Source organism: Coturnix japonica, chromosome 2, assembly GCF_001577835.2.
Source record: "Coturnix japonica isolate 7356 chromosome 2, Coturnix japonica 2.1, whole genome shotgun sequence".
NCBI classification, from domain to species: domain Eukaryota; kingdom Metazoa; phylum Chordata; class Aves; order Galliformes; family Phasianidae; genus Coturnix; species Coturnix japonica.
The window spans coordinates 62,448,794-62,509,741 of NC_029517.1; the positions used below are offsets into that span (position 1 = coordinate 62,448,794).

General features: G+C 45.1%; 1 protein-coding gene across 4 annotated transcripts; it reads right to left on the reverse strand.

The window, feature by feature from the left end:
* Nucleotides 1-16,283: 16,283 nt before the first annotated feature.
* On the reverse strand, nucleotides 16,284-56,550 carry RNF152 (ring finger protein 152). 4 transcript variants are annotated; one of them, XM_015854627.2, is made up of 2 exons: nucleotides 56,350-56,550; nucleotides 16,284-21,215 (listed from the first exon to the last, which is right to left on the reverse strand). In XM_015854627.2, exon 2 carries the CDS (start codon nucleotides 21,089-21,091, stop codon nucleotides 20,468-20,470), a length of 624 nt encoding a protein of 207 aa, XP_015710113.1. In that variant the 5' UTR covers nucleotides 21,092-21,215; nucleotides 56,350-56,550; the 3' UTR covers nucleotides 16,284-20,467. The 4 variants fall into 4 exon arrangements, with proteins under 4 accessions (XP_015710113.1, XP_015710115.1, XP_015710114.1 ...); XM_015854629.2 differs by lacking the exon at nucleotides 56,350-56,550 and adding an exon at nucleotides 53,288-53,397; XM_015854628.2 differs by lacking the exon at nucleotides 56,350-56,550 and adding an exon at nucleotides 53,105-53,268.
* Between the last annotated feature and the right edge of the window lie 4,398 nt (nucleotides 56,551-60,948).

Here is a 60,948-nt window from a genome sequence, read left to right on the forward strand (position 1 = left end):
GGATGTTGCTGGAAGAAGGCAGCCCAGACCTCGGCTGGGAAGTTGTGCTCAGCTGGGATGAGCACCGGCTCTGCAGGCCCCTGCTCGTCCTGCAGGTCGTGATCTGAGTGTGCTGCGGGCTGCGGGACAGCACACTCGAGGTAATCGTCGTCCGACCTCACCGAGTATCGGATGGTATCGATTTTGTGCCCGCATACGGCACAACTCGGCTTCTTGTTAGCCCACCAGATGGCACAGCCGTAGCACAGCTGGTGCTGGCAGGGGGTCACGTAAGCCACATCCTCCCGTACTTGCCCACAGATGGGGCAGGTCCAGTCGGATGTCGCATCCATGGCCCTGGGCTGTGCGGTGGGCTGGGGAGAGCTGAGGTCGGGAAGCTGCTCCCCTCACAGGTGCTGCAGCAGGCAGAAGGTGTTACCACCTGCAAGAGAGAGAGGCCACAGTCACTCACAATCCCAGGGGAAGGAAGCTGATACCATAGTCCCTCAGCAGCCTGGTCCTGGTCCCTACCAGTTGCTGCAGGGGCCATGTCCTTCACCACTCACCTCTGCTGCTACAAGCTCACCCTGTGCAGCCCCAGCTGCCTGAGCCAGGCAGGGCTGGGGAAACACTGGTGATGCTGTGGGATGGGCACCAAGAACTGGTGCCAGCAGCCACACAGCACAACACAACCAACTCACTTGGTCTCACAGCTATGCTCAGCTGGAGTCCAGACACAAGTGCACGCTGGCCTCTGCCAGAGCCCAAATCTGTACAGCAAGGGCTGGTGAGGTCTCAATCATCTCCATCACTGACACCACAACCCCTTGGTTGGTGACCTCACATTCCATCACTGCACGTTCCAGCTCCGAATTTCGCCCTGTCCACACTCCAGTCCTCGCACACTCGCTCGGTTGGAGGCCAGGCACGAACTGCTGGGCTGGGCTGCTGCGCCCGCATTAGAGCAGCGTGGGCCAAGCAGTCACAATCCATCACACGGAGATGTCAGAAGCCAGGGCTTGGCCGTGTTGTCAGGCCTCACCTTCACTGGGGGACATCACCACCCGTCCCACAGTGATGACGCCATCCATTGCTTGGTCATCACCATGTGCCGGCCTCACCAGTGAATAGGATGTGTGTGTGTGCCTTGCCTGAATATGGCCATCTGTGCGAGATCGCAGGGCAGTCCCAGCTCGTTTTGTTCAGTAACTACACTGGGTTTGCTTGCTGCATAACCCGTACACTTCCATTACCAGGCCTACAGTGGTTACCTGACACACATCAGGGATCACTATCCTGATCATTCTCAGTCTGTGAAACATGATGAAATAAAAGCCTAACGTGCTTCACGTGTAACTTCTGCTCTGTTGCTGTTCAGCTGATGTTGCCATGTCTGCACTGAGTGGACGAGGTGGCTCTGCTGACTTTTCAGCTGAGGTGCCAGAGGGTTTTTTACAGGTGTGCTTGCTACGGTGTTTCACTTCATTGAATAATACGAGATTAATTCTCATTTTTCCTGTGTTCCCTTGAACAGCCACAGGAGCCTCGTGCTATTTGGAGTTTTTCAGTACACAACCCAGGACATCTCTGCCGACTGTTCATGAAGAAGCACTTTATTACTGCCTTTTCTGGACCAAGCGTTACTTCTTTTGGAAGCTTTTTGTTCTGAAACTCCCAGTCTGATAGTAGTCATATGAAGGTGTTCTCCATTTAAAAAATCATAGAATTTAAGCCAAAGATCATGATATAACTTAAATGTTTCAAAAACTAAGTAGATCAAACGACTGTGTGGTGTTGCTGTGTTTGTTTGATTCTTTACACTTTTGTGTGCTCTCCATCCTCTGATAAGTTCCTGATTTTGTCACAGTGATTGGTTTGGGACAGGATCTGCTTTTGTGAGTTTGTCTGTGCACTTTCTAGACATGTAGAAGGAGGTGAGCAGGGAAAAAACATGATTTATATTCATGTCCTTTCAGCAAACATAGAATTTAATACTTAAGAAACAGAGATCGGCATTACAGAAATTGGAATCCTTTTCTTTATTCCATCATCACACATGTAAATCTTCCTTATCAGTTTTACATCAGTTTCCAGGTTTCTCTACAATCAGATGTGCATTGTGTTACACTGTCATCATCTTCACTGCCATCCAATTGTGCCTCGTAAAGCCTTCAGTGAACTAAGGGAAGGGGAGCATGAAAGGAAGAAACATACACACTCACATGGAAAAAAAATAAGGTGTTGTCAGTGTGAAAGATGCTTTACATTGCTGGCATTTTGTTCAAACTTGTTGCTGTTTTTTTCTGTCTCAGTAACAGCAAAAACTGCGCTGGCTGTACGCTGATACTGCAAACTTGTACTGCTCACTGGTGTGGAAAATCACATTATTCTTTTCATTCATGGCTATTTTCCTTTTATCTTTTCAGTGCTGCCCTGAGAGTGGTATCTCAGATTTAGGTTGGATGGTAAATTAGATGGCATATGGATGTATTTGAAGTTAGGTAATGCAGTAGGAGTGCAGCTACATGAAATGAAGGATTCCTGGTTTCCTGTTGGCAGACCAAGACACCGTGCAGTTCAGCTTGTGAGTGTCTATTTTACAAGTACTGAGAGGTTTTGAATTGGCTGGTTTGAAATTGGCGTTTAACACGGGCTTCCTTTTGGTCTTCCATGTTGAGCAACGCTGGAAAATTGTTCCCTTTTTGGAGCATCCATCCAATTTCCTTGATGGAAACAGAGTTGCTGGGAGAGTTGCTCTCTTCTTCTGAGACAACATGTAAGGCAGTGAATAATATGTATGGCAGTGTGCAGGTTGGTCTGAAAATAATGTCTCCTATTTATTTCCATGAAAACTAGCACAGGTACAAAAAGCATGAGAATGTTATTTAATAGAGCAAATCCTCAGCTACTATTTCACCATTCACTAACCAGTACTTCAGCCACAAGTATTATTTAAATTTCACCACTCCTGTAGAAAAACAAACCCTCCTGATTCTTTCATGTAGTCTCTCTGTCCTTGCTTGCTTTGAGATTCAATATTCTGAACCCCAGTGGATTTTAGGAGACTAGTACTCCACTCTTATGAATCCAGTATATTGCACAGTTTAAATTAAACAGTTCTTAGTATCTTCAGAAATCTATCCTAATTCACCATTTCCTTGACAGAGTCTTTGATGAATGCAGAATATGACTGAAGTTAAAAGAAACCTGAGGAAATCTGTAAAAACAGAGTGTGGCTGAACCAATTCAGCCCCCTTTTTTTCATATCTGAAGACCACCTCTATTCTGTTCCCTTTTGGAAACAGTGGTGAACCGTCCTTTTCAAAACTTCCCCAATTAACCTAAAAACTGAAACCGATGCCTCCTATGAAATGGGAGGGAAGCAAAGACACAAGATCAGCAGGAAGAGAAGCTTCTTTCCTTCTGCCCTCAGACTGAAGCATCTTTCCATCTTTACTGACTTTGCTAAGCAGGACGAAGCAATTCAGATACAGGAGCTCATTTATAATGCCATCCTCCAGGACTGTCTCAAACAAACAGTGCAAAGCAAAAGCACTTTTCTGTTCAGTGGATCACGTTGTGGGTTTTGAATATGGAAAATGAATGAGCTTGTTGCTGGGGGGGAACAACGGACAGGAGACCAAAGTGTCCACAAATGGGGAAGTAGGGATGAAAAATGAGGTTGTTTGTGAGGACAGTGAATAGAGGATAAATGGTCAGCAGGACAAAAACAAAGGAAAGTGAGAAATCACTTGGCAAAGATGTGGCATTATTTTCAGCAAAAAAGCCAACATGAAAATCTGAAGAGCAAACTACTATCTCTACTTCCCTGACAAACTGGGTGGGATTAAATGATTGAGTTGCAGAAAGCTGCATCCCAGGCCAATACTACTGCGGAGAGGGGGTGAGGCTCCCACAATTTTGGCCATCCAAGGTGAAACCCCAAAGGGCAGGAATCTCAAGGGCTCAGAGGCTCAGCAGTTTCTGAAAATAGGATCCACTTAATGGTCCCAGCCAGAGCACCAGAACAATGAGGCTTTGTTGCCACTGTCAGACAGAAACAATCAGTCAGGGATAAAGGAACAAACACCAACGAAGCAAACCTCTCATTTGCACAAAGGAAGCTATTTTTAGATGCAGAATTCAACTTCATTGGCATACAGTCAGATTTCCGTAGAGGAGTGCATGAACCAAAGTTTACACGCAAGTAGTTACCGTGACCTTGGAGGACTTTCCTCCCAAACTTCGCTGAGAGCAAAAAAGGACCCCAAAGGCCAATTCTGTGGTCTGAATTCTTCAGGCTCACAGAGCGGCTGCATTGATTTGGCCTGCAAAGCACAGTGCTGCTGGAGGTGAGAAATGATATCAGCATCCGGGCCCAGAGGATTCTATGAATCTGCCCAACTCTGAAAGAACCAAAAATAGAAAGATTTTCTGAGCTCTGACCATACAAATGATCCTCGTAAAGCTGTCAGTGCACAAGACTGACAGACAGTGCCTGAAAGGTCATAAAATCGATATACAGAAAGTCAGCTCACGGAAAAGTTAATAGGAGAGTAACTGCCCTTTGGCTCAAAGCAGGAGAGAAAGGTACACATCCCTGATGGTTCTGAGGTGGCAGCTTCTTTTTTGCTTCTAAAGGCCAGAGAGGTGTCTTCATTTTCCAACGTTCTGCTCAGTTTTGCAATTAGCCCAAACTGCAGACTCTGTAATAAGAACAGTTCTTAAATCCAAAGGGAAACATTCCCTTTCCCTGATGAGTATGGAACAAGAAAGGTGTTATCTGATCCTCCAGCTTTCTGCATGGGCTGTTAGCACAGCTCCTCTGTGCAAATTACACAAGGAGCAAACCTCGAGTACCTGCTCCCCAGGTAGAACCATGAAGACTGCAAGCAAAGCCCGAATAAGCTCTGTTGCACAGCAGCGTTTTAAAGAAACTCAAGGGATCTGGACCATTTTGCACACTGACCAAAATGCAGTGGTTAGAATTATCCTGGAAATGACATGTTTTGTTTTCTTCTCCTGCATAAGGTGACAACTGCAAGAATAGAAACATAAACTGGCACTGCAAGTGAGGAAAAAAGAAAGTGGGGAAAAATGAGAGGAATGACACTTAGCTTGTTGTTAATCTGTGAGAAACCACAGCAGTTCTGCAACAGTTTAGGTTATATGCACAGATGGGTAATAAAAGGGGTGTTTGCTCCAGTGCCCTTTTTTGCACGAGCCTCTTTGCCTTCAAGCCATTCTGATTCCTTGTGTCTGGTATAACTGTGGTATGTGGTCTCCCACAGGCCACTCTGTGTGTTTTCGGGATGCAGCTCCAAGTTATGTGAGTTACCTGAGAATACAAATTACTCCTCTGCAGTGTTCCCACTGTCCTTGAAGGGGTATGGACTCTAAGTGTGAAAATGTGGTGCTCTGGCAGCAGCTGTACTTCAGAGAAGCTTGAGAGGAAAAAAAACTCCAAGAGTGTTGAAGCAAAAAAAAGGAAGGTCACGTTAATCAACAGAACAACCTGCCATGGGCAAGAGACTTGTCTGCATTCTGCTGCCAGAAAAAACTCCCGGAGATGCTCTGCTATTCGGGTGTTGAGCTCAGGAGTGTCCACTCGTCCTTGCTTTCCTCAAATACTGTATCAAAGGAGGAGCAGCAGAAGTAAACATCTTAAGGATGCTGTTGCAAAGAATGAAATTCTTTTCAAATTCTACGTGAGAATATCTTAAACAAGTTTTAAGCAGCTCACTTTGAATTCAGCCATGTATTCTCAAGTCATCAAGGTCAGAGCCTTCATTTAAAAATGAGGTATGAACACATATGAATACAGCATTACGAAAACTTCAATTTAGGAAGGATTCAGGGCCTTCAAGCTGTGGAAGGAGGTGTAAACAAGAGCCTCTCCTGCACAGTGCAGCAAGAGACCTGCACAGAGCCACAAAAGAGACAGAGCTGTAGAGAAGACTGGGACAAAGCTGGGCACTGGGAAGGGAGATCCTCCTTGGGCCCAACCCTGACATGGACCATTGGGAAGGGCAAAACACAGAGAGCAGCCAATAGAGGGCTAGTAAGGGAGCTGTGAGACAGGACAGCACTGAGGGGCTTTGACCAGGGGTAGGTTTCACCTATGGAGAGGATGCCCAGTCAAAGGAGCCATGATGGCAGCTCAGGGACAGGAGAGGATTTTATCTAGGAGGGTTACCACTGCGCTGCTGCATGTCTTTGTAAGGCAGCCTTGAGACCGCACATCAGCCGTACCAACCCTGTGGCAAAGCAAGTCAGTGTCATTTTATAGCACACAACTATTCTGGCTTCAACAAGGCCTCTTTCAATACATCCATGGGCAGTCTGGCTTTGTTTCAACCTACGCTTTGTTTATTCTAGCTCTTCCTGGAAAGGGAACTACTATCGAAGCAATTGTAAATTTGTTTTCTTGCTGAGGTACATTAGTACTTTATACCCAGCTGAAGGTAATAATAGCTTAAGTATAGCCCTAAGATTTAGCAGCTGAACTCCACCCAGGTGCTTTATTTTTACTGTGTTACACAGACCTTATCCATCCCTTGGTCTCTGCGTAGGCAGCTCTTATCAATATTTGAGTGTACACAGAAAAAAAAAATAGAAAAAAAAACAAATATAATCAGACACAATAATCTCAGGATGTAAGTAGAGGAAAACACTTAATTTTAGATAAGCTCCTGGCCTAGTGCGTTAATCTGCTGTTCAGCAATACTTAGTCATGTTAAGAGCATTTTATTCGCCATTAGTCCTGGTGTTTCAAACACCACTCCTCACACAGCATCTCACTCCATGAGAATAAAGGTGGCAGAACTGGGCCTTCATGATTTATCCACGGTCCACGTAGGACCGCCACGAAAACCTGCTTGAGTTGCATTGTTCCCGTTACACAGCCATGACTGGGGCCGCTCAAAAGTGATGCATCGGTGCAATTAATGTGCCCGTCTGCACCTGTGGCCAATTAATTAGGCTGGGGACACTGATAAGATGAACAGTAGCTTGGGAGCTGTTTGCACACCACAGATAATCCTAGCGACCTTCTAACCAGAGCAGGAAGAAACAAAAACACTGGCTTGTTTGTTTAATTACTGGTGTGTTCTGATTGCACGGAACATATTCTAGGTCACAGCTCTATTTTTGGTCATTTATTCCCCAGCACAGGTAGGATGAGAACCATCAGCTGGTTCTGAAACCTGGAATATAGAGACATTTCTTTAGGTCTGGAGATTCTGATCCATCCTGGACACAACAGATTTGAAGATGGTGCTGAACCTTCAGATACCTCAGCAGCAAAGCTCTGAATACAGCTGATAGAAGGCCCAAATTAATTAATAAGAGCTAACAGCCTTGATTTTCTGGGGTAACAGGTAGCATCAAAGTGAAAACTGCTGCATATTCAGTGTCAGCCGTGCCAATGTATTTATTCTACTCATACAGTTTCCAGACCTGCCAGGGGACACAACCAACACCCTTCTACTCATTTTTCATTTAATCCATTACATTTTGTAATCAGGCCTTACCCTGCAGCCTTCTGACTGTTGCTCCATAGCTCTCAACCCCTGACAGCTGATAGAACTGTACAGAAAAAAAAAAAACATTAAGTGATAAGCTCAGATCAGGATAATGCTGGCAATAATCTGAGCTGACTAAACGCACCCCAGGGTGTTTATTCACGTAACGCTGACAGCAGAGCATATCGGCTAGTTGGTGTTATGCCTTGCAGTTATGACATTACAAGCTCATTTGCAGCCACTCTGCTGACCTGTTTGTTTCACTCCCCCTTCTCTGGCACCACAGAGAACCATGCACTTCATCTTCAGATGGAGACTGCACAATATAACATACCAGTGGAAGATCTCAGCCTTACTGCTCCCCCACCACAAGGTCAACTTGCAAGCATGCCCATCCAAAGGATTGGAGGGAACGGCCACACAGGAAATAAACAGCAAACTCTTCACTGGGTAATTTGTTACACTATCATCACCAACCCCAGCAAAAGAATAAAGTGAAACAATGAACAGCATCAAGGTTAGACAGGCTGTGCACAGACATTAAATACACAAAGCAATATACTCATCTGGGAGAAGCTCGAAAATGCCATAGATAACAAACAGTAGGCAGCAAATCAGTGCTTCAGGTAGCAGCAGAAACTTTTGAGAAGCAGTCATTAATATGGCTACGGTGATCAATTTCTCCATGGTGAAAGCAACAACCCACTTCACATCTTTACAGACTCATTGCTTACGAGGCCATGAGGAACTGCACAATAATTCAACCTGTCCTCCTGCATAAAACTTCAGCTCTCAGCAATCTTTTATAATGCCTTCACATTCAGTAAAGGGGTGGTTTAATGAGACATCTTCCACATATTTGAGGTCCTCCTCCCAGCTTCCCATGCAGGCTCTGGGGAGAAGGATCAGCAGCAAAATGACAAACTGGCCCCATTTTGCTCTCCCGTCACTGGAGGTGTTCAAGACATGTGCAGATGTGGCACTAAGTTATGTTTTGTGGGCATAGTGGTGATAGATTAATGGCTGGACTAGATGATCTTAATGGTCTTTTCCAACATTAATGATTCTATGATTCTGTTGATCTCTCCCTTTTTTGCATTTGCTGTCCCAGACTAACTCTGCCCATCCTCACAATACACAACAGACTAGTTGCTTGAGAAAGCTTCCACCTAGCCTGAGTGCTAACAGCTGTAGTGGGTCCTGAGGGTTCCTCAATGCTAAGACTAGAATCAACCAATTTTGGGTATTTCATGCCGCATTATCAGTCTCCCTCAGTACTGACATAACCGCTTCTATTTTTCACTTGTGAAGACACCTCTTCACAGAGACTGAGAGCCCTCCTGCCTTTCTGTAGAATTTCCTCCCCCTGTGAGGACGACATCTCCCTTACTCTCTCAATACTCCAACCAAGTGGCATAACGAAGGTAAATTCAGGGCAACCGTCATCTGCCTGTATCTTGTTTGGATGCAGGCTGCTCTTATTTCAGGCTTGAAGAAGAAGAGCTCGGGGGCACAAGAAATCTTGTTTTCTCCCTCAGTTTATCGCTTCATCTAATAAAACATGCTATCTCACCTGACAAACCTGATTTATACTCTTAGCTCACCCCAGCTAAAACCATCATATTTGCTAAGCAATCACAAATGACAGAGCGCTATTTGGTTTTGCTTTGCTCTTGATATTAAAAAATGAGCAAATACACCATTTTCAGGCTTTTCCTTTCTTTGACAATGCAGCTGTACATTTCTGCCAATTGGGATTTGTCACATCACAGTGACACCGGATGACCCAGGCCTAATTGTGCAATGTCACTAACTGGAAAGTGACACCATGAAAGTCGTGGCATGGCACCGCTAATGAAGGAATTCAGCTTCTTGCAGCTGCAAAACTCCACTTGCCCCAGGCTACTTACAGGCAGGCATTGCCACCAAAATCCACAACTCAAGGATAAAATAAATATATTTAAAATGCTAGGAGAGGCTGCATGTCAAAAGAAGAAGAATTACTAGAAGAGAAGCATAAATAAAGTCTAATTTCCCGTGGACTGGTTTCTCACTGTTCACTGCAAGCTCCAATTTGATTTTTTCTTCTGCTTGAGTCATTTATTTGGGGGATCTCTTCCATACAGACTTTCTAATAAGATTCAAGTCCACACTACCTTTTTCATAGCTTTGGCACATACACAATCACCGTCTCTTTTCCTTTTTACTCTTCTGTCCACACATCATCAGGACAGAAATTATCTTTTAGATGGCTATCACAGTGTTAAATTTCAATTGAAAGGTCACTGGAAAGGGACATAGTGACTCAGTATAAGCAAAGATGACTCATTTCCATAGGAAACCAGGCTTTAAAATGGAAGATTTACAAGGAAAATGAGCTGCACTTTGGCTCAAAGTAATACACTTGCTGGAAACATCAGGTTGCTGAATATAAAAAATTATCTGTATATATTTGTTCTCACCTTGGGTGCTATAAATCCTCAGAAAACACTGGGTTTGTATTCATTATTATCTGTAGCCCACTAATTTCATTTTCATATTCCATGTGTCAGCTAAGGAGGTATGGGAGCATTGCTAGACACACACGTGTGAGCCCAGGCACGTGTGTGCATAAGGAAATGTATAATAATGTATCACAAAAAGCATCCACAGGGAGATGTCACAACAGTTCCAGTCCTGCAGGACATAGATTTGCACCCATGGCAAGGGCACAGGCGCATCAAGCTTGTAGAGATAGAGCTGCCCTGGGAAAGATGGGGGTTGTGACCATTCACAAGACAATCTTCTACCTCTTTCTCGTGGACCACTTGAAAGTCACCTCCACACATCTGAAACTTGGCTGGGGATCTCAGCCTGCCTTTATTACTGCGCAACTCTATTAAAGCTCTCAGTGGAACCGATGAGTGAATGTCCCAGCCAATTTTACTTTCTGTATTAAAAAAGAAAAGCACACACCAGTCTATTGAAAATCATTTTAAAGAATTTTAATCATAGCAAATGTGTCTGAACAGTTCTCATAAAATCAGTGCTTCTACATATACCAAAGGACAAGACTCCAGAGATTGACCTACAAAAATACAGGGGAAGAAAGGGCAATGGAATAGGTTGGATACAGCGACATTTAAGATACGGTTTAGGACAAGCAAAGCAAGCAAAGAATGCTTCCACAAACATTCAGAGTTATTGACAGCACTTTGATTTTACCTTTATAAAACCAATATTTGGCAAGGCCTTGACAAGGCAGCCCAGCAGCTCGTGTATCAGCAGGGGCTCAGTAGACCTTTGCAAGAAAAGAAGGGGGAAGCCTTCTAAATACTATGTTATATGTGTTCTTGCCTCTGTAATACATCAAGGTCTTCAGTCACAGCCAGGCAGCACAGGGCATGTCTGCCTTCTTTCTCAAAGCCAGAACCAAACCTCTGTTCAGTTCTTGCTTTAACTGATGGACTCATTGCATGAACATGTTCATGTCTGCTCCTCAGTGCTGAGGGAGAGAACTAGCTCACTTCAGAGCTGCACTGCAGGATGCTCCTGCTGACATTATGACCATTCCATACTTTTCCTTTGTCTTTTTGTTTTAACACCTGTCAAAGTTTATTTGCCTTCACCCAAATAAAAATATCTCTCTCCTCCTCCCCCTCTCCCTTAATAATGCAGAAACCTCTGCCAATAGGGCTAGCACAAGGACAGGCCCTGTGGGACAGGTTTGTTGGAATCACAGATCACAGAATTTCCCAAGTTGGAATGGACCCACACAATGATCAAGTCCAACTCCTGGCTCCAGGTAGGACCACGTAATCAAACCCTATGTCTGACAGCATTGCCCACCAACGCTTCTTGAGCTCTAGCAGCTTGGTGCCATGACCACTGCCTATTCCAAGGCTCATCAACCTCTGTGCTTTTCTATATGAACAACCTACCCTCCCCCGACACAGCTCCATGCTGCTCCCTCAGGCCCTACAGCAAGCTTCAACACTTCTGGTGTGATTAGGGCTGCTGCAGCTGAAGCCATCTGAGCTGACATTAAGTGAAAGGAGCTTGAAACATCTATTGGGAAGCTGATGGGCAGCTCCCCCAGAGAACACATGCAAGTGTGCGGTCAATCCTACCTCCTCCACTGCCATCCTGGCCTGCTGGTCCCAAACCTCGGGGATCATTGCCTAATCTACAGCAGAGAGATGCACCTGCATGCACCGATCCCTCTGTGTTTTGAAGCAGCAGTAGGCCTCATCTGCTTAACTCCCAGGACATACAAATATTTTTCTTCTCAAATGTCTTCTGCTGAGCAAGCTGCAGGCTCCAGAGCAGGAAAGCTACTGGGACTCATTGGGAGCACAGCTGAAATGCAGGGGGCACCTCCTCTTTCTTAAGTAGATCTAGAACTGATGGTACAAACGAGGCCTGAATTAAGAACAGTGTTACTCTTTTTGTTTTTCCTAGTTCCTGTTTTTGTGGGGTTTTTTTGTTTGTTTTTTTTCCCCAAAGCAATTAGAAGCAAAATGAGGCTGGGGAAGGGGATAGAAGGATGAGAAACACTTTTTAGAGCCTACCAGAAGAGAATCTGAGGAGCACGGCAGGTCTCAGCCTAGAACACTGCAACCAGCAGCCCATTTTGGTAATCTCTTACCTGAAGTTGAATGAAAGAACAGGTTCTTCAGTTCACAGAACAGGAGGTGGCTGAGAGACCTCCACATCTGTGACAGTTTAGCTGAAGGATCCTTACAGAAAGGTTTTGACATTTCTTTCAAACATTCAATTCTTATCTATTGCAAAACAAGCGTGAGTTCCAAGCTCTAACCTGAGATGAGCTCAACTACTCTTTCAGCAAGGAGAATGTTCCCATTGTGTCCCTGCTGAGCTGTTGTTCCAGCAGAGGTTTGTGGCAGGAGCCAGCTTTGTTCCAGGCTGTTTTACACCTGCCCCATGACACCTCTTATCTCCTTGGGCCACGCAAGCAAATGCAGCAGCTGTGGCTTGCACAGAAGTGATATAACCAAACTCTCATCTTCTTCTTGCAAAAATCAGGTCACTGAGCCAATCAAGGATTTCAACATCTCTTCAGGAGAGGGATAATTTGCCCACAAAATTGGTCAATACCTCCTTATAAAAGGCTGCTTGCTGTACATCTATAAAACGAGGACTGCCACTGCATATAGGACATATGACAAAGAACCTCGCAGGCTGAGTCCACTAACGGCTTTAAATGAGGTACGAGACCCAAGTTTGATCTCTGAGAACCGACAGCCAAAGCTAATTCCACACCCAATGCTCAAAACCCAGAAAGCCCAGGCTTTGCACATTTCAGCGAGCATCTCAAATTGAACAGGCAGCATGTGATGTTTCATTGAGATCTTGGTGCTACTGCAGCTTTCATCTGTTAGGAGGTTTACGAGATATTACAAAACAGAAGCACAAACATTTGGAAACCCATCAGACCTAAGCCAAGCCATGAATACGGGGTTTCTTCTTCCTTCCCCTCTCCACCCCCCAAAGTGGAATCAGAGAATTGATGTCACTGATGCACTAGAACTGCAACAAAAAGAGCTGATAATGAGGAATCTTACTCATAGAATTTGGTAGCGCAAACCGTTTCTAGTCTCTGATTTGTTTTGCTGCTTATATTGCTGTTGCTTTCCTCCCCCCCCAAAAAATACTAGGGTTATAGTATCTTGAAAGCTATAATAACCCAAAACGTTTATTTACAGAGCGCTGACGATGATGGCAGTACACTAAAGGGGTATGACAGATGTATTACATTACTCTGTACAAAGCCCTGGAGATGTTCCTATTTGTGTGGAGACTTGTTATCGTTTTCATCACTGAAAACACCACAGAAGTCTCAGGTACATTCAGATAGGTTTCTCCTTGCAGATCTGCAGGAAAACAGACTGGCAAAGCAATGGGCAGAAAAAGAAACAGGAGACAGCAGCCTCACAAGGAAGCAGTGCGAAGTGCTTTCTAGGCTCCTTGTTACAGAGGACAAAAGGAAGAGCTCAAACCCAAGGATGTCAGGCATCAGCAATAACAAACACAAATAGCATCTAGAGTATTAAAAAACACCCTCGTTTATCCACTACTCCTCAGCAACATCTCTCTCGATCCCTGGGGTTCGCTGGAGCTGCTTCATGCTTGTTGTGCCTGGATGGCTGCCGAGAGATATTCAGTGTTGTTGCAATGCTTTGTTTACCACAAAGCTACGCTCCTTGCTGGTAACATTTTACAACTCTTATCACGCTGTTCAGTGCAGCTACAGCTGTCCAAACCTTGTCTTCTCTAAACCAGATGAGGTCAGAAAGGAAAAGAGAGCACAGCGCATGTAGCCACTGCAGTTGGCCAGTTTAGCAAACACAGTCATTAAGCAGGGATTCTGTTGTATCAACCTGTAGGTTTAGCAAATCCCTCAGCATTTCAAAACAGCGGGAGAAACAGTATTAGAATCCAATTTCTTTCTCCAGAGTTCTTTAACTCACAGCCACTCTGCATTCTTAGGATGGCTTCTGCCATAGGCTGGGACCGGATAGTTTTACTTTATTATTACTATTATTTCCTTCTATGAGTTAAGAATTGCCAGCCAGGTACAATCAGCAATTAAAAATAAAAGTACAGGTTTCTACATTCAAATGCTTGAAAACAGCCGCCCTGGGGGACTACAGAGCCTCTGCTACCCAATATGTTTCCAAAGAGCAATATCGTCTTACCCATAGCACAGCTGATTAACTTCACGTTACACAAAGAATTACTGCAGATTAGCAAAGTAAAAATAAATAAATAAATAAATAAATAAATTCTTAAAGGTAAAGTCCACCTCTCTTCAAGAAAGCATTCAGTGCATGGCCAGATCCCTTCACCTTCTGTACATTTAATGCTTTAGTTCTTGCTCAGTATATTAACCCCAATCATGTCCCAAATATTCCAGTAAATTCCTTAAGTAAATATTTGAGAAACATCTGTGACTGTTATTCCAAATAATTTAAGCAAGAAATTATTCATTTGCATTTCAGTCAGCAAATTGGCCGTGCCTGGAGACTGAGCTTCCTTTCATTCTCGCAGTCAGCCACGTGCACGTGGTACATGATGGGCTGCTTTGAAAGTACCGTAAGATCATAGAATCACTGAATGGCCTGGGTTGGAAAGGACCACAACGATCACCCAGTTTCAACCCCCCTGCTATGTGCAGGGTCGCCAACCACCAGACCAGGCTGCCCAGAGCCACATCCAGCCTGGCCTTGAATGCCTCCAGGGATGGGGCATCCACAACCTCCTTGGGCAATTGTTACACTGCATCACCATCCTCTGAGTGAAAAACCTCCTCCTAATATCCAACCTAAACCTCCCAAAGTAAAAGTACACGCTTTTTACAATGCCAAAGCACCTTGCAGGGATGGATTCTTTTTTGTTTGCTTTCAAATCTTGAGGCACATTCTTACCCTCTTAACGACACACAAACCCCAGTGCTGCAGGTCTAGGCAGCACACATAGGAGCCTATGGGGCAATGCTTCCAAAACCAGTAAGCACACTCACATCCACTTTGTCATTTTCAAGATGCATGAACCAGTACTCTTGAGCAAGAAGGCCAAGTTTCTCAATTTATCTATTGACTCCATCCCAAGAACCAAAGCAGGTCACACACTGTTCATCTGATCCTCCTGCTTTCCCAATTCAGGCATCTAGCTATTCTGTGGCTCCCGAGCTTGGAGGCACAAAGCAAGATGTGGCTTCCTCATGGGAGCCCCAGACAAGATGCCACCTCTGGAGCAGCTGGTGCTATGCAGCAGCATTGGGTGCCTGTTTGCACAAGGCAGTTCAAAGGGAACTGCATTCATCTCATGCAGAAAGCCAGACAGCAATACCTGGGCTTTGTGCTATCATGCCATCTATCTCAGCACCATAAAGTACACAACCTTCCTGAGCTGTAAGTGCCCGGGGCCCTTTTTCTAATCCTCTTGGCCTCTATTACACAAGAGCACGTGCTGTGTGCTTACCCTCCTTACCTGAACAACACGTGCTCATACGTGCAGGGGCTCAGTGCATTCCCACCAGTCTCCATCTCACTGCCACAATTAGTATATATACGTTATGAATGAGAAAGGGGGGAAAAACAGGCTTGTGTAAATCTGAAAGGGACTGAGGGAAGGATAGAACTATTTTTTCTGGCTGTGGATCTCATCCAGTCTCTCTGAATCTCTTTAGATGTATAGAAACTTGTTAGAACAAAAATTATATGACTTACTTAGTGCTAAAATGAGAAATTTATATAAGCATAAAGAAACACTGGGTAAAAAAAAACTGCATTTATTAAGCCTTAAATTTCACTGAACTTTGAAGGTAATTTTTTTCATTAAAGGTGCTCAAGGCAACTTTAGAAACATCTGCAAAAATCACTCGACTTTGAGGATGAAGCAAGCAGCTCTGTTTGTTGACACGAGCATGCAAGAGGCAAAGTGACAACGAGAAAGAACAGAACGGCCCCAGCTGTCAGGCCCACGGACAGCGGACAGCATGGGAAAGGTCACTAAAGCATGCTGTAAATCCACTGCAGCATCACCAGGCCATCTCACCCTGCTGAAGCTCTTGCACAAAAACATCGCCTCCAGGGCCAGCTGATACTTCAGCAGCCTCCTGGATGACACTGGGACTTATTTGCTCCCATGCAATGTCTTCTTCCCTTCATCCCTGCTTTGCCCTCATCCAAACACAGAGGAAGTCTGGAAATAGACAAATCTCAATATATATGCAATTAGGATAAAGAAACTGGGTAATAATTTTTTTCTTTCATTTTAGCCCCATTATGAATGTACCAAAACCAGTCCAAAGTCAGCCACCCTTGTTTCAGAAGACCTATGACAAAGGCAGCCCAAGGCTCATGGCATAACCATGACTGTGAGGGCAAAGCCAGGTCCCCATCAGTGCAATGCACGTCAGGTCAAGGCCAACAGCCCCTCACTTCCATGAGCACAAAGTGTACATAAAACTTACAAATCATCTGATTACCCAGACAGAAAAGTCTGTTGCATAGCTTCGTAGTCTTCAGCTCTAATTTCATATTCCATGGTAATCAAATGTGAAAATCCCTTTGTCGTTTACTACAACCCACACTTAACGCTTTGCCTTAAAACACTAAGAATCGAATTTCAGCCAACCCCTCATAATAAAAACAGCAACTCTGCCAAATTCCCATCCACGCTCTTCACTTGATAGCAAAGTAACAGAGGTACCGTAATTCATTTGATATCAGCCTTTTCCTGCTGATGTTTTATTCAGACCAAGCTTCATTAATAAAGATGAAACTCTGGACTCATGATAGCTCCATGTTCACAAAACATTCAGGCTCCTTTACATCGCAGTTAAGCACAAAGAATTACTGAACACCATTTCCTAAAAGAAATCCCGCATACCAAAATTGCGTATTTTGAATCTTTAAAATTCACTGAACCAAATTTCACAGAGCGAATCCAGGAGGATTTCACAGAGCGAAAGCAGGAGCCATAAATGGAAGTCGGGGCCTTCTGGGATAACAAAGAGGCTGGACCCCAGCGCACACATCCTTCCCATTAAACAAGCCATTTAATACGCGTTCACAAAGTAACTTGCTCTAAAAATGCAGGTGCATTTGTAATTCCCCACAATCACTTTCAGTCTAATTTTTGGCTGCTCAGACAACACTGCAGTCACAGTTAAGTCTCTTTTTTTGTTTGGTGGAACTCAGCAGTGGCTTTGACTTCTTACCGGACAGCAGGCAACAAAAATTAGCCAAAAACTCAGTGATTTTCACACAATTCCAAATGTCTCCACAGAGAAAACATACAAAGACGAGGATGCTTTTGGAAAACAAAAAAGAACAAAACTGATCCAAACTCTGTTTCTAGCAGTACTTTTCAGTGCCAGAGATCAGGCCTTGGAACACAGGATGACTACTGACACATTCAAGAAACATTTTTAACACCGCACATGACAACAAACTATTCAGTTCTCTTCTGTGTAAGTCAGCAGATATATGAGGTGAGCCAACACGATGTGGCAGCTGCAAATTTAAACTGAGAGTCACAGTCCGAAGCCAGAACAAAACCGGCTCCTGAATTGCTGTTAGAAAAGAAGGAATTAACGTACACACCGCACACGCAGACAAAAACCTTGAGGCTTTCCTTATTGCTCGTACACAAGGCCGTAGGCAGGTAAATGGCTGGATCAGAAATTAGGTCACACATGCATTTCAGCAGGCATAAAGAGTACAGGAAATTCATATTAACGAAACAATGCACTGCATTATGTAACACACGATGGTATTCTGCTAATACAGTACGTCATTAACACCAGATAAACTCCACTTCTGCCTGTTGCACAATGTGTTATGCAGTGTGGCATTTTAACCTAATTTCTGGTTGCTCCTTCATACTGCAACTCTTCATGTAGGGATGAAGAGGGGCAGTTTTCACAACAACTCTGCAGTGCAGAGAAACCTTGGCCTCAAGAGCTCCAGTGGGGCAGGTACGGCCAGCACAAGGTTAGGATTAATGCTGTTATCTCCTGGGCCTGCTCTCTGACTGCTTCGTGTCTTTATGCAGCCATCAAAAACTCTGATACGCAGAAGTTGATGCAAAATGCTTCCACGCTGTTCTTAGAGCATCTTCTAGCTATGCTACGTACTCCTGGTATAAGCATGAATTGCTACAGGGGATAAGGCAGTAGAGGGCTGAGTCCTGTATCTAGTCACTTCCTTAAGAGTCTATAAAGGCAAAAGTTTTTAGTGAACTGGTTTTTCTTTACATAATAAGCAGCGCAGTGTGGATGTCACCAGATACCTGGCTGCCTACCGGGAACAAAAGACTAACACGCTCCCAGACACATTCTGGAGTTCCTGTCATTCCCTACTGCTACCAAACCAAATGTGCTGCTGAGAGATGTCAATGCCTTGCAGTTCTCCTAAGTTCAAGGCATACCGCACGTTGCCTTGCACAAAAAAAAGGCATTGAATTTGTTATCTGAGGATAATGTTGTGGTTTGTTTTTTTTTTCCGTGCTATGAATATCTATGACAGTTCCTCTCCAAACGTGACCATACATACACCATAACAATTAAGCACCATATGTTTTTGCTATCCTGCAGTTAACAGAAATTAAGGAAGAAAATGGTGGTGTGTGAATGAGGAGGGGAAGAAATCCAGCACTAAGTCAGAGGTATGTTCTTTGACAAGTTCTAGTTGAGAATGTTTACTGTGAACCAGAAACAAAACCAGAAAGCCACCACCATCTACAAGGCCAACCTGAGCACTGTACAAGTCAAAGTTACGCTCTCCGTTGTTGTAATACAACCTTAAACAATCTCTAATTACTACAGAGAGCACTGGGTGGACAAGTCACTCTTCGGGGAGATTACACGTAAGGAATTGCTCGTACTTTGTACCTGCAAAAAGAACCAGTGCTAATCAATAGTACTTTCTGTCTTAGTAAAGGCCTGCTATGCGCCTCCCAGTTCGATCCTTAAATCTCACAGACGTCAGCATTCACACTTACCAATTCACACAGAGCTCTATTTAAGCTACAAACAGTACTAACTAAATCTAGCGGAGCAAAGGTGCTGCTGAAATGGAGGTTCAGGAATTTGGCTCATTCTGAGTAGAGAACTGCAAATAACTGGGAGATCAGAACATTCATAGGTGGACAGGGATATTTCCTGTGCTTTTTTTTTTCTCCACATCTGTCACAACGAAGACCAACATTCATATGAAACGTGGCAAAAGGTCTGCATTATGCTCGCCTACGCATTTTGACACCATGACAGCCACAGTGATTTATGAGGGGCAGCACAACCCAGAAGAGGGCTTGGCTGACCTGTGTTCTTCTTCCAGCTCTGTCACTGCCTCTTACACATAAGCGTAAAGATTGCACAGAAGGGTCCGTGGTCTGTTGGCATGGTGAGGCTTCCTTAGCACAACTCCTTTTTCACACCGCCCATGGGTGTGCAGCTGTATCTCCTGTGAGACAGGGAGGCAAAACAGGTGTACATTTTTTCTATGAAAAAATTAAGAAAGCCCAACCTCTAGAAAAAGAAAAGGAAGAACGATTGGCTGGCACGTCCATGCAGGAAGGAGTCTTCAGACTTCTCATGACCCACTTCTTCACTAATGGCCATGAAGGCCAATCTGCAGGAAGCCCTGTTGCCAGATCAGAGGTAAAACAGTATGACTAATGTTCACCATTCAGAGCCATTCTTCATGTGAAGTAGGGTAGGCAGAAATGTTTGGCTGCGTCGTTAAGTATTCCTCCTAGGCTCACTTTGCTTCCCTGCTCAAAACCTCCTTCAAATAGAAGATTCCAGAAGCATCAACTTCCCCATAACCAAAAACAGTGGGGAAAAATCAGACATAGAGGCAAAAAACCACACACCACAGAACCAAACGATCGCTTGTAAAATGTTTCCTTTTAAAAACTATTGTACAACCTCCTAACTTAATTTAATTAATGTGCAGTTTAAAACATAGAAAATGTCTTAACAACTGAATGATTTCTCTTTTACAAGTCTTCCCCTTCCCCCCAATTAAAAAATAACACGTGGGTTGGTATCGAACACTTTTCATTGAGTCACGGGCCAGATCTCCTTCAGTTCTACATGGAGTAGTTCTGATTTTGAGCTACCGTGGTTAGAGAAGAGCTCATACCGCATACTTTACAGTACAATCACAGATGTCTTTAATCTCATAACACAATAAAAACTGCCATAAATTACAGTCCCTTTGATAAATGATTATGGTGATGCATGCAGTCCTCCTCACTGCTGTTACCATCGGACAGGGGACATAGGTTTCTCCACTGGCTGCCGAGGGCTGTGGCCGGGACGGCGCACCACCGTCTGGGAACAAAGCATCCTGCAGTCATCGGCCAAAGTTGCAGTGAATTGTCTCACTCGATACCACCACCACCACCACCCCAAGCCCTGGGTGAGCAACCCTGGGGCAGCCTCCCACCCCTCAGCCGCATGAGATCACCGTGAAGCGCTTGGAAATGCACGACATGTTGTGGAGGACGATGCCCAGGAGAAAGACCAAGACGCAGGCCACCAGGATCACAGTGCAAACCCCCGACCAGGTGGAGCTCTTCACCACACCTCTGCGGTCAGCCTCCTCCGCACCCGCCTCAGCAGGAAGGCCACCCTGCAGCGGCTGCTGCTCTGCCGGGATCGTCACCACTGCCAGGGACTTCTGCTGGCTGCCAGGCAGGAGGCGGCAGCCGATGTCTCCCGGCAGCATGGCCCTCTCCTTGGAGAGGGGCAGGGGCAGCATGTAGCACCCATTGCTGGGGAGTTTGATGAAGACAGGGGTGTGCTCAGAGGTGTGGGGGATGGCGATGACAGCGATCACCTCGGGGTCATCGGGCAGCTGTGACACGGAGTAGCCCGGTGGCAGCTTGGTGATGCCGCGGCACCAGGGACACCGCAGGTCCTTCTGGCTGGTCCTCATCTGCTGCAGGCACACAGAGCAGCACGTATGCTTGCAGTCCAGCAGCTTGGGCCGCCGGCGCGGGCTGTAGTAGTTGAAGCAAATCTGGCACTCCAGCAGGGAGTCCTGGGACAGCGTCTCCATGGTGGCTGGCATGCACGGCGCAGAAAGGCACCACCAAACTGGTGGGAGTCTGACCGCAGTGTCCCACAGCCACCTTCAACTGCTTCTTCTCAAGAAGGCTGGGAGAAGTGCAGAGAAACCTCCAGCCCTTCAGCACCTGAGGCAAACAGAGAAACACAAATTAGGTGGTTACTGACAGGAACATGGGGAAACAAGAGCCTAACTACGGGTCACGGAAAACTAGAGATGACCTCGTAAGGCAACAGATTTGTTTCTCTCACAAGGCTTAACAAGCAAGTCTTATTTTGTCAGCTTTACCAAACCTGTCACAAGAGCCAGCACTCACCCTTTTCTTGCAGTTATAAAATCACTACCAACCCTTCAGATATTTATGCCCATGAAAGGAGAGGCACGAAGCAAGTTCTCCAGCATCCACCTCATTTTCAGAGCTCCCTTTCAGCCCTTTCTATACCGTAACAATTCTTCTAATTTTGCCCTCTAAAACCCTGAGGATTTCTAGCTATTTGGCCCAGCCACTAAATCTGCAGGCAAGGTGGAAGGAAAAAAAAAACATTTAAACAGATGCATTTCCACAGGCAGCTGTGGAAGCTCAAATGCATACATGAATGAGCAACCACCTAACTACATCGGAACACCCACTCTCCTGCGCAACAGAAAGAAATGGCAAGTTCTTCAGTTAAATTAACTGTGGGCTAGGTTAGACAAACAGCTTGTGAAATAAACCTTGTCCCTAACAAAGGCATCCCCCGAGGTGAAAGGCTCTGCTGAGAGCCCAGGACTGCAGCACACCATGGAGAAGGCACAGCACTGAAAGCAAGCTGTTGTTGGCCTTGTTTTGAGCTAGTCATTAAAAAAGGATTCCTTGCACTCCCCCACTTACTGCTTACAGCTATGCAAAAAGAGGCAGCTGTATTTACTTCCACAGCGAGTTGTTCAGCCTTGTTTGATTTCAGCCACTCCAACGCATGATACATATGAAGGGGAGATATTCTTACAACTTTTTGCTCCACCTTCCTCACTGTATTTGAAGTAGTATCAAATCAAATTTGCATCCAGATAATACAAGAAAACAAATCCAAAATATCTGCGTGGGGACCTTTGATCATCTCTTACCACAACATTATACGCAGGTAACGCCACAACTGTTGGATGATTTTTTTCCCTTCCACAGCGTTATTTCTTGTTCTTTCCTACAGGTCACAGCAACTAGGGTGCAACATGCTAATCAATAGGTGACAGCAGCAGAACAGAAATAATGTCACTCAAGAATACAAACCGGGCATAAACACGGGGTTTGCAATGCAGGGTAAGCCTCTGGACTATAAAGTCCCACATCCTGCCAATATTTGAACTGGGAAAACAAAATACACGTCATCTCTTCAGATGCTAATGACTTGTCACTGGCTGGCAGCACTGGCCCTGCTGCCGATTTTGTAACAGCAGTGGATTTTGGCTCACAAAATGCTTCAACAAACATGCAGTGACAACCCTGACTCAGGAGGCAGCAACAGGGGCTGAGGTTATGAAAGCTGGAGCTTGTGAGAAAAGCCATGTTCCAGCCATGGGAATCAGTCTTTTGGGATGTTTTGTCTAAGACCCTGGCCAGCGCGAAGCCTGCACAGGGATTGGGACGAGGCGCCCAAGTACCAGATGTACACTGCGCAAGGCATTAACAGACACCTCACATGCAGAAGGAACTTAACACTGCCATGGAGGGGGCTCTGCATTCACAGCTCATGTGCAGGCTACAACCAAGGGAAAAGAGCTGAAAATGAGTAAAGGAATGATCCTTTTGCATCACTATCCCCACATCGCTAATGCAAAGGCAGGCACAAGGAAGACTGGAAGAAAGGATCTTCAAAAGACTGGAATGCACCTAAGAAAGAAAAATGGAAGAGCCAGACACCTCCTAGCTGAAAAACAATTAAGAAAGTCCAGATCAGAAACATGTTAAGGGAACTCAGGAAGGGATCGCTCAAAAGTCACCAGACACAGTTTCCTGAGATCAACCAACCACGTGACCCAGAAATTTTATACAAATTCTTTGTAGTCATGCATTCTCACTGACAAATGAGCTCAGACATTAAAAAGATGCAACTCTGATGTCCGAGAGATAGCCCTAGACATCTGCAAAACTGTTAAAAAAAATGTTATAACAATACTGCAATGCTTTTATGAGAAGTAGAATAGAACAGTGAAATTCTCTGACCCCACTGGGTTGTCACCTCTAACCACTTCTCTCCAGTTACAGCGCTCAAGTTAAACTAGTTTTTATTGATCTTCAAGCAAATGAGATCATGCTCATTTTTTTCTGACCTCCTATCCTTGCTCAGGAGTTACATATTCATGTGCTATCGAGCCCTTCATCCCTGTTGCAGTGACATTCTTAAGGCAGAAGATCAGTGCTAGGAGAGAAAGAAGTAAGGTATTTGGAACAGAAAAAAAGTGAAATAAAAGTCACCTCCAAGCAAAGAGTGTCCAAGAAAAACAAAAATATCCATCCCAATGAAAAGACCTTGGCTGGTCTGAATGCTAAGTAACGGTGTGAGGCATTTCTCCAACAGATCCAAGTTACAAAGCACTGGTGCTATCTAAGGGAACGAAAGGAAAAAAACCAAAACAATGTGGAGTCAAACTGGAAGGGTATGATGGGACATAAGACCTGCATGATGTTTGGGCTCAACGATCCCTGCAGGTCTCTTCCAGCTCAATCTATTCTATTTCAAATCACGACATTTCTTCCCCCAAACACTTCAAGTAACAGCCAGAGATATATTCTGACTGATCAGCGGTGACATCCTGTGAGCGGAGGCTAGTATGCTTCCTCCAGAACATATCTAAGGACAAGTTAAATGGCAGTCACAGCCATGTAACCCATCAGTCTTTGCGGATGCTGATGAGCTTGCCTTTCCCACAGCTCATGTATTTAGCTTGGTGGGTAAAATACAGCTTCACTACACTGAAAGGGATAGAAGAAAGTCAAGCCATTACCTACACTCAGAATTAAACTACACAGTAACAGCAGAGGAAGTGAGAAGAGACAGACCTGCAAAGCAGCATCAGGAAACCATCCTGCCTGCCCCTCATGCAGCCAATTTCCACAGGGCTGCTGATGGCCACTGTAAGGTAAGAGTCACACACATTGATAGAGACTGCTCTCAGGAGAGGAGACCCAGGAGGAACCCGAGGAAGTGATGAACTGTGGGTGGCTCAGAGTGTGACACAGAGGCCCGCCTTGCAGACTGGGGCTGCCCTCTGAGGAGTCTGAAAAGATGTGAGGAAATACCACATGACTCGAGAGCAGCACAGACTCAAAGCTCTGGAGAATAAAACACGGCTCTCAGCTGTTTGTCATTCATGCCATCTGCTCTGCTAATACACCTTGTCAGAGGCTGAGGCAGGGCCTCAAACTCTCTTCTTTTGGGTGATGCCAGGCATGCTGTAGCACTGGCTTCCTGCTTCCCAAGACATCAAAGGGGGAAAGGGCATTTGCTGCAGTTCCCAGCCTCCCAACACAATGCAGAGATGCTGCACGAGGCATACAAAAGAAGGTTGCTGCAGCTAATGCAACACAGCTACAGGGAGAGGAAAGGGAAAGCAAGGAGGTTTGATTAAAATTAGGTTTGCTGCAAAGAATGTTTGCACAAACACCAGCTATAAAGACATCAGAAAAGGCAGTTATTTTTGGAACCCGGATCAAAGTTGGACATTAAACATCCACTGGATGTGAGATGGACAAGTTCAAGAACACAACAGTGACAAGTCACTGCCTGTTAACACAGTATAAGGACAGCCCCAAAGACTAAGAAATGAAAAGCACAGCCTTGAAGGGGTGCTGCCTCCACCAAAGAACGAAGGACTATCTTCACACATATTTCTAACTTATTAAGGCTCCAAATTACACCAGCATGAAAGCCACAAAGAGCTATTTTAATAATGCCCGTGGAATTTCATACAATTCACAGAAGATTAAATATCACATCACGTTGTTAAAGACTGGCTCCAGGGCATGCTGGGGTAGTTAGCTCATCAATGAAAGCCTCGAAAACTTTGCACAGGCTTATGCATGTGTTTAGGCACGCTGCATGGCAAGGTTACTAACAGACTTCTAGCAAGGCAGACATAACTTCACCTTTCTCAAGGAAGGTTCATTACACAAAGTCCCCAAACTCATTAAGAATTCTGTGACGGTATAACTGTCTATGATTTACGACAAAGAAAGATCCACCAGGTTCAGGTGCCCTCAGGCTGGAAAGGAGATGGAGGGTGCAGTGCAGAGGGGAACTAATTGTAAGAGCCTTCGGCCCACAGACATGGAAAGAAATGCCTGCTACATTCACTTAAGACTGACAGTGAATAGTAAGCATGTAATTAATATCCGGTAGCATTCCTTCTACAAAATCCAACATCTATGAATGTTTTCAGCAGATTTGTGCTCGTACAAAATGTATTAGGACTGTTGCAAATACCTAGGACGTACTACCTGACTTTCCCTGAATATCCTTCATTAAACCATTCCATTTATTTTTAGGCTGTTCTGTAGCACTAATTACCATAGTAACTGAAACAGCACAAAGATTAATTAATTTATTCAGCACAACACCCTTGTTAAGAGAGAAGTATTATCATTATTATACCCTTTTATCATCTAAGAAAAGAAGCGCAGAGATGACGTCATTGGTCCAAGGTCATGCAAACACCACCCAACCCAGGGGTAGGGTAGACCCTAGGGTGAGAGGAATTAAAACACCACCCAACCCAGCCCCAAAGCTCCTGGGTAATTTCATCCCAGTTCCACATCTCGCCTCATGTGCTGGGAAGCAGGGGTGGAAGATTCTAAACAGAGAAACAACAAGGTTCAGGAAACAACCCAATTCCCCTAATTGCTCCTACAAGGCAGCATCTCCATGTCCTGTCCGAGATTTTCTGTTCATTGAACATATCATCTATTCCATGGACCATGAAAAACATGAAAGTCTGTGATCCAAAAGTTAAAGCATCTCCGCAGACATCATGCAAACTGCAACTGAGAGAATGTCTGCATTTTGAGGAACACAAAGTTAACAACAAAAGAACAAATTTAATCCAATTTTCTCTTGGGAATTACTTATTTGCCAGTCACCTTCTGCCTAAGACGGACAGCCTACACCCACTATTCCTTTCCGTTTTGTTATTCAGAATTGTACAGAAATACTGCAGAGCAAAAGCACTTTAATTTGACCAAATCCTTAGCCAGCATATGCTGGCATCACTCCTTCAGCTTACTCCAGCCCTTGCCAAGATGACAACTAGGCATACATACTCCCGGATGTGTGGAGTCACAGAAAATAACAGAGTGAAACTGTGAAATATGGAAATATGAGCCGGCAATATCCTACAAACTTGTGCCAGGGGATCCGTGCTGATGGAGAATCTGCTCTGGATGACCTCAATACAACAGACTAAACAGGACAGGGGCTGACCTACCTCTCTGGCACTCAGCTATCAGAGGTGGACCCCAGAACCTGGCTACAAGATGTTAACAAATGGCATTTATTTCAGGAATTGCCACCAGCCAGCCCTTCCAACAGACAGCAGAGACATAAAGGCCCACCACACTACTGTAACCAGCTGCAGAAGTCTACATTTTTGGAGCAAAACCACATCAGCTGAAAACATTAACCTTTAGTGCTTTCATATAAACAGAGAGAGACTCACTTGCTGTACGTTGCTCCATCGCACCTCACATTCTCTGCTGCTCCCTCCTTTTATCTGCAAACTTTGACACGTCCACATTCCCCAGCTCAAAGACCTTATTTTGGTCAAATGTGATCAGGATAAGCTGCACTTTGTTCCAACAGCAAACACTACTAATCACTGCATAACGTGCCTGGTCAGCAAATGATGAGAACAGTTTTTTACTGCTGAGTCAAAACAGTACAGCCATGCTCACTAGAAAGCATCATACAGTGTTTTTTTTTACCAGAGGAATGGCTATTTGACATCAAAATATTGCTGACAAACGTGCCTATTTCAGACACATTCCATCTGCCCACCCAGCCCTTCAGAAGCCTTCCTTACAGTTGGACATGGGGACCAGGCCATGGAGATTGACCTGCTCCTCAGCATCCCAGAGCTTCTAGGTTAGCAGCTTTTTAACAAGGTGATAAGCCAAGCTGATCCAGAGCTATAGGTCCCTGAAACTTCCAGCTCCTAGGTTCTCCCCAGCCAGGAAGAGCACAAGAGATCCCTGTATGCAGGGCTGCCTGGCCAGAAAGTCTCATGAGTGACTCCTCATTTCTGCTGTCTGGAAGTTCTCCTTCTGCATGAGGAGATAATGACAGGATGACACCAACCCTGGTCATGAAACACCCCAAATCTGGACATACTCCCGCAGAGGATACTACAAGATTTCCTCTCAATTTGAAGATGAACTGAAACTCCAGGGCCCAAAGCATCTCAAGTGACAGCACTCGTTTTTGCAGTTCATTCTCATTGTAACTCTGGCAGGGCCATTAGCACTTTTATCAGTTTTCTTGGCTGCTCTTAATTATGCCTGACATACTGGCAGACCCTAGGGTGAGAGGAATTAAAAGCCAGGTTTCTCCACCACCAAGTGACAAATTCATTTGCCACTCAAGCTGACATTAAGCGGAATGGGGGTGGGGGCCCAGAAGAAAAGCAATCTTCTCATCCCCTGACTAAAAGCCACTTGGTTAGTCACTGATGGCCAGGACACATGGAACAGATGGTTGGCAAGGACAGATTTAAAGTATCTTCCCTAATTTACAGTGAAGTCACAAATCAAGCCACAAAGGCCAAATTCCACAACCTTACAGCTATACGCAAGCCGAGTAAAGCTTGCTCTGCGGACATCAAACTCATCAAACCCAGGACACAGGGAAATGGTTTTAAGTTAAAAGAGGGAAGATTTAGGTTGGATGTTAGGGGGAAGTTCTTCACTAGGAGAGTGGTTAGGCCCTGGAACAGGCTGCCCAGGGAGGTTGTGGATGCCCCGTCCTTGGAGGTGTTCAAGGCCAGGTTGGACGGGGCCCTGGGCAACCTGATCTAGTAAATGTGTATGTTTGGTGGCCCTGCCAGGCAGGGGGGTTGGAACTGCATGATCCTTGAGGTCCCTTCCAACCTGAGTCATTCTGTGATTCTGTGATTCCAGGTAGCAGCATCTTCTTCCCAAAAAAGATTTTCATTCATGGCTACACGATGAGATTCTGTGGTACTCAGAATGTAGAGGGAGAGAGACCACAAAGCAACTGATCAGTTAAAGTGACAAATTTGTTCTCCCATTACAGCTTTATGCTTCGTCTGCCATTGATAGAATTTGCCTGATACCTGAAGAGAAACTTAATTAAAACATTCTTCCATCCCTCCCTCCCCTGAGAATCTGCTAGTAGCCTTACATAATACCACCAGCCAAAAAGAAAAACAATTTTAAATAAAGAAGTAATTTTAAATAAAACCCAAATGCTTCTCACTGATACAGGTCAGCGGGTGCTTGACTGGAAATCAGCTTGAAGTAGCGTATTAAGGCAGTTGACTATTAAAGAAGTGAATGGTGCAGCTCTCTGAGTAGTTTTTTATAAAACCAGGTCAGAATTTGCCTGTATTTTGGTTCAAACAGAGGAAGACAGAAAGGAATCAACATTCCCATTTCATGTGCTGTTTACATAATGTGAAAACTAGAAAGCCCATCTCATGCTTACCTCAAGCAACTCTGCTCTGTGCTTCTGTCTGATACAATGGAACCCACAAAGTGTGACTTTCCAAGGAAGAGATGCTGAGACCCACACTGCTCAGCAGCCCTGCTCCCAAAGGCTGGGCTGGGCTGTGTTTTGTGAGGGTGTGGGTAGTGGAGGTTTCTTCCTTTGCTTCAGCAAATAACAGGAAAAAAAAATAGCAAGAGATTCAAGGGAATCCAAACAATACACCCTCTTGCATTGAAAAGGATGGGATTAAGCGATTGGAAAACATGGTGGTAGGAGCCTCATAATAATAAGGAAGATCTTTTCTGTCACATAGATCCTAAAGAAAAAGAGAAAGGTTTAAGGGAGACCACACTGCGATGGTAGCTTTAAACCTTATTACCTTTCTCCTGAAATTTACTGAGCAAGGGAGTAAAGTCCCCCTATTTATCAAGAGAAAAGGTGCAGCAGATGTCATAACACAGAAGAATGACTTCCAAGAGCTTATCTTCACAAGAGAGCAGCCGATAACCAGCTAGCACGGCTCCTCAAGGTCAGCCAGAAAATGTCATTTTCTAATGCAGACAAATGGTGATCTTCATGCATTTGCAGCCTCTGATAAGTGCTACAACTACCCCAGGTCACAGCACCGGTCATTCTAGTTTGCAGACTACACCAAAAGGAACTGGAACCAAACCAAAAACTGCTCTCTTATTGGAAACTAATCATTCACCCCGTAGCACTCCTGGCAGCTAATAATATTAATACCACATTCACCGCCTGAGTTTTGGGAACAGTCCAACACTCACTGCAAATACGGATCACAAGCAGAGGTAGGCCAAGCCCAAGCAGCATACATATTCATGGTTTCCTATTTCTAGGTGATCTGCTTTCCTGGTATATATCGGGACTTTACAAGAGTAAAATCCTCCCCAAAAGATCTGGCATACTAAAGAGAATAAATAACTTTTTCCAACAGTTTTCCAAGCTGCATGTTCTACCTATAACTACAAACACTCCACTCGGAGGTCTGGAGCAGCCAAGTAATGAAGTGAATGATCTGACATTAGCCACTGAAGTTAATGGGATGACAAACGCTCTTGAGGTCAGTTGCACATTTACATATTTAACACGCTATCCATCAGAGTAAGTAATACAGAGAACTGGTGTCAGCAGCCACAGGCAGATCACTAAATCTCTAAGTGGCAGAAGCCTTCACTCCTCCCATACCACCCTGAATATGGGCAGCCTGGGAAAACACAACCCAATCTTCCCAGAACATCTGCAACTAACCTGAATGGTTGCATGAAAAGATTCAAAGCCCTGGTCCCACCAGGGAATATTTCTGACTAGAAGGGAGGAAATAAACCAATGCCAGGAAAGCTTCTTGGCTCTTCCCTTCATGCCAATAGACATGGGCATGGCTGTGGGAGAAGACTTCTGTGCATGGTCTTCTAGGATGAAGCCTAGAACAAGGAAAGGGAGCCTGCATCCAGACTCACTTTGCCTCGTGTGAACCAGCACAGTTTGCAAGATGAGTCACCTTGCAGCAATGCAGTTTAGGTACCATAGAGGCCAACAACCATAACTCAGGTAGCAACTGGGCCCGCACTGGCTTGTCACACAACCCTCTCTGGTGGGCCAAGATAAATTACAGCTCTCTAGAGACCGAGCACAAAGCTGCAGAGCTGCCAGCCTCCCTGCTCCGACAGTCGTGCCATAATGGAGACTGGCCATCAGCCACTCAAACTCTCAGGCAGGGGAAGATAAACCCTTCTTGCTTGTGTTACTAAAAATCTGTTTGCTTTCCTTCACAGAAATGGTAGGTATTCAATCCCAAGAGCCACTCACCTTCTGTAGCTGCAAGGAGTTTATCAGACCTGCCAAGATCTGTCAGGTTGTATTTCCTTCTTTACAGCGAGTTTCGAAGTTCAGGCTAGACATCACCCATCATACTTCTGCCAGTCAAAGTCTGGCTGCTTTAGAAACACCCTGGTGTGAAAAACACTCTACTTGGCAGCACTTATCTAACAGTATACAGCATTTACTGCATGAAGGAGTGCAGATGCTGAGAAAGGATGGTGTTATGCTACATTAGAGCAAAATATCAAAATAAAGCAAACTGCTTTGCTGCTTAATTTAGGGCCTAATTCTGCAGAATTAGCTTTGAGAACAACAGAACAAGCTTTGAGAAGATAACAAGCACAATATTGCTAATGCTCAGGACTTCATCACAATCCTGATTGTACAGAACAATGCTGAGTCCCTCAGGCTCATGATTATCAACAATCAGTTCAGTATTCAGTGAAAAGCTTGAAAATATCAACTTCAGAAGCCCCAGCTTCTGATTAGCCAGAACTCCCTGAACTGCAGTCTCTAACTTGCAAACCAGTCTCGTGATTCCCTGGGACTCAGAACCTGAGTTACAGCTAACTAAAGAAATGCAGTTTCAAGTTGAACAAATTCATCCGTGATTTCAGACCAAATTAAGCAAATACTTTCTCCCTGGGCAAAAACAGTAATTTCCATTAAAATGCCAACCCATTTCAGCTTTTGTTTCAGTTTGACTGTTTTCGTTCACAGGAAAGAAATTTTACCTAGGTAAAGCAATGGGCAAACAAAGCTTTTGGCATCGACTCTGGTATAGCTACTTGATATTGTCAGCCACTGGTTGGGACAGAATTACCTCTTACTCACACCACCCTACTACTGAATGCAAATACATAAGTCAGACAATGCACCGTGTTTTCTTTTTCTTACCCAGCCCAGGGAAAGCTAATAAGATAAATACACCCAACTATTAAGCAGTAGTTTCATAGCCGCACATTTGCAAAGAGTCATTCATTCTGGTCGTTGGCTCAAAAATAAATAAAAAACACAACATGGGGCATTTTCATCACATAAGTCACATTCTCTGATGTGATTGAAGCCTGAAGAGTCCTCTGTTTGATGGGATTACTGTTTTATGAAGTGCTTCTTGTAGAAGAACTAGAGTATCTTGCTTTGGAAAGGCAGGTAGTTCAGAGTCACATTCATCCCGGGTAGACTCAAAAGCACATCCCAAAAAGTCACTAATAGCTTATGAACACGCATCAGAGCAGCTTCACCACATACATGCAACATATATTACACGTAGCATCACACAGAACAGCACTTGTAGCCAAAAAGGTGACACTCAGACTGCAGGAAGAGGAAAGGCCAAAAGCCCATTACGTCACTCTATAAAGTAGAGGTGTGGTCTAAGAAGACTCTATGGTCTAAGAATCTGGTCTAAGAAGTACCTGTGCAGAATTAAAGAAAATTCAATTCGTTTAAGATCTTAATTCTATTCTGTTGAAGTAATACCTGTGTGCCTTACAGCAGTATACGAGACACTGGACATATCAGTGTCTACAGTCAGAGCAATGCCACAGGAACCACACAACTCACACCAGTTGAGGAGTTGGCCAACAGGCTGAAAATCAATGTGACAAAGCAGACGTGAAACATACCTCTTATCTACTACCAAATCAAGTTAGCATTTAGGATGAAGAATACTTCAGCTCTGGATCCAGGTTTGCACTGTGCCACAAACTACAACACCCCTTGCTTTCTAGCCAAAAGAACCTCAGATTTATTTAGTTCACTGACATCACTGTTAATTCTTACAGTTGGGTCAGCATTGTCCTAACTTTTGCTTAAGTAACTTCATTTGTCAAGCGCCTTCATTCTAATGATTACTCCTTTAAAAAAATCAAATGGGTGCTTTTTTGTGTGTCTCGTATTTTGCCAAAAAAGCAGCATCTATTGGGAAAATCATTTTCTGAACTTTAAACCACTTCATCATACAGTGTTCCGTGTTTTTTTAAGCAGTGGAACTTGTGTTATTTCACACTGAGTTTGCAGAACACTTGTCAGGGTGAGGTCCTTGTCAATATAAAGGGTATTTAAGTGCTATGGCAATTAAAAATAAACAAATAAATGTAGGTATCAATACAAATAGATAATACTATTATTATTACTATCACCCACAAGCTTTGGCTGGAGCTCTCATCTCCTAGAGCAGCTGCTTCTAGAAAAGAGAGCTAAGAGAGCAAGAGCCAGCAGGTGGCACTCCAGAATACACAGCACCGAGCAGCAAGGCTTGCAGGACCAAGCAAGACCGTTCAAATCAGCTGTGCCACCAGCTTCAAGTTTGGTTTGATGACCGTCCCCCCCTTCTCACTCCCAAGGAGCAGAGACAAATGCTTCCAGCCCCACCCTCAAGCACCATCACTGTGGTGGATAAGAGGAATCATGTCTGAAAGCACAGGGCACAGCACACCCAAAGTGCTGGGTTCATGGCTTGCTCCCTTTGGGCAAGCTGAGATCCTTCCCATGCTGTGTGTGTATGTAGAACTGGCGCCCTTTTTCCATGTCCTGCCGCTCTCCTGTACTCCTTCAAACAAGCTGAAATAATGCTGCCTTTTTATTGCTTTAAAACAGCAACACACAACACACCCTAATGATTAAGAAACCATTTTGCCTCCTGTTTATTTTTAGCTTCCTCTACACATACAAAACATCCACAGCCTTGCCTGCACAGCTATGAAGCATCTCCACAGATGGCTCCTCGAGGCATAGCGTCGATTCCCACCCTCCTCAGAGCCCTCTGCCTCACCCCATCGCTCACACTCCTCCCGCAGCAAATTCAGTCAAACTGACACTTCTTCCAATTAAATGCTGACTGGCAGGAAAGCCTCTGTCTACGATCCTCCTCAGCCAGAAGAAATAAATCCAACTCAAAGAGCTGTGGGCTCACCCAGTCTTTGAAGATCTCGTCTAACCATAAGAGCAATTAGTTTGTTATGCTCCTGGTTGAAAAGCTCCCAGTCAGTCTGTCTTAAACACAAGGCCCAACACCAAGCAACTAGGGGGGTATAGGAGGACATGGAACCTTTTAACCAAGGAAAATCGTGCTTTCTTTTTAAAGATAGTTGTTTTGTCTAACTCAAGGTATCAAGCATAGCAGTTAATTTTTAGAGACCTCATGAAATGACTCAGTTGATAAAGATTCAATTTCTACACCATCCTCCCCTGAAAAAGTTTAGAGTCAAAACATTAAAGGTCATACAGCTGGGTGGAAAAAAAAGACTGTGTTTTTATCAGAAGTCCTTATGAATTATCTAAAAACTATACAAATACTGAAAATATTCATTCCTCACGCAAAAAGACAGACATTTTTACCACTTATACTCTCCTTAATGGCAAATCTGTACCACAGGATCCTTCCATTTATGCAGATGTAGCAGAAAGGTCTGTCAGAAAGTAATTACCTTTCCTCTCCTGTCTCTGTCAGTGGATCTCTGGCATCTTTCCCCACAAACTGACCCCAGATATACAAAGACACAAAACTGGAGAAGTTTAAGGTCATCTCTGTGGATACAAGCAATGCACATGCCAAACAAAACCAGGCAAAACAACGTGTCCTCCTTGAAGAGCACCCACAATCAACGCCACGTGATGTTCACTGTGTCTCTGTAAATTCACATGTATATATCTAGAATTCACAACTCGTTCCCAATAAGCAGTAACACATACCGTTTTTCATGCTGGTCACCAACATTATCTAGCTGAAGAAGCATGATTCAGCTCAAGGTCCATGCATCCTACACACAGCACACAGTTTGCAGGTATCTTTTACTATACTAGAATGGGCTGATGACAAAGAAAGAGGAATAGGGCAACTGTTCTTGCTTACTGTGCCTTCCTAGCAGCCATCCCAGCGTGGATTCGCCTCATAAAATATTAATCTGTAGAAAAGTAAGTCATGAAGCATAACTGTAACCCATACCAATTTTAAACACGGAGCAGCAATGAAGCGTGTAACTGTCTGGTGATTATCATGAGACATCAGAAGTACTTCCAAGTTAGCAAGCGTTGCAGTTGTTGCTGTAAGAACTTACTTGATCTCCGTTTCCATGGCTCTCCCCAAGCAGATGGATGTTCCACTTGACATTCCACCCACCTGATGTGGAAGCAGAACTCAGGGGTGCCCAGGTTTCTCTATGCTCTCTGTTCGGTACAACAATCTGCATTCTCTAACGAGCAACCTCTCTTGACAGAGGAGACTGCAATTAACGTGGACTCTTGGGAGCTTTCATGTTCCCAAGCAGCAGAACATAGACAAGTGGTGGTAAGCGGGTTCAGAAAGGCACATAAAATTCCCCTGGTGCTGACTACAGTCAATAGAGATAAAAACAGCCAATCTTTTCTGAAAGCTCTGAATTTAAATTAAGAAGAAACTATCATATATTTAATGGAGCTGAGGGACCAAAGAGGGAAGAAATATCAGAACAAAAGCTTCTTGCTTTGAAGAGCATCATTCTACCCTCCTATATTCTTTTTTTTTAGCTTTACTTTCACAAAGAAGCTCAGATTCTGCAAGCAGACTTTCAGACTCCTCAAAATAAGAATGGTGCAGGTGCAAAACACAGGTGCTTAACTGGGAGTAGTGCAGCTGTAATGGGATTAAGCTGAAGACCTTTAAAAAAAAAAACAAACCGAACATTACATTTTTTCATTCCTTTATGTCTGATTGCAAAAACCCTCTAAAGAATGCAGTAAAGGTCACCAAAATGCACAGGTCTTTGATAGAAAAATGCCACTGTATACTTTTTTAAATTGCACAAAAAGGTGATATTATGATACTCTGATTTAAAATTGTATGTGTATAGGTTGCAGCCACCTCCGTATCTCCCTTCGTTTTACCAAAGCAACAGTTTTATAATCTTATTAAAGGACAAAGTTGTAGATTCTTATCACTTCATTAAATTGCCAGTGCATGATCTTTAATTTTTTTGTTCCTGTTTCATAACCACTAATTAACATAAAAAGATAAGAATTTATCCAATAGACCAGAGTGAGTTTCAGCCAGTAGAGGAGAGGGCAGCGGAGGAAAGTAACACAAGCACTGGGAAAGATATGTCAGGTTCCTCAAAACACAAAGCGAGTTTTTTGTTTGCCTTCTTAAGGGGAAGGAGTCATGTTTTCAAACTTTTCTTTACAGTAACAATGGCTATATTTTAAGAGATGTGAGGTTCTGAGAGAACCCATGATTATCGACATACAGACTTCAAGGAGAAAGCAGCAACACATTTCTTTGAGCTACAGTGGGATCCTCCAAGGGCTGCAACAGTAACATTCCTGTGGTCCTAGGGCATGCCTCCATTGCCCTTCACCACTCACCTTTAGGTCATGCTGGCTCCAAACGACTGGATATAAAGATGAAAGTAATGTCAGAAGGCACCCTCCTTTGCATAACTTCTTACCAGCATTAGAGCATTAGCAGCCCCTTATGCATTCTTTCTTGGGCCAAGGATGTGGCTGCATCAGAAAAGATGCAGACTAAATCAAGACTACAAAGTGGAACATGGTGTGAGGACATTTCCCTAAACTACTTATGAAGATGGGCATTATTTCCTCTTAAAATGAACATTTCCTTATATAAAATGCTTTTCACTGGATTATTTTGTCCATTTACGAGCATATTCAGGAACACCAGTATGAATTTCTTATCAAGTGTCTACTACAGACCAGCTTTTATCTTCTAGACACGTTTAAACTTCATAAGTTGCCTACTCTAATAGACTGACTATATATCGGTAGGCCACAATTACTGCAACCACAGTATTTCTCTTGATTTCTATTTTGGCAAGGTAATCTATCTTGTTAAAAATAAAATCTGGAGTCTAATATGAAATTTGAGCACATTCCCTTTGCCAGTCTCATTCTGTTCAATATGTAGAAACGTTTACGCTAGACCACCAAGAGGAGTCTCTTCAGGCAAATCAAACCCCCATCTCCTACTCACTCTACTTAGACCTTAAAAGAAATGCCATTATTCTGCTGACACGTTTATTACTGCAAGTGCCTAAAAAAATGATATCTTGCTCTTGAAAATTAAGTCAAAGTTCTGATTTGAAATTAGTCCAAAAGTGAGTTTTAAGCAAAATGTGGATTTTCAGATGAATGCCTTGATGAAGAAAATGAACAGCTGTGTTACCTGTACTGAGGCAAGTATTGCCTTTCTACTAAATAACAGATATTTGGCTATTTGTTTTCAGATCTGCATAATACCAATACAGGGTCTTTACATATGGGATGACTCCAATCACCAAAACTGACTGGATTTCCGAGCAAGATTTTATCTCCAACAACCACAATGGGCAATTCAGCGTGAAAAGAAGAGATGCAAGTCAGCCACAAAGCCAAGCCCAGAGGGAAGGAATGGGAAAAGAAAGCATGCCAATTAGTTCCCATGGGAAATGGTGCTAACATTCCTAAACCTGAGTGTTCCATCTGATTTTTCAGTTAAGGGTGATCTGTCTTCCATCCATAAACTGAAACAATGAGCCTTCTGACAAATCTTGGACACTGGGAAGATTTCCAGAAGGCAATGCAGAGTGAACTCACAAACTAGCTGTAAAACTAACTGAAGACACAGCTTCACCCTATTGCTGCTCAGAAGTTAAGGAGGCTTTTTTTTCTGCTCAAGGAAAATTCTTAAGGATACACATTCTGACATAGCAACATAATTCTGACTCCATCCTTTGTCACACAGTTCTTCCAATTTTTAATCTGAAAGAACACTACTACGCAGCACTGAATCTTTAAATCCTCATTCATCAAAACCGCTAAACACTTTAATTGGGTTCCACCAGTGTGACAGACAGACCTCGATCTACAGCCCCAGTGCCTGAGTCTGAAGTGAAACAGAATTAGAGGGACTCGTGACTTCTGCAAGCAACCAATCTCCCTGCTAAAATTAGAATATTAATGGGACAGGGCTCAAGGAGATAGTAAGGCCAAAACACAGTATCTCCTTAAATGAGGGGAGAAGTGGTCCCTTTTCATCATCTCCAGATCCCGATGCAACTTACTACAATGAAAGAAAGGTTCAGAAAATTACTTAGGAGCAAACTAGCTTGTAAGAACCTGAGTTCTTCTGCACTCACTGCAGAAGGAAACTTTCATTCACTAAGCATCAAACTGACAAAATAATAACATTCTTATCCCTTCTCCCAGATGAATGTTTTAAGTACCAGCAATTTCAGCAGCTCAGCAGAGCTCTGCCAGTGCCTCCTGCTGAACCCATTCTACTTTGAAGTGCATAATTCAATATTCAGGTCAGAAAGGAAAAGTGAGTATGAGGGATGAGAGAGACCTGGGTTCCTGTCCCTGCTCCAATGAATGTTTAATTATTTTCTATTAAAAATTCATTTGGAGAAGGGCTAGAATCCAGGCAGCCTAACAGCTTTACCTACAAAAAGATCCACGACCAAGTGCCACCAGAGGTAGGAGCACAGCCCTGCTTTCCTTTGGGTAAGCACTGCACCTCACACAGAGTGCTACCACTAGGCTCCTCTCCTGCCTGCACCAGAGAAGAAGGTGCTGAACTCCAAAAGTGAATAAAAAAGAGCAATTTAGCATCTCCCTGCAACAGAAGGAGGACTGTAGACTTAAAAGAGCTTCCTTTTGACTCTTCCTGAAGCCAGCCTACACTGCTCCCTATCTGGGATGCTGGCTTTTTCAAATCCCACTCCTGGGGCTCCTTTCTCCTGGCAATGCACCAGCGACATCATTATCTGCATCCCCTAGGCTAAGGTATCTGGAAGCTCGATGCTGCTGTATTTATGGTCTTTCGTGTATCTACTCTGTCAAGAATGTTCTCGAGTTACTTTGGTGTTACTTTTGGTGTGATTCGTGTTACAAATGACAACCAACCCACCACAGCTTCATGTTGAGCATCAAGTACTACAGGCTACTGTCTGCCTCAGCAATTGTCTATAACAAATGACACACAAGAGCATCCAGCCAGCCACAAGAGGGGATGGAAGGGAAAGGGGAACCCTGGTACAGCTGCTGCAGTCTCTGGGGGTAAAGAGTCTGCCCTAGGGATGGCCACCTTGCAGTCAACACTGGGTTGTGGCTTATAAAAGCCAAGTGCACGCAGCTGTGGCCATCTCATCCACAAACACCTGTCTGTCTGCAAGTGAACATAACTAAAACTATGTTCAAAACAAGTCGCTGGACTTTTCTCTGTTGTTTTGTTGGGGTTTTTTTCATCATTTTTGGCTCCACTACTGACACCAGTACTGCCTTCAGCAAAATCAGCATGCAAAAGACTTCCCAGGCAGCTTTCCCTATGTGACACGAGAGTAAACAGGAGGGGCATTTCCATTACTTTCTAGAAGGAGATGAGCTCCTACTGAATACCTGATTCAGACTCTATACAATTTTCACCAATCACTTGAAAGTTAAATAATTATCCCGTTTAAAGAAACCTAGCAATTATATTTCCACCCCCCCCTTACAGCAACTACTGCTGTTGTGACAATATTCATCTTGTCCATGATGACTATTATCTGCTGTATAAATATTGATGATCTGAGTAATTGCTGCTCTGTACATATGCTTCTCACAGATATAAATTTCTCCGCCTGAAGTAGGCTGCTGACAAAGTGTTTTCCTGCTTTTGCATGGCAATGAAACATTACTGGAGGTGCCACTGAGAGTTGTTAGACCTGGAGGGAAAAGAAAAAAAAAGCAAAAAAAGAAACAAGCAATGAGTACCAACAGCCATCAGTGGCAACAAAGCTGGTCTGGAACACAGTTCTAATGAGGAACTGCTGAGGAAACTGGGATTGTTCAGTCTGGAGAAAAAGAGGTTCAGGAGACTTTATTGCTCTCTACAATGACCTGAAAGGTCATAGCAAGGTTGGGGTCAGCCTCTTCTACCAGGTAACAACAACATAATGAGAGGGAATGGCTGCATCTTCCCACAGCCAGCCAAAAACAGACACCCCACTGCACGTGCTGCACAATTGGCTCACTCTGCCTCACAGCCTGGCAGTGCAATGGCCTAGTTGGTTTAGATGGGGCTGAGGCCCTGCCCTCCAGAGACACAAAGCCTCACACCTCAGGACTTTAATTTTGCCCCCGGACTTCAAACAGCCAGCAGCACAGGGGGATTAAGATTTTCTTAGTGGGCACCGACTTTCTAGGATAAAAAAAACTCAGAGTCTGACCATTCAGAGAATTACACCTCTGGAATTACTTGGCATGGCAAGTTTCACACCAAGTTTCCCTGTAGCACAACTCCACCCATCCTTTGCACAGCATTTGGAAACTAACACCGGATAAGGATGCTTAAAAAATAAGAGTTTTTTTATTTTTTTCTAGCTTACACCTGCTATAGAAATTTAGGACTGTGAGCTGGAGATTAAGGAGGGGGCAGCAGGCTGCAGAAAACAACCCAACAAAAAACACTGGGCTCCCTGCAGGAGCTGGAAACCAGGGCAGGAACAAGAGGAAACGGGGTGGATGGGGACAGGGAAAAGCAGGAAGCCACGGTGAACTCAGATAACGTGTGAGCAGAGTTTGGAGCGCCTGGAGGTGGAGAGGCCAGTAATGAGCCAAATAAATAGTCTGGAAGTCTTACTTTCTTTGCTGCCCTGTTCAAGCAATTACATAAGCCATAATACATAATTATTGCTGCCACTTATTTATATACATACATATATTACATGCAGATGAACAGACTCAACTCAAATATTTACTAACACTGACACAACTTATCTTCTCCCTGTGACATCGAGTGTTAAGCCGTGCAATTGCACAACGCAATAATTCCCCTTCTCCTTTCTGCAGCTTCTTTGATCCCCTTTCCTTCATAATTTAAACAGTGCTATGGGGATTAATGTGTTACAGTCTTTCATGACAACTCCGGTACATCTTGAAGGGAAGTTGCTTCCAGCAGGAAATTAAAGGTTGAACTCCTACCAGTAACCCTGAGCATGCTTAACTAATGCTAAGCCACATAACATAACCTAATTAGTACAACAGGTCCTTTAAAAGAAATCCACATGACCCCACTGTCAGGTCTTATACTGAGTCATTTTGGAAACCAGTTGAAACAGAGCCCTGCATAATTCCCTGTCATCAACAGTGCACTGTGCTGACTGAATAGACTGGGTCCTAGCTACAGCAACCAGGTAGTCTCTGCCTTCTTCACTCTATTTTCCCCCTGCTTTTTTTTTACAAGGCACAATTTGGTGGCCTCCAGAAAACGTTCAGCCCTACCTAAGCACCTTCCTGAACTTACATTACCCAAGCCTGTTTTGCCTGAACACAGATCAGCATCGCATAACCTGCCTGCACAAAGAATGCTCTACTGCTAATGTAAATTATTTTGCATGAAAACACACAAAGTAGGTGGGCCAAGCAATTGACCCATTCACAAGCACAAGCAATTGGTACTCACAAGTTTTTACAGGTATATTGTTTGAATGCGGTGTGCCCACAACTTTGAAAGTCCTGTTAGAACACCTTTAAAAACATGATTCAAATCTTAACTGCTACCTTCTCTGAGTCACTAGAAAGTGAAATCAAATTTCCACCAAATAATGCTCTATCTCCTATATAATTTTTAATCCCAGGTTTTGTTCTATAATCCCCATGACTTAATTTCGCTATGACGATCACTGCCCAACATACCTTTTCCAGCCAATCTGGAAGGTGAAGAAATACAACCTCAGATCATCACAGCCACATTGCCAAGTGAGGATGCAGTCATAGTTTGAAAGCTGCAGCTTTACCAACTCGCTGTGTTTTCATCAACAGAGCCACTAATTTCATCACATCTGCGCCAAAATTGCTATGTCCACAAAAAGAAATGCTTTGCTGGGTTCTTATCCTGATAAAGTATCCCTCGTGGAGATGTGAAAATGCAATTTCACTGTAAAAATAAATGCAGCGGAGTTAATCATTTCTTGTACTTGCCACATGGCCATCTATTTTCATTGCTTCCAAACATCTACTGCACTCTCAAAGCTTACAAAGCAAACAATGTGTGGGCTGCAAGACTCAGCTCCTCTGGCTCTGGGAGGTGCAGGGCACCTCTAGAATCTCCCTCTGCTACAACCAAACTATTCTGCACCAGCTTTTGACAGGAAGGGAATGTGCAAGAAGAGATTTTCCCAGTATCTGGAATTCTGAATTTTATAAGCTAGAAAATGCAGCCAAAACACTGATGGAAGATGTGTGTGTGCTGTTCCTAATCAAATTTATTTCCATGATGCACTCCTGAAATCGACTACCAGGTACTAACTATATCATGTGATAATCCAAAGAAACCTAATAAGCTGTTTGAGATACCAAGCAACCTCCTGAAATTGCTACTACTCCTACAGAGCAGTTTCTTCCAGCTCTTTGGTTGCAAACGGCGCCAGCAATCTTACAACAGAAACTGGCAAAAAGGGGAAATTTACAAAACAAGTCATATAACACAATTCACAAGCACTTGTTTACTTACGTGTTTAGCAGTTTCCTTTTACAAGGCACCACAGAACCGCAACTTATATTTCTTTCTGCTTGTTATTTTCACAGCCCTCGAGTGGAGTACGTTTCCTCCTTCAGCTAACGCCTACAAGACTCCCAGTCTTCACTTCAAGAATATTCATTCAAGATTCAGAGAGCCTGAACACGTCTACACTGACATGAGTGAAAAAGCCACGCGTTCCTGGTGCGTTACAGCCAATTTACAGTACTCTTTGCAGATGGAGCTCATCTTCAGTGACCTTAAAAATTTATTTTAATAAGGCCAGCACAGAGAGCACTACTGATGGGACTCACTGTTTTGGATGACTCGTATCACCAGTCTCCTGCTCAGAGGAGATCGTAAAAGGCTGCCAGGACATCAGATGTTGAGAAGAAGGATGCACTAAAAGGGTCAAACAAACAAAAACCCAAACTAATGGTTACCTGTTCTTCCCAGCCTCTTATTTATTTTCCTTCGCAGTAGCAAGAATGAAAAATAAAATGCTAACGATGTCATAGAGGCAGTTACTTAACGCACAATCTGCCAACAGTTTTGCTTTCAAAAGTACAACCAAGGTGTTTTTTTCCTCTTGGAAGGGATGTACTTAACACAGAAGCTCAGCATTTGTCACGTTTGACACCACTGAAGCCTTCAATGGTTGTTTCCCCCACCTAAATGCTTGCATACATTTCTCTGCATCCTCTCTGCTGCATGAGCAAGCCATGTGGAAATAAAATGGGATCTGCTTGTTACTGTGCAGGATAGGATTTATGCAAGGGGGAAGCCACTGCATCTCAAGAGCACGGAGCGTGTCACACCAATGACTCCAGCCCCTGTAAGAGAGGTGCTGGCTTCTGCTCAGAGCTGTGCATTGCAAATGAAAGATTAGAGAAGCTCATGAATTGTGATACCGGGACAGCAAAGCAGCAGGCAAGCAGCACATGGCACAGGAGTGAGCTAGGAGCTGCCTACATCTCTGGTACTAACTAATATAACAAAAGCCTGTGAACTAATAGAAAAAAAAACACTGGGCACTGGCTATGTGAGCAATATCACCTTGTATTTGAGCCCAAGCCATCCCCCAGCTATCATAACACCTCAAGAGCAACACCCAAGCTTGCCTGTCCCCAGCTGAGCAAGGAGCTGTTGGATATGGAGAACAACAGGCGTGAAAGCTACACCTAGACAAGCAATGTGTAGCTGCAGTCACCGATGTTAGCAGACCTGCCACAGTGGAACAAAGAAAACAGGCTCCCAAGCACCTGCAAACAACACAAGTACAGTTCATTTCTATGCAGTATTGCTAACAATAAAGCCTTGAAGATTTTAAATATTCCAAACAGCAAGAGGAATGGCTCAGCACCACATCCTGCTGCCATGAGACCTTTTCAGCACAGATCCAGCAGTAGCAGCTGAATTGTTGGACATCGAATGCCACTATCAGCAAGTTTTTCCCATCTAAGCAGCAAGTGTTTGTATAATAGAAATCCCCCTATCAGCACTGCCAGCTGTGCCTGACATACAGCCACCACACGCAAACACACCACAAAATCTTAACATCCACACAACTGCTTCACGCCTGGGCTGACACAGCATTCAGAGTATCCGCTACCTTGCCTCCCACAGCAAGCAGGCTCCTCAGTATGCCACTCTTCCTAATTACGTCAAAGCATTAACACACCAACCTGCACTAGGGTGGGAAATGCAGCCAGAGGAATTCATCTCTAAACTTCACAACGTGGATCACCTGCTGCCCTGGGAAGATGAGCAGGGGGAAAGAGGGAACCTGCCACTGCTAAGCAGACCCAGAACATCCTTCCAGGGAACAGAAGGAGGCAGAGGGCATGGAGCTTGAAAACCAGCATGGCAGGGCGCTCAGGCAGAACACCTCCACCCTGAATTAATCACTTTTAGAAAGAGTCCACCCAACACCTGAGCACACCCCTTACAGTTGACAGAAGGGCCACCAAAATGCCAAGACTTGCCAAGTTTGGGACATAAGAGTCCACACTTCTGGACAGGACCTTCTAGAAAGATGCCTCATTCTCTCAGCTTTTTACCTAGGAGAAAGCAGGAGGGGACAAAAAGAAAACATGCTGATACTTCCTCCTCTTAATTAAATTACCTACATGTGTACTTTCTCAAAATAAGTGCAATTAGGGCAAATTAGGATTTAAGAAACTCAGCAGACTTTTCAATCCCAGAGGAAAGTAGGACTGTGGATAACTATTACCAAGCAGTGTTTTTCTTAAAAGCCTACAGAATATCAAATTGCATGAAAAATGTTCTGGTCCACTTCTAGACGAAGCATACTCCAGCAAAACTGCTGCTCACACAACACACAAAACATCTGGGCTGTATTTTTGAGCCAGCATTCACCAGAAGTTAGCTATCTAATGCCTAAAATTGCAACCTGTGCTTCTCAGAGGTTGAGATGGGGCCTTCATCAGCTAGAACATTATTGCACCATGGAGAAGACAAGGTAGTGCCCATGCCAGTGGCTGGCATGGAGCATGGCATAGCTCCAGCATCCTGCTCCTATCAGCAGCAGTGCAAGGTGCAAGTCCACCACCTGGATGCCTCATGCAGGCCTGAGCATCTCACCACCACAGGTATAGTAGGAGCTGCTCAACACACCCTCCTTTTCCCTTCTCCTTTTCCATACCTGATTGTCTAGACATAGCACACTCCCATGTAATGCAACTGAAGACTGAGAGCACCAGAGTGAAGAAAGCAGATTGGCTTTTTTCTTTCTTTTTATCCTTTTCTTTTTGTTTTAAACAATATATTGCAGTCTACATCAACAATCTCACAGGAAAAAAAAGGATCTGCCATGCACCTTAGAAGCTGGCTGCTGAAAAAAATCCAAAATGCAATTAAAACATGGATTCCTTTTAAGTTTCACTTCCCTCTGCAATTTTATAATCGTCTCATCCATCAATTCTGAAAGAATATTAATACTGGCATCAGCTGGCTCTCCACCTCTTCTGCTGAGCCAGCTCTCCCAAAGTCCTGTCCATGCCTTTCAGCATCCAACCAACCACAGGCACTCTAAGGAAGACGAGAGCAGGAGGCAGAGCTGGAGGTGGAGGGATGCCAGCAAGGCACATCCAGCACAGGGCCACGCCACAGGGCGATAGCCTATATCCCCATGGAGCTGTGATGACTTGTGGTGCGCCCAGATTTGCCCTCAGAAGAAAAACACACAAATTATCCAGCACGAGGCTGCAGCAGAGATCACCTGAAGCCAACACGTAACCCTTACTCACACTCAACCAGATTGCACACGCTCGTGGCTGCCTTCCAGGCTGGAGGTGGCCAGGTCAGGGATGCGCAACCTTCTTCCAACACAAAGAACCATTTCTTTCCGCCTCTGAAAGCTGCGTAGATCTCGATTTTGACACAAGCCAGTTTTTCCCCATTACCTTTCCAAAACTCTTTAGACAACATCTTTGGCTCCCAAGAACATGCAGGTCAGAGCCAAAAAGCAGAGCTATGCTCCTCTGAGCACCATTTTCAAGTAGGTAAAGTTCAGTTCCAAAATACTTGGACTTGTTTACACATAGTGATAATGCTGGGAGAAATGGTCGGTGCCAGTTTTTGGTATCTGGCTTATTAATTAATTAGTAGAGGCGTACAATCTGTCGAGTCATTCGAAACTTTTAAAGACACTCTGTTCCGTCATTCTTTTATTGTTCTAATTTGACATGTTTCTGATCTGTCATGATCACGATTAATATCGCAAATTCCCAAGAACACAAGCCTGAGTTTAAAACCATTTTCATCCTGTTTTGTATCACTGCAGGTCAGGCTGGCCATTCCAACCCCCGTCTCTGTTGACAACTGTTATTTTCTTTGCTGCTATCCACTTTTCCTCATCTATTTTAATGAAACAAAAAAGCTCCAAGAGAGTAAAGAAAGCCAATCATTACACTCATTTCAGCATCATCAGAATTTCTGCTTCTTCCTTTCTTACTGCAGCGTGAGGTTCATACCAACCTTCCTCCCCCTCCTCTCCTCTGAACAAAGCCATAGGTAGACAATCGCTGTAAATTGGTAAGGATAATTTAAGTACAGGCCAGAAAGCATCTAATTGCTGGATCAGGCTACACGTTATCTCCAGGAAGCGACTGAGATGCACCAATTTGCTCTTCCGTTGAAGCCCAGCCTCTAACACCTACATCCACATACCCCCAGGAAAGAAATTTAAGCGGCCTGTCTTCCTCATTCTTCTACGAAGCAAAGTAATTTAAGCCTCATATTCAGACCTATAAAACAGCATATTTACCCAGGCTTAACAGTAGAATAAGCTAGGTAAGATCAAGTGAGAATACATAGAAAGAAACACTGAGAAACAGGCAGAGCACAGCATATTCTTTAAGTAGAAAGCTGCTTTACAGGGTTGGCCTAAAGCAGCCATTTACCCTACTGTCTGATCTTGGAGGATGTCCACAGCAATAGCTGTACACTGAAAGCAAGGAAGATTACTCCCCAAAAAATGTTTCACTCATGGTTTTGGACTGGCCTTTATCTACAGATTGAAAATACAAGAATTCTAGATCTAGATTTCAATCAAGATGGCACACAACCCCATGTTGGGCATGTGCTACAGCAGTGGAACCAGCAAGCCAGGGGAGAGGCAGGACACAGGTGTCATAGATGGAAAGGACCAAAATAGATGGATGAGATAAAAACCCAGGCAGGAGGAACATAGGCAAGTCAAAGAGGAGTTGGGAAGCAGCAGCACCTTGCCTAGTCCATCCCGAAACGGGACCTGGGACAGCAAGCTTACCCAGCACAACATATGAGCTGCTCAGCACATCACCCCATTCTAGCAATTAGTACCACAGCCAACTGGTGCAAGCTGCTGGCTCATGGATTAGAAATTAATGCTGCAGCCCAAAGGTCTAAGCCCTGTGGATGACCAGGGTCACTGCAGATTCATGTGACAGGTCAATTTTTTTTTATTTCTCTCTCCCATTTCCCTTTGTCCAGCTGGAAAATTACATAAAAACTCAGATGTGTTACATTGTTAATACAAGGTCTGTAAACTTTGAGCACTCTGAAATTAAGAGGTACTACGAGAAACGCCTCTACAACCTTCACCAAGCTCCCATAACACATCTTCACTGATGCTATCTCTAATTGTAAACCAGCAAATAAGCTGCTGTAGGCAAAAAAGATAGGGGCTGCGTGATAAAAGTGATGGCGGTCCCTCAGACCCTGCCCCACTCAGTGGAAGAAAGGAAGATAGGTGAACGAGGCACGTCAGGAAAGGAGAGACAACTTGACTTGCAAAATTGGATGCACCACCTTGCAGGCAGGACTTAACTTTCTCTCCCAGTCAGATGCTCAGCAAGTCACTAAAAGCAGTTCTTCCCTGCTCTCTGCAAATCCACTGCATCTAAGGCTGCCCTGCAAGAGTGCCAAGACTCCCAGCTCCAGTCAGCTGTCCCTGTATTTCCAGCAGATGAACTGCTACATCACGGCAGGTACTCTGGGGTGAATGAAAAACAAACACATCCCTCAGCATCATGTTTAGGCAGCCAAAAATTGAAGAAGTTTCCATCATTTGAGCTCTGCTTACTCTTTGCCTCCGTTCCTGAAAATGAATGCAGTGCCAGCATCTGAGATGTTGGAAGAGTGAGAGCTTCCCTGCCTGTGAAGCCCCCAGGAAGGAACTAACAGCACTGTTCAGCGCAAGGTCTGGGTGGGGTGTAAAATAAATACATGGAGATACGTGCAGAAAGTAAATGGGGAAGAGAAAATGAATTATGCAGTAATCACCTACCCACTAAAAGAGGGACTCTGAAAGGGAAAAAATGATGCAATTACAGAATTCAAGATTGTATCATAATGCAGATGCAAAGGGGAGCCGGGTAATGTTAGTTCTGGCACTTCCTTGCTTTTTGTCCGCTGGATTTTGTAACCTCATTGTTCTCCTAATGTCATTATTTTGTAAGTAATTTGAATGCAACATAATTATGAGCTCGTATGTTTCTATCTTTTCATCATTAATAACGTGTGGAACAACCAGCAGACTGCTCCCAGCGTGATTGATGCCTCCAGCAGATGGCTACGAATGATTCTTTTCCTTCCACCGCTATCAGAGGTAAAGAGCAGGGAGGAGCGAGGGAGATTTCATATTTAAACTTCAATTTCGTGCACAAACATTTGGGGATTTTGGGGTTGTTTCAGATGAGGAAACCAAGACTGATATCAATCAGTTGCTCTGAAATGAATCATAACAGATTGGATTTGAAAAGCAGAAGCACAAAGCAGCTGATGTGTTTTGCCCAAGGCCAAGATGAAAACTCCCAAGGCCTGGATCCCAAAAAACCCAGCTGACAGCTCCAAGCATCTGAACCCCTCCCACACCAAAACCTGCTTAAACTTAATTACAGCTGTTAACTGCAGGTCAGGGAAGAAGCTGATCACCTCCAGGCTGTGTTTGCTGGTGAATGCAGCCGAAGAGCAACTTCTAAGAGTGTGTCATAGAAAATACAGCTGCAAGCAAACATTATGGTTGTACGTGCTCATCCTGGACGATAAGTCTTACGCTGTTTGTTGCTGCTTGGTTTTCATGTGTGGTTTTATTGTTGTTTTTCTTAAGTAAATTACCCTGTGCACCTCGGACTTCAGGCTGCTTGCCAACACATCTCTCAGAGTCAGACAAGTCCGGCTCACCCTGCTTCATGAGAGAAAGCAGCTGCAATACCAACAACCTGCTTTATTTGCAGATGATATTAGCTGACGAGAGGCAGCATGTCTGATGGCACACTCACTGTATAGGTTTTGTGCTTTTAAAAGAACTCTATTTGTCTTTGTATGCTCCCATATGTAAACACCCCCTCCTTCTTTCTTTCTAGTATTTTTACCTTGTCTAGCAGGCGCTGGCAGCAACTGTCACAAGCTTTGCACGCTGCTTATTCTAACAAAGCAAGCTTCACTGTCATCCTTCCTTGCCTTCAGAGCCTGGGTAACCTGGAGCTACCAGGTCCTCAGGTTCAGACAGAACCCACAGCATCCCTCCCCAGCTCTTGGCATAAAACCTAACACAGAAAGCACCAGCCTATCACTAAGCATGTACAGCTGACTCAAAACATCCAGTGCTGGTTAACACAAGCAGGCAGGGATGGGGAAGCAGCAATGCTTCACCCAGGGCTAATGCCCCAGGGCTTCTCACATGGAAGCTCTAAGGCCAGCACCCTCAGAGGAAGGACCCGCACACATCTGCTGCAAGGGCTTGATGTTATCTGTCACAGGTGTTTGCTGTGTCACCTCACTAGTCACTGCTGCAATGGGGGAAGGACAGAAGGACCTGCAGCCCTCCTGTACTGTCTGGTGCTCTGCACTCTCTATAACCTACCATGGGGTTCCAGCTACACAGCTTCTTCTTCCACCTGACTTTGACAGCTGCTCTAATCTTAGTGGCACAGCACACCGTCTGGAAGGCTGTTAGAGATCCAGCTTAGCCCTCTAAGGTGATGCTTACAATTCTGACATCAAAAATGGACACTGGAAGTCTCTGAAGGACCACTCTGACAATGGGTACGTAACAGGCCACACTGTAGGCAGGAGCGGGCTGCTGCAGGGTAACTGTATTCATTCACTGAAGCTATTCTGGGAGAAACACATGGCACTGAGTGTTGTCTTCAGGACAATCGAATCACCACTGAACTCAACAGAGGTGATGCCTGCAAGCACCCAGATAATTGCAATGCTATTAAACACCTCTGCCAAAGTCCTCCTGCTCACTGTACTCAGCCCAAGGAGCCCTGGAGGTCACACAGCAGGCTCCCATCTGTGGCTGCCAGCCTGCTGTCCCTCCCAGGCCTCAAGCAGCTCTTGCTTTATGAATCAAAGGGCAGCCTTGCTGAGAAGAAATGCAATTTTCAGGCCCTCCCCAGCCCTCCTATTGCACTACTTCACACTAACCTCTGCCATGGGGACCACACTCACCCCACAGCATGGCCAGGCTTGCACAGGCCCTGGTGGTTTGACCACTACAAGGGCAGAATGGAGAGTGGCCAAACCTCATCTCTTCCCTGCCAAAGGCAGCACTGCTTCAAGGATTTCCCATCTATCCAACCTATAATCTTAACAAGTGGGAGATCAATGACCTTCAGGACTGCCAGCCACTGGTGCAAGCTGGAGGACTGTTACCCAAGGGTGAGTGTGGAAGCTGCTGGGGCTCCTTGCTCATTGGGATTGATGACAGGGAGGTAAACCCATCCCAGACCTCAGCTCCTCACCTGGGACAGCCAGATCAGGCAGGACACATCACAGTCCCCACGCTGGTGACCTGCACCAGGCCACACCAAGCCAGTGCCTATAAAATGGGCAACTCTGCTGTGGGCAGAAAAACAGCTGCTTGGAGAGGGGTTAAGGCCTCACTAGATCAGGAGACTCTGGGAAGCTTGGACGGCTGCCCGTGACACGTCTTGCAGCTGGACAGGCCAGAGCCATATCACTACTTGGGGCTGGCTTCTCCATTCCCCTCCTTTGCAGGGCCCAGAAGCAGCAAAGCTATTTGTGGAGAAAACAGGACCAGCAGATCAAGCAGGAAGCTCTGGGCTGACCCAAAACAGCTGCGAAATTTCTCCAGAAGCTCCGCATACTCTGAATGAGAGGAGAATCCACCTCCCAGCCCACTCACCAGACAGTGGTAAAGCCTAAGAACAGGACGGAATTTAAGGCATGCCAGGATCTCAGTCTCTGGGAATGCACTGTCCACATTCTGCACCGAAGCACAGAGCACTCATACCCCGAATCCACCATCTTTTATTCAGAGCGTACAACACTTACTCAGTTGAACAACCACACTCTAGCCAGTGAAATTACTTGCCCGAGTAACTGCTGCTTGATGCAAGGAAGGGCTGTAGGACTGGCTGACAAGTTAATACAGAATATAAGACCAATAAAAGGCCAGAGCCCTTGGCCAGATCCTGAAGTCAATACTGTGTGCAGAAATACAAATCACTGGGTCTTTGGTAGAGTCACACCAACCCATCACCTACGTCACACGTATCACTGCAGAGATGCATCCTCCAGGCACGATCCGCTGATTGGGGTCATGGTCTGAAAAATATTTCAGTGACTTAGAAAAGTTAATTCTGCTTGAAATCCTTCACAGAACTCCAGAGAAGTAGCACTGCTCCTTGTCTGCATGCATTGGTCCCAAGTGAGGTCAGCTTTTCCATTTACAACCCAGCCATGACATGGCATCTGCTCCAAGCACTATGCAAGCACAAAAGACTCACAGTTCACAACCTGGGAAGCTTATGGAAAGCAGCCCTTAACTTAACATCCCTGCATGTAAACTTGCTTGAGTGTATCGCTCCTTAATTTCACCAGGACAATATGCACAATAAGTTAAACTATGCTGAAACCCCCATAATGCTGTGACTGACAGAGCTCCTGCTCCGCTCCATCAAGGGGTCAATGCAAAAAGCCTGAATGGAGCCAGAAAGAGGCACTGGAAAAACACACACAGGGATTCTGGCAGAGCTAAAGACCCACCGAGTCGAATGGGGAGCGGTGCCCAGAAGCCTCTACCTGCCAGCTCCCTGCACGCACTGCTATGCTGGAGACTACCTGGATGAGTGGCTCCTTCCAAGCTACTTCATTTGAGTGTATAATTTAAACACATCATATTAAGGAAGAAATAACACTGACTGCCCTGCTGGCATTTCTAATGGATGTCCAACATTACTGGCCGCTGCTTCCAAGGAGACTTTGCAACATGTATAAAACTTGGACCAGGCGTTGCCCCAACAACTTCTCTCCCCTCCAGGTCCAACAACAGCAAACAAACACCTTTCCCATTTGTCCTCACATACCTGGCAAGCTGTGCAAAACCTCCAATAGACACAACAGGCTTGAAGCAGAGATATGAGCTTCTGGGCCACATCACCAACAGAAGCATTGTGCACACATGGAATTATCTGCCCTTGTGATACATCAGTGCCCCTGACAGCAATGGCCCCAAGTCATCCTGACCCCGTACACCTCGGCCACAGTTACTGCTACGTTTCACCTCTCGTGCAGTTAACAAGAAGCTCAAACCCAATCCCGTTAGGCAGCCAAGAACAGCGTTTCAAGCGGAAGGCTTTGTTTCTAAATCACGCTTATCATCGTGTAGTGCAGACACGGTGGGCATTTCAGAAGGGCTGTGACCTCTGCACAGGAGGTCATGAGCAGGATGACTATGAGCAGGATACAGGAGGCTATGAGCAGCACCTCGGTGACATCGCAAGTCAAAGGGTTACAGGGTATTTTCTGCCAGCTTCAGGCAGACTCAAAACCTGAGGGAATCTGTAGCAAATGAAAAGATCTCTGAAAGATAATATTAAAAAAAGACCGTATCTGTAAGAAGGAGGAAAAGAGTTTCAATGAGAAAACAAGAACGGAGAAATTACAGCGTTCGTAGCCGCATGAATAGGACCTTATCAGGAGCCTGTTTGCTTTGTTCTCCTTTCATTTTCTTACTACATACACCTCTATGACAGAAACACACACCCTAGTGCCTCCCCGCCTGACGACCTGAGGCACATCCAGGCTGCAGAAGCTCCCAACAAAGTCTGTTGTGCCCGATCCGGCATGTCGGAACACAGCCCGCCCATGGATGGAACAACCGCTCGGCAGATCCGCGACTCGAGCCGGGAGGCGGCATCTCCGCCCGCACCCAACTCCGCGCCGCTCTGCGGGGCCGGGCTGCGTGCGGACCCTGCGCTAAGAGAGAGCTCCGGGGCGACCGCCTGTCCGCTCCGCTAACTGCCAGCATGGGAAGGAAGATGGGGGGATAAATAAATAAAGAATGAAAGAAAGAAAAAAGCCGTAGACTCCACATAGACTACAGCGATGATAACCAAAAAGTCCGCAAGTTACCCGGCTTTACCCGCTAGCGAGGCGCAAGGACGAGCCCACCCCGCCGATGCGGCGGGCGCTGCCGGGCAGCTCTCTAAGTAACCTTCGCGCCCCGCCGCCCCCGCTCCGGGCCATTACCTGCACCGCCGTCGCCGCTTCCCTGTCCGCAGCCCGCGGCTCGTACCGAGAGGCCGCCGGCGGAGCCGGGCGAGGCTGCCGCTTACGAAACGCGCGGCTGGCTCCGGCCGGGGCGGAGGAGCGGCTGGCTGGAGGTGTGGCGGGGGCGACGCGCCCACCCCGCCCCGGCTGCCCCCTCCTCACCCCCTGCGGCGGCACCGCGGCATCCGTGGCGCCTGGCGCTCCTCTCCCGGCCGACGGCTGACCTTGCCCACGGCCGTCCTCGCCGCCGACCGCCCCGCGCCCGCCGCAGCCGGCGCCCTCGCCCCGGCAGCCAGCGCCGCCCCCCGTCCCCCGCCCCGCCGGGTGCGGGGCCGAGGCGGGGCTCGGGCGGCGGGGAGCGACGGAGCCGCCCAGGCATGTTTGAGGCCCCCGCCCCGGGGGGCGGTGTACCCCCGCTGCAGTCCCACACCGCCTGGGTGTGCGGTTTGACGTCCTGCCTCGGGGCATAGCGTTAACACCTCTACCTGACTCTGTCGTCCGGCGCTGCCCCGTGGGACAGACGAAGCCCGTACAGGGCAAGTGATCCCCCAAAACTTTGGCTTTGGAGACCTGCGGTCCCAGCTCCAGACTTGAACCTGCACCGCTGCTGCACCTCGCTGTAGGCTATAGGTGTGCGCCTGGCGCTGTTAGGGAGTGAGGCCTCCATTTTGATGGCTACATCAAGGCCTGTGTCTGCCAAAGAGCTCAGGGCCGTGGACTCGTTGCTCCGCTGCCTGCAAAGAGAACGACCCTATTTCCATCAGTGTAGGAAAAAGTGTATGTGCCCTCTGGCATCACACATGGGGCAGGAGAGCAGATGAGAGGAGCGACAAACCTTTTCCCACTTGTTATGGCGTTGTTCTGGGACAAGCAGTTGAGAGAAGAGTTGCCGATCATCTTGGTGTGACCAATGCTGGCTGTAGAGGAGGCAAACCTCCATAATGAGCAAAATAAGCAGGTTTCACAAAAGCCTGCTGAGTGTCCTCCCCTTCTTTCTACTCTCCTCTACATGGAGCTAATGGCCAAGCTGAGTTTCAAGCAGAGCTACCACATCTTAGTGCACGCACAATTATGGCTCCGGGTGCTGCCATAAATACTGAAAACTCAGTTACCGCTCTCAGGATGAGCATTCTGAGCAGATTTTCAGATCCTGCAGTCTTTCTTAGATCAAAGTGTTCTCATCAGATAATTGAAAGAAAGCTGGAGAAGTCACGTGGGCTCAATTCTCCCATCAGGCCTGCCCCCAAAGTACCAGTCATTAGCATCTCTAACTTCTCATCACTGATTCACACCACAGCCATGGTCTCAGCACACTCATTTGGCTTTCATTTCCCCACAAGGGGCTGGCAGGGCGGCTCAAAAGCTGTCAGTGCTCCTCCCTGCTCTATGCCCAGCTGCTTGGGATACAGCACACAAGATGGCCATTGTGGGGAAAGGATCTTGTTGCAGGCCTGGGCACTCAGCTGCAGCCATGCTTCTGGCTTAGGGTAGGTTGTTGGTATGGACCATACATAGAGAAAGATCATAGAATCAGAGGGTGGTTTGGGTTGGAAGGAACCTTACAGCCCACCCAGCCCCAACCCCCTGCCATAGGCAGAGTTACAGCCTACCAAATCAGGCTGCCCAGAACCTCATCCGATCTGGCCTTGAGCCCACAACTTCTATGGGCAACCTGTTCCAGTGCCTCACCATGATAACCCACCAGGCAGTGCCAAAGAACACAGTGACTTTGTTAATTATTTTACCATGCTGCTACTGTGCTTTTCTCACTGCAGCAGAGTCCAGCTGAGAGTGGGACACCTACGTAGACCCCATCCTGGCCGAGCATACAGCAGAGAGCTGAGTGCTTGCACACTGACATGCAGACACAGCTCTGGGTCCTGAGAGGCTGCTGTGCATGCAGAGATTTTAGCATCTGACTCCCTCTGCTGAATGGGATTAAAGTTACGTATTCACACAATTCCTTACAGAAGTGCTGCCAAATAGATACAGCAGACAAAGGGAAGGAGAAAGGAAGCATAATTATTCCCAAGAGGATTCTTGTGCTGCTGGTGTCATCCCCCAGGCTGCACCTATTATGAGAATAAGGATCTGTACATCTCCATGGAAGAAAGCTTAGAAAGTTCTCAGCAATAAGCTTAAAAGAAAGGTAATAAGAATACAGCTCCAGCTTGCTCCATACAGTACATGATTATAAACCTCTGTTCACGAGGGTTCAGATTCATAGAAGGCAGCGAGTTCCTTGGTATCACCCTTTTCAGTGTGGAAACAGCAGCAGAAGTCCTTTAGAAGTGGTGGAGACCCACAGCAGAGGTAACTTACTCCTGGTTTCTGCATTACGATCACCTGAGGGACCTCTAATAGGCCATATATCTGTGGGAGCTCAGTGTCAAACTTTCCGCTCCAGGCAGGAGCAAGTCACCAAATAATCATAAAGCTGAACCGGAGCTCGCAAGCGTTTTAAAAATAATCAGTACACATGGGATTCATTCCTCTTAGTTTCTGAGCCCACGGTGTAGAATTAAGTCATGTTCCCAAGGTTTATTCTGTTACTAAGAGGCCTAGGAACTTTTTTTTCTTATCCTAGTTTCCTTGAGAAACAGAGTTCATATCATACTGCCTACCTTCCTTTCTTCCTCTTTTCCTTCAGCAGCTTTGGAATCTTTTGGCTAAGCTGTTAGAGCAGGAGAAATCAGGGACAGTATCAGGGACAGTAATGCCTCCTCTTTCTTCTTTTTTCAGTCATCAACAGGACAGAGTGAAGAAACTTCTCTGAGCCCCTCCAAGCAAGAGTCAGGGAGGATCTGGCTTCTCTCTGCTTAGTTCGGCAGCCAGGAAGCACACATGCACAAGGTATGTAACCAGCCTTCCTAGCACTCCTCACCTAACGTCAATCAATGGAAAAATGAAGACTGCTACAGTCTCAGTCCTCTGAGGCCAATGAAAAGAGAACACACTTGCCATAAAATCACTGCTGAACCGGGGTCTGAGTATTTTTACAGTCTGCTAAGTTGAAAGTGTAGAAAGGCTGCGTATTCACAATAATTCAGTTTAATAAATTGCTTTGAGCCCCCTAGAATCGCAGAATCATTAAGGTTGGAAAAGCCCACTAAGATCATCCAGTCCAACCGTCAACCCATCACCACCATGCCCACTAACCATGGCCCCCAGTGCCACATCTCCCTTTCTCTGTTTCTCAAAGAATAAAAATGAAAATATCTCACCAGTTAAGAGGAATCCTCTCCACTGTGCTAACACTGAAGACTTCCTGCTGGAGATGGTTAATCTGCCTGTCACAGGAGGCTGAGAATGAAATTCTGTATTCACTTGCAACTCATTCAGCCCACTTCTTGTCCTCGGGTTAGGTTCAGAAATTTGACCGATGATCTTCTCCTGTGCTGGTTTGAAAACACTCATCTGTTATCCACAGCCTTAAAAAGAAAGATGCATAGACATCTCTCAGCACAACACTTAGGAAAGTTGCTCCTTCAGTATCTATCAGCCACCTCCTTAATCACAGGAGAGCTGTCCCAGGAGGTGATTCAGAACAGGAGACCAGCTTGGATGCTCTGAGTCACCTTCTGCCTGGGCTAATCTCCCTCCACAGACAATAGACTGTAAAGGCTTCTTGAACTCTTACACTCAGAGATAGGCAGAGTAAATAGCCTTCCAGTGCAGCTGGGCATACTGATTCATCTTCCATCTCCCTGAAAGTGATGATCCTCCCTAAGCCTCCTCGGAAATCTGCTGCTCCCATGTCCCACCTCCTGGGTGCCACCAACAACACAAGGCTCTGGGCATCCTGCACGGATGTGCCTGCAACAGGAAGGCCACCAGCTTTCATTAGCAGAGGAAGAGACCTCTGGAGATCCTCCTCCCCATCCTCCTGCTCAGGCAGGGTCAGCTATGCAGGGTGCTCAGGGCCATATCTCCTGCTGGATTTTGAGCTGCATTTATGGCTAGTGCAGAGTGCTGGATAAACAAACCAGTGGTGCTACCACAGCGGTTAATCTCTGCGGTCCTGGATATTGTCTTTGCTGCTGCAGCTGTCAAGAAATGAAAGAAAAAAAAGGAGTTTAGGAGCTCTGGCAATTTTCTGCTGAGCTGCACTTTTATCTCTCCTTGCTCCATCACTAGGTAGTGCTTAGACAAGTACACCGATACGAATCAAATCTTGATCCTTCGTTTTGTACCATACATCAATACAGAATCATGCCTGTATCCTCTCGATAATTAATAGGGCACAGTATATTAAAGAAAAGAGTAAATATCTGCCTGAAAAAATATTCGCACATCAGTGAATTTCAATTACCAAACCTTCTGGGTTTGTTGGCTTTTTTAAAGCATTCTCTGTTATCCAAAGCAATGTTGAATTTGTTTTGGGGCATTATCTATATTGAAAGTCCATTAGTCAGACAGCCCTTCATTCATCCACGTTAATTCACTGTCCTCCTCTGAGGTAGCTGAGGTTTAACAGAATTACTGCTTTCATATACAAATGCAACGCAAATGAATAACATGGAGATATTTCATCATAATTTAATAAGTGCAACAACTACTTCATTCACTGTTTGTGACTTCCATATCAGAGCGTTGTGATGCTTCTTTGGCACCAGCTTGCAGCAAAATAGATAGTCCTCTTGCTGACAAAAAGCTCCATTAAACAGAATGTTAGGGTAGCAAACAGAAGCATTCAAAGTCAGGAAATGGCTGATTGTGTAAGTCTCTCTTGACATAATCATACTCTTCAACAACGTGAGTGTATGCTGCTTTTCACACGATGCTGGGCTCCCCACCAGCTCAGTGGGATCTCAGTAGCACAGCCCTCTCATTGTACTCCCCATTGCCAACCTCCTTAGTCACCTGTCCATATGCCACCACCCCCAGCTGTCTTTGTGCCCTCATCCCTACTCTCCAGCCCTGGGGGGCCTCATTATGCCTTATGGTGTGACCTCCTAGTTTTTCTTGACAGACTTACAGTGCATGTCTTCTCCACACCAAATCCTCAACCTCAATCTTTCTCTCTGGGCTGCTTCAATCCAACCTATTTATGCCTCCTGCAGAAATCAAGGACACAAAAAAAAAGTGGCGCAACTCAGACTATAATTAGAGCAAACTGAGTAAGAGAAAGGTTATTTTCTCTAGCCTAACTCAAGTCCCCTATGTATCACCCTTAGGGTAGTACGAGTCCACAGTTCACATTATAGGCGTTGTGAAGATGAAACCACACTGTGTGAATGCTGTAAGCAGAGTTCATTATCACCAAACTACTCGGCCAGCATTGGGTGTTTTACACCCCTTGATTGGTGTTATAAAGTCACGGTTGCTTCAGGTTGAACACTTGGCTCACATCCGACAATGAAAGTCCAGCGATGATCAAGAGAGACAGACCTTTATTTAGCAGAGAAAATAAAGTGGGACTTGGAAGTCTATTTACACAGGCTTATTTTTACATTTGCCTGATTGTGCCTGTTATCACATGCAGGAGCAGCTATCTTGAAGTACACTTAGCTGAGCAGCATTACTCACATGGCTAAGAGTTAACAGGATTAGGACCAAGGGTTGAAATTTCAGTGTGGAAGCTGAAGTATGCATGGGAAAACAAGCATGCTGGGATGCTGATGTACTCAGTGCTATCATGGCAGCAGCGAGCGTGCTTCATCTTAACACTTCCTGAAAATGATATCATTTATAATTAACACTGCAGCTGTGGATTCATCGCCATTTAAAACGAATTGAGTAACAAAGCTCTTTAAGAAATCCCATGGATTTTCTGGGATAGACAGTACAGCCAGTTAAGCATGTGAAAATGAAGTCAATATTTATTTGTTTATTATTGGGACTGCTGAAAAGGAGACAAACCTGTATATGCATCAGCAGAGGAGATGTCACTTCTTGTACCCAGGAATACATTAAACATTATTCTGTCCCCGTGAGAGATTCAGATTGGGCTCTTGTGGCTGAGGCAATTCCTGCACAGTAGTCTTTCATTCAGGGCCTCTCCCTGCAGCCCTCACACCCCTGGAAGAATTTAGAAGGATTTCACCATTTGAAGACAACAGGACTATTTATGCAAACTATTATCTTCAAGACCAGACCTGCCAAGGCAGAGCTGTTCTAACCTAGGTCAACTTGTACATCTTGTTGCTTCTGTATGTCCTCAAGATCCTTCCACCTCCTGACCTTCAGAAAACATGAGCCTGGGAACACCCATGCTGGTATGGCTTCCACCTCTGGGACAGCCACAATCACAGCAGAGCTGTGTGTGACCTACAGCAGTGATGCAAGCACTCTCTAAATTACTGTCTCTTCCTGGCCTCGCTTAGTTAATACTTGACTTTCCAAACAACTTAAGTATGGTCAAAGAGGGAATAAACTTCTTTTCAAGCTCACAGGTGATCTGGTTGAAAGTCACTTGCCTAGAGCTCCTGTACTCCAGTCAAGCTTGTATATGCTTTCCAGCACAGTGCCACATATATCACATTTAAGATTGTTGCCAGAAGGTATGTACAGAGGTTCCTAGTTCAGACCTCTGGGCTGCAAGGCTCACATGATCCATGTGTCTGATGTCAATCCTGTGAGATGTCAACTTTTAAACATGCCTCTGATTTTAAGAGAGTTGTTTTAAATCCCTTCTTCGCTCCTTCGCTCTAACGAGAGCAAGCCTTCTTAGGAGCCTGGCTGAAGAACAGGAAGACGTGTCCGAGGAGCAAGAAAAGAGCCCAGGCCTCATTTTGGAAGTCAGATGGGACTTACTCCCTGTAATCACTAGGAAGCTGTTATTAAAAAATAGGAAGCTGTTATTTAAAAAATCACTGTGTTATTGTTTGGACTGATAAAAGTTATCAGTGAGAAAAGCTTTTCTTTTAAACATCTTTCTAGGCTTGAAAAATCCTCCCCATGCTAAAGGCTGAAAAGGTTCAAAGGCTTTATCTGTCTTTCTAAGAAACTACCCTACCAATTCAGTTCTCTGCCAAACAAGTTCTCTGAACAGTCCAAAGGGTATATGCTTGGGCACAAGCCTCACAAGGGCAAACCTTGCAGGGCCACACCAACGCCCTTTAAAACTAGCGGAGTTTCACAGGATTTTAACAGGATTTGGGCAGTCCCTTAAATGAGTTACTAAATATCTGCAAGAGGCCATCTGTCTGCAAAGAGATGACAAGGAAGGATATGGAAAAGGGAAGACATCTCTCTTCTTTGCAAGGAGGGCTAGTCTGATTCGTGGTTATTTTATAACAATACACTTATTTCAGCATTAATAATGGACCAAGCTGCAGGAGGACTTCATAGGAGAGAGCCTGCCTGGGGGTTGTAATGAAGTTGCCAAGTTTCCACCAGGGAGGCAGTGGGGGAACTGCTCAAGGCAGAGAGGCTTTGGAGAACGCTGCTTTAAGGCTGAAGTGCTGAAGAATGTTTTGCCCATTCATCATCCTCAAAGAAAAGTGCTTGGCCACACTCCATGGAAGGAGGGGAGAACACAGCAATTGGGAGGAAAGAACACAGCAATTGGACCCTCAGCAGCCACCAGGGAAAAGTAATTCAGAGGGAACATGAATAAATAAGATGGAATTTGCTAGTCTTAATATTACAAGGCTTTCTTCATGCTCTCTGTCTAACATTTGAGTTCTTTTTTTTTTCCCCCCAGTTTCTCTCATGGGTTCTCTCCATCCTTCTCTTCCTTTAAGTCCTAGGTTGCTACTTTCACCTTATTTGTATGTCTTTCCCCTCCACTGCTTATTGTTTCTACTCATTTCTCAATCTCTCTTCCAGACTCTTTCCAGACCATCCTGACATATCTCCATGATGCTTCACAGACCTCC

Coding starts and splice junctions, on each gene's coding strand:
- RNF152 (XM_015854627.2), bottom strand. CDS start 21,091: ATGCCAGCCACCATGGAGACGCTGTCCCAGGACTCCCTGCTGGAGTGC.